Genomic DNA, 72,089 nt, shown 5'->3' with positions numbered 1-72,089 from the left:
GCCTCTGCCCTGTTCATTTGCCCTGCCGTTCACAATCTGCCGTCCCAGAATGTCTTCATTCATATCAATTTGCATGAGTGCCCACAGGTCCTGATATTTCATGTCTGTGGCACTCTGCCCCCATCTCTGCCATCAGAGAGAGAGAGAGATGGAGTTTTTGTTGGATGAAAAGAAGAAAATATATACTTTACTGGAAGAACAGGAGGGTGGCTGTCAGAGTTTCTGCATCCCTTTGCCTTGCCTAAACAGTGTTGAATTCATGCGAAAGGTCATCAGCGTCAGTTAGGCTCTTAATAGCAGGTGGTGCAGAAGACCTGCCATAGGCAAAATAAAACACAAAATAATTAGTTGCACTCAGAACATGTTACATGCAAAGCACGGTACAAGCAGAATGCATACACTGCAACAATGCAACTGAAACCGGTTAACTGTTAGAAGCTGCAGAATCGTAGGCTAACCTATGCCATATTAATCCTACCGCTTTAAAGCCATAAAGTAGTTAAAAACAAAGGGACTGATATCCTACTTTTGCCCTTGAGTGTGTGTGTGTGTGTGTGTGTGTGTGTGTATGAGTGAGAGAGAGAGACATAGAGAGATAATCTCTTTTGTATTTTTGATCCCTAAATGTGGTGTTTGTCCCCTTATCCCGGCCACTTAGTTTCCGCTTTGGGTAAGTGACGCTATGCACTTAGGCTGTGAAAAGCAGGTCAATATAACCACAGAGAGAAAACCACATGTGCATCACATGGATAGCCTTGGGATTATTTCTCACAAAATGTCTTAATTCCTCTGTTCACTAATGATCCAGGGAAAATGCCCTCTAATCTCCATTCCATTAATTAAAAAGAGCATGAGCCCACGGAAAACCTCGCCATCTGCTGTGGTTTCATTCCAGCAGACAGATTGTGTTTTCAGTTCGGGGAACTGGGGCTTTTTAGAGCAGACGGGTGAAGCGTGCATTGAGCAGAGGTGGATGGTAAATAGATACAACTGCTCTACTTGAGTGTTAGTACAATGAGATATAGTGATAAAGATCTTTCTGGTCTTTGCCTCCTATAAGTGCTGCTATATTAGAAAGGAACCATCCCTGCCAGGTCAACCTTATTTCAGCTTTCATTCTTGCACTGTTCTAACTATAATAGGGATGTGCAAAAGTCTATTTTTTCAAGGTTGACCAGTGTGTTGTCTGAACGATTAGTAGACTAGACGGTCACAAGAAAGGCTTACTGTATATAGGCTGTACTGTGGAACGCTTAAGAATACGTTTCTTGTCTATCTTAATAATGAGAAAGCATGAACTGTGCGTTTTTTGAGGCAGGATGCTTATCAATTTCTTAAACTGATTAAAAAAAAGGACAAAGAGAAATGTCAAAGATCTTTCTGGTCTGTTGCTTCCTCTCTGCTCGTGTTGAGCACAGACCTGCAGCCTTGGTCTAGTTTACAATTTCTGTGTGCTGACATATTTTAGATGAATGATGAAACTTTAGGAGGGCATATGTAAGACAGCTTTCCACAACCTTTATAAAATTGGTGGGATTAGGCAACTTTGGCATCATCACAAAAAAAAAAAATGAATAGGTAATAGCATGCAGTGCGGTATGCTGCCTTTACACTTATCAAAATAAACCACAGGTCTATGTCAACAATAAAAAAAAAATCTATATAATATTCATATAATATCTCTATAATCTTAGTACTGTTGGTTTGGGTTGGGGCTTCTTATTTACTTTGATTTGATACGGGTTTAACTTAAGTAACACCAGTTTTAGTTTGGTAAAATATTTCAGTACACTCTTTACGCCATTAGCACTGAGCAATGAAAGAGAGAAGCCTCCTCAGGGTGGAAAAGATGTCAGCACCCATCAGTAGACTACTTTAATTTGCATAGTTTTCATGCCAACTTCCTTTTTAATATCCTAAATTTATCCAAACCATTAACATGTTTTTACATCAACCAGATTCATAGCCTCTCATTGCCTAACCACAAGACCTCAGAATGTTTGCTATGTTAACTTTCTTGTTGGTTTTATTTCATTTAAATGTATCTAATGTCTGATGAGTCTTTGCAAAGTTGATTAAAAACATGCTTTAACTGACAGAGTTTATTGGAAAGCTCCTGCTTGAAATCCCTTCATTCCAAGTCTCAAGAAGTAGAGGTTTATTCAACAGTAACTAATGGCATTTTTTAGCACACAAAATCTCTCTCTCGCTCTCTCTCTCTCTCTCTCTCTCTCTCTCTCTCTCTCTCTCTCTCTCTCTCTCTCTCTCTCTGGAGGAGTATTTAAGAACTGTAGATTTGTTTTAGTCTTGGTTTGTAGGAGTTATTATACATATATGATGTTTTGTTTGTAGCCTGTGTTAGGCTATTACAGCCATATCTGTTAAAAAGTAATAAAAAAAATCTTGCAAGAATGGGAATTAAGAGCTTTTGGCTTGAGGTCTAAGCCTAGAGGCTGTGACATGAATTTGATCGGGCTAGTAGCAGTGGGAAAGATTATGGTGCGTTCGAGGTGGAATTGGAGCAGATGTCGTTTCCCCCCTATTGGAACAGTAGGGCCAATAATACACACACACACACACACACACACACACACACACGGCCCACAACACTAATCTGAGACAGTATAACCCTTGCACACCCCTTTCTGTCTCCTCTCTTTTCTCTCATGCAGACATACGCGCTGTTACAGTACCACCTATGTCAAGTTTTTTCCAGACAGTATTTTTCTACTCCTCTCATACAGCTGAATTCTGCTTCGTTAATCATCTTATATCAGTGTAGTACTAGGGATATATAGTCCTTGATGTAAACTACTGCGGAATTGGTATAGCCTACAGATGGACATACGAGGTGCGAAGAAAGGACTGTGTGAAACATGGCATGTAGTCTGCCTTGTTGTGTTGATAACATGTTTCTTGGATGCAGTTTGGGGACAGATCCGCTACTCAATCCCAGAAGAACTGGAGCACGGGGCTTTTGTTGGAAATATTGCCGAGGACCTGGGCTTGGATTTGGAGAGGCTCTCTGCGCGCAGATTCAGGATAGTCTCAGGTGCCAAAAAGCAATATCTAGAGGTGAATTTAGAAAATGGGGTGTTATTTGTCAACGAGAGAATTGATCGTGAAGAACTATGCGAGCAGAGTTTGTCCTGTTCTTTTCATTTGCAAGTGGTCATAGAAAACCCTCTGGAGCTGTACAGGGTAGAGATGGAGATTTTGGACGTGAACGACAACTCTCCCAGTTTTCCTTGGACCGAGTTTAATCTGGATATATCAGAGTCCGCTGCGCCGGGATCCCGTTTCCCACTGGAGAGCGCACAGGACTTGGACGTCGGATCAAACTCGCTCCGCACGTATCTGCTGAGTGTAAATGAGCATTTCGTTTTGGACATCCAGACGCGCAGTGATGGCAGTAAATTTGCGGAACTAGTCCTGCAGAACCCGCTGGACAGAGAGCAGCAGAGCGCGCATCAAATGGTCCTGACGGCGGTGGACGGAGGCGCACCGGAGAGGTCCGGCACTGCGCAAATTGATATCACAGTTTTGGATGCAAATGATAACGCACCCGTGTTTGACCAGTCGTTTTACAGAGTCAGGCTTGTTGAAAATGCACCCAAAGGTACAGTTGTCATTAAACTCAATGCGTCTGATTTAGATGAGGGTCCCAACGCTGATATCACCTACTCCTTCAGCGGGCACGCTCCCATCAAAGTGCGCCAGCTTTTCAGCGTCGACTCGCGCACCGGGGAAATCAAAGTCAAAGGAGTGATAGACTATGAGAAGGCTAGGATGCATGAAATATATGTCCAAGCTAAAGATAAAGGCCCCTCCGCGGTGGCAGTTCACTGTAAAGTCCTGGTGAATGTTCTGGATAAAAACGACAACCTCCCGGAGGTGATCTTGACATCCGTGTCCACACCTGTCCAAGAGGACGCTCCCCCGGGCACGGTGATAGCTGTCATCAGCGTCATGGATAGAGACTCCGGTGAAAACGGGAATGTGGACTGTGAGATCCCCCACCACGTCCCCTTTCAACTCCACTCCTCCTTCAAGAACTACTATACATTAGTAACTTGTGATTTTCTGGACAGGGAGACGGTGGCCGAGTATAACATCACGCTTACCGCCCGAGATATGGGCACTCCACCCTTATTCACTCGGAAAACTATTTTAGTCCAAGTGTCTGATATGAATGATAACGCACCTCACTTCAAACAGCCATCCTATACTGTTTATTTGACCGAGAATAACGCGCCGGGGGCATCCATTTGTTCGGTGACTGCCCTGGATCCGGATTCAGGTCAAAATGCCTATCTCTCCTATTCTATACTGGAAGGCGATATACAAGGAATGCCCGTGTCCACATACGTGTCCATAAACTCAGACAACGGGAACATTTACGCACTGCGATCTTTTGACCACGAACAACTAAGAAACTTTCAAATCACAGTTCAAGCTCATGATGCAGGTTTTCCGCCGCTGAATAACAATGTGTCCGTGAATATCTTTATTTTGGACCAAAATGACAATGCACCTCTTATTGTGTCACCGGTACCGCAAAACGGCACGCCACCGACTGAAGTAGTTCCCAGATCAGTCGATGCCGGTTACCTTGTTACCAAGATCACAGCTATGGATGCAGATGCGGGTCAAAACTCGCGTCTTTTCTACCAGATGCTCCAGGCAACCGACCCGAGTTTGTTCAGCATCGCTCTGTACACAGGCGAAATCAGGACGATACGCAGATTGGTGGAGAAAGACCCCACAAGGCAAAGACTGGTCATTCTGGTCAAGGACAATGGTCAGCCGCCCCTCTCGGCCACAGTTTCCATCATCCTGTCAGTGGTTGACAGCTTGCCAGATTCGCAGCCCGATTTGGGTGACCTGTCACTGAGCCCACATCACAGCTCTAACTTCACCCTGTACTTAATGGTGTCCCTGGGCGCAATCTCTTTCACGTTTCTGGTGGCTATTATCGTCCTGGTTACAGTAAGGGGATTGAAGGGCAGACCGTCCACCCGAGAATACAGCTTCCTCTCCCTCGGCGGGTGCTGCTGCTGCTGTTCCCGGTCAGAGGCATCTACCACCACGGAGGTGTTCAAAAAGTCCAACTTAAACGTGCAGATGTCCACAGGTGGCCCGAATTGCGCCGAGGCGAACGGAAACAGCGCCCTTTCCCAGGTCTATTGTTACAAAATGTGTCTGACACCGGAGTCGTCCAAAAGTGACTTCATGTTCCTCAAGCCTTGCAGTCCAATAATGGCAATTCCCCAGAATAATGCCAAGAGCACAGACTACCTGACTTCTGGCTGGAGCGCACTGGACCGCAACGAGCTGACCAACAACAGAGGCGCAACCCCAAACGAGGTAAATACTGTTCAAAACATATTGAAACACTCAAATGGAAAGGAATCATTGTGTTGTATCGTCATGGCGGTAACGTGTCAGTAAAATCATAACTTTTTCTATAACAAATAGTGTAACGAATTATTTCGATTTCAGCAATAGCATAACGGTTAAGAAAAAGTTGACTTTCTCTGGGTGGGAGTGGCCTATCCCCACTACTTTGCTTTTATCAAACCAAAGGATGACAACAACCTTGGACATCATTCACATGAAAGCCAAATGAGTTATACTGATTTTGTTTTATTTTTTTGGAGAGGATGTCACCAATTATGCCATATAAGGCCTATGTAACAAGCAGTGTACCAAATTATTGTTGTGAGAGAGTGATAATATAATAGCCTACCACTTAACAGTTACTTGGCAAGTTACTTAGCAAGTACTAAGTAATTTGTCACTTGCAATTTTGTGCTATTTTGTGTCTTCTGCTGTCTTTGTCTGCATCATTTTGATAGGCTTGTTCTTTGTAAAGTCCTTTAAGACATGCTTTGTGATGAAAGGCTATAGAAACTTGCCTTATTAGATTAGTCATCAAGATAAAAGCCATGGAGAGAGTTTATTATGTAGCCTAAACATTTTTTATTCTAAATAAAACACAAGAAAATATTATCTCTTCCCATGGTTACATCCTATTATGGTTTTCATGGACATGTAGAGAAACAGGCATGTTGGCCAAATTGACTTTGACCATACAGTATCTTCAACATCTGATGCGTATGGGCCACAGAGGATATAAGAAAATACATGACTGCATCATTACACTAATGCAATGCCATTGTTATACTTGTGCTGGTCACTGATCTACAAAGTGACCATATGTTTTTAATTTTGCAGCTTAAGCATTCAAACAAGGACTGGACTTGGACAAAGAACCAACGGAACTCGGCATACAAGAGGTGAATACAGTGTTAACACACACACACACACACACACACACACACACACACACACACACACACTTAAACTTACTCTTTTGTTCTCTCTCTCTACAGGTACAGCTCAGTAAATATGGAGAGCACTCTTCCACGTCATCCCAAACACGACCCAGATGGGTTTTCCTGCTCTGTGTCACCACAGTACTGGACCTGGGGAAACCATATGCGTGGTAGGTGGCCAAGAGTGGCACTATGAAATTTGGGCCTTCTGTTAGAGTTCATATAGTGGGCATGAACATAAGGATTGAATCTGAAATATGAATAGGTGACCCTAAGAGCAGAAAAACACACCTGCCACCAAAACAAGGGGATATTTTAATGCACCAACAGGAGGACACAACCCAATTAATGGAGTCATTGCAACAAAGTGTTCATTTGCAGAAAAGTTGAAATTAGGAAGATACATTTAGAACCATCACAGTATCTTTAAATATGAGGTCTTTGTAGACATAATCTTATAACACAAATTGTGGTTCATGTGCATCTTTACAGACTGCAAGATTTCTCTTCAGGAGGGGGGCGTGCCTAACTACTCGTGGACTCCAAAGTACACTCAGCCTAACTCTGCACCGGCACCACCAGACTACCAGCACAATGTATACATTCCTGGCACCCCATCTGGCTACTGCACTCTGAAGCCGGCACCCAGAGGTGAACTGGACGTGTACAACACCTTCTCTACTTTTGGGAAGAAAAAGAGATTCCTCTACGAACAAACTTTCGACAGAGATGATGGTCTCATAAGCAATGATATCTTTAAATGATACACCGACAATATATTCTATGTGTTGGTGATACATGCCATTCAGTGATTAGCTCCATCAGTAACAGTAACTTTACTCCCGTGTGGCAGCATTCATCCTGGAGGCTGAGAGTAAGCTTCTCCCACTTCTTCTAACATCTGCAACCCAATATTATCTGAGTTTGTGTTTATTTAACTGAACTGAGAACATTTTTTTTACCCTCAAATTGATTGCTCTTCAAAGACTGACAGTGTGATACAGTTAAACATGAGTTTTAAATCTCTTTCTTTGTAAAAAGGTTGTTTATATTTATAATTTTTGTAAATACTAGAATAAAGTATTTGGAGTGATGGTGGGTTCTGCAAGTGGTAATGACAGAATTTTCCATCAAGTCAATCCTTTAAAGAATATATGTGTTTTTATCTATAGCTGACATATTCAACAAAGGATATGTGTTTTCATCTATAAGTACTGTACTCAACAGCCTTGTTAGATCATTATTATTCACAATTAGATCTTGGTCGGATAAACAAGCCAGGCAATTTACATTGGCTACAGTTACACTTACACGTCATTTCAGTGCAAAATTTATCATCCGATCATTAAGTGACAGGTCTGGATGCACAAAAACTGGATTTCTCTTACATTTCCCTTGAATCTTCAAAACCAGATATGGAACTAGTCAGGCTCCCATTGTGCTTGCAAATCTATGTAGTCTGGATGCAATCCAGCAACAATGCGCATACAAGCAATGCAAAGAGATGGAGAGGGAGTGTATAGAAAAGTAATACAGACACAGATTTAAGTAAATACAACAGCAGACACATAAGAGCTGTTTTCAGGCCAAGTGTGGACAAACAGCAATGTGATCTCATAAAATCTGTTATATCTAAAAAAAATCACATGAAAATGGTGAGTGTAACCGTATCCTTTAGTACCTAATGGTGTACAAACAGGTTTGTGATATAGACATAATTCACTCACTGGTTTATATGCATTCCAGATGACTTGGAATGATCAGTGGGTGTGATTTATTTCTCTATAGTTGAATTACATATTTATTTTCAGTGTCACTAATGACTCCTTATATCGTCTATGTATATATTAATATCAATAAAGCTGTCCTCAACTCTGTCTATGAATATAGTCATCTTTTGACAGAAATGCAATCATTCAATCCGTTGAGAGCATCTGCACAAAGAGTATTTCAATGAGAGAAGTTCTGAATCTTAAGCAGCTGCTGAGTGGTGAGTTGAATGCAGTACAGTAGACAGAGTTATAGTATTGCCTGTAGCAGTCAGTCCTGTAACTATAGAACACCATGATAGAGAACCAGCTGAAGTTAACATTAGTGGTATTCAATCTCATTTTCTTGCTATTTGCAACTTTTAAACAATGTCAACTTTTTATTGAACATGTAGGTTTTTGGTATATAGTGCCATGACATTTCTTTAGTTTGACAGAGTAAATGCATAAATTACATTTTCCACTCCCTATATGACATGTCATTTTGGATATCTTGGATTGGGCTATTGAGGTTTACTGAAAACAGTGATGATAAGGAGAAGAGCAGTTATGGAATCAGACAAAAGAATCATGTCAAAAAAAAAAAAAAAATGAGATGCTGTACATGTGGCATGGTTCTGAAATCACTGTTAAGGCTGAATGGATATAACTGCCAAATGAGCATTGATTTTACTAGGAATAAATAAATACTTCAATAGAAATATTATGTAACAGAATAGCAGAAAAAGGACAATTTTGAGTCTTGCAATAAAAAGGGCAGGTTGAGGTAAACGTTTCTCAATTGCATTTATTAGCAAAAGCAATTGATAGTTCCATAAGTGGACCTTTTTCAAAGACAAGCATGAAGAGCGATTTGGAATCTTAGCTATGTGTATTGTATGAGTGTTAACAATATGATCTCATTCATAAAATTGTACTTGGATTTCATCTTGACTGCAACCTTAAAATTATTTTTTTTATATTTCTGAACAACCACTCTCGCTGCCATCAAGAGCAGGCATAGAACTAGGGATTTTTTTTTCACATCAGTTTAAAAGTGTATAAATCACAGTTATGTGTTTCTGCCTTGCACATTTCTAAGATCAAGTTTGATCTTAGCATATGAGCGTATGAGAGAATTGGATAAAATGAGACAGGTGCACTTTTAGCAAACTGGCTTCAAGATTGCCTCTCATAAAACAAAGTGGAGCAGAACTGGCAAGGCTGGCAAAGCCAATAAATGCCTTCATCCGATAGGCTGTGGTTATGCATCTGCTTATTTGGATACACACAATGCTTGCCCTGCCTTTGCATGGTGCCTGTGAAAGCTGTTATTACCAACTCAATCTGGGTTTGATCCCCGGCCCCTTCTGGGGTGGAGTTTGTGTGGGTCTCTCTGTAATGGTTTGGTGACCTGTCCAATGTTCTGCCCAATGTATATGGTGGGATAGGCTGCAGCCCCCTATAAACGGTTAAGTGAATAGTGAAAATGAATGAATTAGTTGTTTCTGATCAGAGTTGTAGGTCAAGCTACCAAGGTTACAGGCCTCAGCTTGGACATGCTTGGACATGGGGGACACCAAATATAGGCCCCACTGGACAATTTGGCCAGGCCTTGGAGTCCAATTAGTCGCAGTTCCCTGCCAAGAAAAATCAGAGCGAAATGTTTACAGCTAAGCTTTCCCCACAAAATCCTGAAGCTGAAGGCGAGAGCCCAGTCTTGAGTGTGACTCTCACTCTACGACAATAAAAAGGCACAACAACCTCACCTGCAGGCTTGCTGCCAGTGTAGAGTCAGGGGCCTCAAGCAGCCCCAGGTTCCTACAAAGAATGTGCACCACTTCAAGCGAGCACACATATATGTGAAGCCATGGAATAAGTAGCTGTTGTTGTTGTTTTTGTTGTAGTGTCAGCTCATGGATCAAAGCATCATTTAACCTTTCTCTACACATTCTGGAGTGTAAACCTTTGGTTAAAACAGCTACTGTGATGATAATCCCAAAGATCCATCTCCTCCTACTGCAGCAGACTCATCTACCCCAGACCCACGGGTTAATCTTGGGTTTGGGCCTGACTGCCTTAATGGAAGTTCAAAAAGCTGAGAGCCAAGTGCCAATCCCATACTCTACTCAAGATTGACTCAAATGGATAAGACCTTCAGGAAAAAGCTGAACCCACATCCCTGTCGTTTAGAGGCTATTTGAGCACCCAGAGCCTGAAAGACAAATCCAGATACAACTATATCCTGCCAAGTAATAACAGGCAGACGAGCCAAGATATATCTGAGACTGTATCACAACCAATACCAAAAAGACCCAGGCTAGGCAGCCAGTCACATATGTCCCTCATATGTTCCATGTGCTATAAGCAGAGACACATACATATGTCCAAATTATGTGCCATGTAAATTCTGTGCCCAATAAAGGCATTTTTTTTTCTCTGCTTTCTCTCATAAATAATCATTAGCTTCCACAACCCATCTCTGGTTGTGCAGAGAAGTCTCCTTTTTCTCCACAAGAGGGTGCCTTTCCCTCACATATTCCTGTTCTAGGGAGACTAACCACCAAGCCCCAGAATGGCAGATTTGTCAAACCTTGCCATTGCCAATGCAGAATGTGGAAAGGGTATATACTGTAGATTGCAGCTCACCATGTTTCCCAATGTTTTACCGGTGTCATAAGAACCACAGCAACAGAATCATTAGTACTTATCCTACTCAAAATTATGCTCTCCCTATTTATTATGGCCTGTCTATTACCTATATGCATGCTAACTTTTGTTTTTAAGTTTTGAACTATTTCATAATTGATTCAATTGTGCATTTTGAAGCTGTAGTTTTGTGGTGTCTAGCAATTATCCTGTTAAGTGTCTGTCTATCAATGTCAGTAAGCCTTGGCTTGTGACAATTTTTCAGTTTTTGTGACCGATGCACCATTGACTGACTATTGGAACTTTGTCAGTTGCCTTGTGTTGTTAGTAAACTTATATAAAAAAGTGAAGATTGTCAGACCTTGTTAATTGCCATTCAACTTAATATGACTTGCTTATGTAGCTGCCTTTGTAATTGTGGATTAATTATACCAAACTTTTTAATGTAGTGTTTCCATTATTTTCTCCACGCCTGTAGTTCCTTAATAAACAACGACCAGCTGCTTTATTGTAAAAAGAACAGAACAGAATCTTGGGAAAAAGAGGCTCACTCTCTTTGGGGCCTTTATTTTTTCCCTTGCTGGACCAGACCACCATCCGGCTTACAGATCAAATCAACTCATGGTCAAGGATTAGGGCTTACTCAAGTGTCACTCCAGTCCTAAAGCTGTCTACTATCCATGAGCCTTTCTCCTGACACAGCCAGCCAGACAGTAGGGCAGCAGCCCTCTGTTGCTGATGAATTGCAGATAAGAACTCCATTATAGAAAAATCCACCTTAAAACACTATAACACTATTAAAAAAAACACAATTTTCCACTGATGTTCAATACAGGGGGAAATGCGTTTTGCATATGGGCCGTGACTCAATTTTTCTCGACTGGGAAAAACTCACTCTCTGGCAATTAATATTGTTGTCACTATTACTGTCTCCACCTACACTTAAAACAAAGCTGAATACAACAAGTATTCAGGAATGTTCTCTGGAGTTTGTTGAAAGGCATTCTGGGAAATGTAGCAAATCACTAACTGAAGTAGAAGTAGACAAGGCAGGTTGAGGGAAAGTGGATACAACAAAAAGGCAAATGATAATATTTCATCACAAAATAACTCCTGGAATCCATTGAACATCACAGATTGATGATATGGTGTGTGGCTTAAGGCTGGAGCTGCCTGTAATTCTCCCAGTCAGCACTGGATGGAGCTAAAAGGGAATAATGATGAGGCCCTCACTCACCTCATCAACCCTGACAGTGTCACATCAGTAACCAGTTCCTTTAGTGCACAGATACTGTAGATTGTCAGGCACGCAAACAAATTAAAATAGAACCTGATAGCAGAAAGCACAAATAGCGACAAACACAAAAAGCGGATAGAATATGACACTGACAGACAGGCCATGAAACATCTTCTAGGTCACTCTAAAGGAAATGCAACACAATGTGTTACCCCATTGCAGTGGTTAAATTCAGGTGCGAGTGCAGTTGACGTTTCACTTCTCCATAGTACCAAAGGAGGATCAAATAACCTGCTTCAATTATTGCATATAGTGTGTGCTGGCCTTCAGGTGGAATCCAGGCTTTGCTTGTCTAAAGGTCATATTTTAGCTGAGTCATATTAGTCATATTTAGCTGTTGTCTGTTGTAATCTAAGCTGTGTCACATGGTCAGCAGATTTTCCTTGATGCCAGGGTATTTTTTATGTGACTCTAGAGCTGGCCTGGTGTCATTTAGCAGACGCTTTTGTCCAAAGCGACTACAATAAGTGCATTTTGTCAACAGCAACAGCATTTCACTATCTATGCAGCTGATGTTGGAGGTTTAGAGAGATACAATAATAACAGTTTCTTATCTTATTGTTTTATTACATATTTTTCTAGCTTTTCTGTCTTGCCTAATAATGCTGATAGTCACACATAACCACGCTGTCCTTGAACAAGACTCTGAAGCAAGCAAACATAAATTCAACCACATTTATCAACCCTGCTGACTCCCAATCGTGCCTCAACTCAAATTGTTACACACTACAAATACTCTTCTACAAACACATTACCAAAACAATCACCAACATAAGCCTCACAAATGTGCACCATTGTCAGTCACATACATAACTCAAATTCCAAACAGGAATGCCCATTAATTCCACTATTGGCAAAAAGGAAGAGTATGCAAACCTTTAACCAATAAGGTGCCAACAGTTGCCAGTACACTTTAATGTAATGTAGGGGATCATTACCTAGATTTTTCTATAATGGGAAAAATATGATTAGTACTAGTATTATTGTTAGTTATTGTTGCAAAAGAAATTAGAGCTGGCTAGTCTTGCATGCACCATACTTTTTGAGCGTGCATTGGTCAGCAGTGAGACTATCAGTCTCCATAAATATCATAAAACAATTTCCTCCTTTTACTCATTGTGTGCACTAAAATCCCTCTCTCTTTGATGAGATTACTGCCGGGATTGAGTGAGGAATACCAGACAGAATTGAGAAGTACGGCCTGTAAGCACAATTTTAGGCATCTATTTCACTTTATGGAATACTTTAAGCTACAACAAAGGCCATATTTCTAAATAACAAATTTAAGAATTACTAAAGTGATCCCATTATGATCTCCACCTTCACTTGCAATATGCCTATCACAATATTGGCAGGAATTACGACAGGACCAGATTATTATGACACTAAATTAGGAATAATACAATATATACAACTGCCTGTAATCTTTTCTTAATTAAATACCATTAACTTTGAAATTACATTACTAGGTCACCACCTCTAATCTGTCAACTGCTCTGTTTTACATTTCACATCAACAACCGAAGAGTGGTCATGAAAGACCAAGTAAGATCATGTTTTAAATATTTAAATATTGGATCAAAATCTGATGCCTTTTTGAAACTCTTGCTTCAAAAAAGCATCAGGTTTGTACACCCTTAAATTGAAGGAGGCCACCACATCACAAAAATCCTGCCTACGCCCATGCACAGCATCACGGCTCGAGAGCCCAGCACCTCCTGTAGTATATGGCCTACTGCAGCTACAACGCGTGGACTCAAGAATGACAACGGTGGTCTTCTACACCAACGGATTGTAAGGACAGGGTCAGTTTTACCAGTATTGTCGTTAATTCGTTTTGAAATAACATTATGATGGCGCTTATCATTGCATCTGCACGGACACGATGGATCGTGGCTCTTTTTGCATTCGTTGCACTATGGGGATTTGCGCTTTCCATCACTCGCTACTCCATACCAGAAGAAATGGAAGAGGGCTCTTTTGTTGCCAATTTGGCCACAGATTTGGGTCTCGATATTCGCAGTTTGATACAACGGAAAGCAAAGCTCGATGACATCCACAGTAAAAATTATCTTGACATCAACAAAGACACGGGAGAGCTGTTCATTCGTGAGAAGATAGACCGGGAAAGCATATGCATGAGTAAAACAACGTCTTGCTTTCTGAAAATGGATGTCATACTTGAAAACCCTATTCGTATTTTTAACATTGAGTTAGAAATAATGGACATCAATGATAATGCGCCCGTATTTCGCAGAAAGACAATGCACTTGGACATTTCGGAGGCAACCCCTCCCGGTGAGAGATTTTCATTGACAAACGCCGTGGATGCAGATGTGGGGGCGAATTCAATCAAGACCTACTATCTCAGCGAAAGCGAATATTTCAGCATCGATATACAGACTGGGAGTGACGGCTCAAAATATGTCGATTTAGTTCTCAACGGGAATTTGGACCGAGAGGAACATGCGATTCACAATTTGATTTTAACCGCTGTGGATGGTGGGGTCCCTGCCCGCTCCGGCACAGCCAGCATCATCATTAAGGTCCTGGATATCAATGACAACGCCCCCCTATTCAGTCAGCCGGTATTCACAGTCAATGTCCCGGAGAACTCACCAGTAGGGACGGTGGTCATGACTTTAAACGCAACAGACTTGGACGAGGGCGCAAACGCCGAGTTAATGTATTCCTATACGCTGTACACCTCCGAGAAGACACAAGAGCTGTTCTCACTTGATCCAAACACGGGAGAGATCAAGGTGAAGGGAGTCATCGATTACGAGGGGAGTCAAAGTTTTGAGATGTACATACAGGCCCAGGACAGAGGGGCAACCCCGCTGTCGGGATACTGCAAAGTGATGGCGTTTGTCACTGACCTGAATGACAACTATCCCGAGGTGACCATTAAGTCTCTGAAAAGCACATTGAGGGAAGATGTCCCTGTAGGAACACTGATAGCAGTGGTAAGTGTCAGTGACCAGGACTCAGGAGTCAACGGCCTTGTTGACCTCACCCTGAGCCGACAAGCATCCTTACCGTTTCTTCTCAACAAATCTTCAGAGGATTACTTTGAGCTGCTTGTTTCAAAGCCACTGGACAGAGAGATAGTCAGTAGATATGACATCACATTTAGAGTTACAGACAGAGGCTCGCCCTCCTTATCTGACAATGAGACCATCATTGTGGAGATTTTGGACATCAATGACAATGCACCCACATTCCCCCAGTCATTCTACGCAATCCATGTTGTGGAGAATAATGCACCAGGGGCGTTATTGACATCTCTAAGTGCGTTTGACCCAGATCTCAATGAGAACCAGTACTTGGTTTATTTCATAATGGAGAAGGAGATTTTAAACACGTCTATGTCAATGCTGTTCTCTATCAATCCAGAGAACGGTAACCTGTATGGCCTGAAAACCTTTGACTATGAGAGAGAGAGGGAATTCCTTTTCCACATCGAGGCTAGAGACTCTGGTGTTCCCCCGCTCAGCAGCAATGTGACGGTTCATATCATCATTCTGGACCAAAATGACAACACCCCTCTCATAGTATCCCCCTGGCGGGCACAAGGCTCTGTTATTGAGGAGGTGATACCGAGGTCCACAGAAAAGGGACACTTAGTGGCCAAAGTGATTGCCATCGACGCAGACTCTGAACAGAACTCCAGGGTCACATATCAGCTCCTGCAGATCAGTGATTCAACACTATTCAGCCTAGACCAGTATAATGGTGAAATCCGGACAACAAGGATGTTCAGTTACAGAGACCCACGGCAACAGCGACTAGTAATAGTTGCCAAAGACAACGGCGAACCTGCTCTCTCTGCTACAGTCACCATCAAGATATCAACAGTAGAACATGTCATGTCATTTTCAGAGACCACAGAGGTGCCAATAGAGTATGACGTCTTCACAGACCTAAACCTGTATTTAGTTATTGGTTTAGGGACTGTGTCCTTTCTATTACTGATAACCATCTTGGTGATTATAGTGCTGAAGTGTCAAAAACCAAAGCCGAAGGCCATCAAGATCCCCCCAGCCAATAGAAACAGCGTGATCAGCAGGAACAGTGTGATCAGCCAGAGGAGCTCCACCATTGCAGATTCCACGCTCATCTCCAGTGACGCCTACTGGTACAGTTTGTTCTTAGCAGAAACCAGGAAAGGCAAGGTGGTGGTGAGGCAGCCCATAGTGCCCAAAGGAGCTGGGTACTTTGTGTCCAGTATACCCAGGAGCATAGGGCCCAGTGAGACCAGTGACTCCAGAGCATCCACACTACAGGTATGTATGCTATTCAGATGTAGGCTCAATTTGGCTGTGATTTGGTCTCAGTAGTTGGTAATTGATGAACAGGTACAATAAATTATTTTGAAACTCAAATTTTGGTGACAACTGAGCTGAAAATGGCTAATGCTCATGTTGCAGGTGTTTACAGACAACACAGAGTGAACCAAAACAGCGAGACACGTAAATGCTGTGTTCAGGGACTCAATATGAAAAGTTTTCACACATCATGATTTTTGATCTGTTGCATCTGTTGATGCAGATGTTATATTTAATACCTAATACTGACTAATAATGGTTTTAGTTGAGAGAAAGTGCATCTACTGTATGTGATATTGCATTGCCATCTGGCAGCGAAGTATGACGTTGAAATTCTAAATATGTTTTAATCACATCCTATAATGGAACTTCACTACATTTTAATATTTTTATTTATTTATTTATTTATTTTCAAGGGAGTCAAGAGTGGTAAAGAGATTAATGACTGTGTTTAAGGTCCTCAGCAGATTCCTGATTGTTGCTGCATTGATACCTGCAAAATGTGTTACCTATATTTATTCATCTGCCCATGTATTATTACATTAGGGTATTTTAAAACAATGTAGTCCACAATTTAATCCTCACAGGAGTACACTGAAATGCATTTAGGTTGCAGCATTGACTGGAAAATCAAAGCTGGCATTTGTATGTATCTTTTACCTCACACTAATCACAAAAACTGTACACAGTGTTGCAGATTTTTCTTGGTGTTCAAGTTAAGTTTTTAAGTGGGATTTTCCATCAAGTGATGTCACCCAGAGGAAATTGAACCCTTGTTGTGTAATCTAACACTGAAATGAAATTATGCAAATGCTCTACAAGAATGACCCAAAGACTCAGTGAGGGATGATGTTGTAAAAATATAGTCTACAAATTATTAGGACGATTTATATACTTGAAGAACTGATGAGGTTTATAGGCAGTGCATTCAAAACAAAGAATTAGAAGCTAATATCTAATGATCTGAATACAATAGTAAAATCGATATTAGGAAATCAGTTACACCTAAAATAAGGACAAAATAACACTGAAGTTCATTATCAAAGAAATGTCCTTCTAAAGCTAAACATCTGCATTTTAACTGCATCGTTATTATATCATTAGAAATCAGCAAGAGTCGCAGAAGATAAAGCCCAAAAAATGTGCCAGTGTCCAAATTCTTTTGAAGTGCACTTCATATGTAGGTCATTTATTGTAGACATACTGTATAGCCTGACACACAATCAGGGCATAGCTAGTGGGGGGAAGAGGGGGAGTGCTTTAACAAAGCCCAAAGATGGAGGGGGCCCTTCAGAGAGAAGAGGTGCTACTGTACTGAGTTAGATGCATCATGCTGGGGGCCTCCAGAATTTGTAGCACTGCCCCTGCACGTAATATACTGTAAGTAATATGCTACTGAATTTGATACAGATGTTTTTTGTCTTTGTGCAGCAGGATTTGCAGACCAAAAAGAAATGAGTGATTCACTGAAAAATTACACAAAATGATTATACATAAAAGTGAGAGAGAGAGTGAGAGAGAGAGAAATTTGTGCATACATGTGTGTTTGTGCATGCCTGTGTATAGCAAGTGTGAGCTTGTCTGATTTTCACACACGCGCACACACACTCACCACTGAACCTGTCTCTTTTTTCTATTCTTAAGTATTCAAAATGAAAGGAAGTCCATTCTACAACTGGAGGTATGCTGGTTGCTAACAACATGTTGTAGGGCCACTGTAATTGTGTAGACATTTGCTAGTCTTTCTTATTTGGTACAAATTGTTGGGTTGGCTCAAACAATTGGTTGTTTAACTGTCACAGTTCTCAATGCAAACCCAATGTAAACCTTTGGTCACCACGTTTACCTGACTTTGCCCCGAGAGCAGAATAGAAAGGATTTTGTAAGATTTCCATCCGTTCTTGGTCTCGCTCTGTCCCCCTCCCTCACAAAATACACACTCTTCTTTCCATTGCCCTTCAATGCAATGCTACTGTGTTAAATTGGCCAATCTCTGAAGCGAGAAACCAATCAACTTACTGAGAGCTGAGATTAGGACCAAATTGGCCGCCGGTCAGATTTGTGTTGTGCACATCTGGCTCGCCTGGCAGAGATTCGGGGCAAAGTGATGTCACAGATAAAATAAGGGATTAAGGAACGGACTGTCCTGAATAAGTTCCCAGTCTGTATTATACCTGAGAGCACAGATCCCTCCACAGACGCTCTGTCAGGGCGGATTTCTAATCAGTGGGCGACATCACAAACTAATATGGAACCTACATTTTGCCCTCTGCCACAAACCACATGATGGACATAAACAGTATTTCAGTAGTTGTGACACTGGCCCACCAATCCCACATCGTGATGCCTGCTTGTGCATGCCTTGATGATACTTTCTGCCTCCCTAGTTTAGTCGATGGTTTGCTTTTATTACATTTTTGCTGTGCATTTTAATATGGCTGATATCTATGCTCGATTCTGTATAAATTGACAAAAAATCTGAATATTAAACAAGAGTAATTTGAACAAATACCTTGAAAAACTGATAGCAACATGAATAACCGGAGGCAAGATATATATTTACACCCGGAATCGAAATGTCTCTGAAACCCAATGATATTCGATTATTGGTGGCAGTAACCAGTCAGGATCCAATGTTGCATGAGTGACGACTTTCTATGGGTTCATAGTCAGGTTGACTTTCTATCTTGGCTAATTCTGTGTTCTGTCTGTCTCTTGGCAGGAATCCAGTAGAAACCTGCCATGATATAATCATCTCTTCATGGGAGTCTTTGGCTGGAACTCCTCCCTGTAACTCACAAAGAAGATGTAAAGCAGCAGTCCTCTTTCAGTCCCTGGACTTCAGCAGTTCTCTCTGGGGGGGGGGTAGTTCCTCCAATCCTCTGCACAGACGTCAACCACCGACCACCTCAGCTTGCTACCTTCCATTGCTTCCTCTGTCCAGCATGAATCTGCATGACTCTAGAATATGTTCAAGATATTTGAACATGAAATTGAAATCAAGCATTATCCAAGGATATTTGGACAATACTAGAGTGGCCTCATGTAAATCCTCCTCCTCTCAACACGTTGAATCTTAATGACAGGGAGGAAATCGTCCATCTCGTCATGGACCAATTCAAATTCTCCATGACTAAATGGAAAAGCTTACCTTCTCTCCAGGGTTTCCTCATCTGTGTGCTGTAGTTCTATTAGTCATCAGTAGCTCACCATGTGAGTAGCCGTTACGCAACATCTTTCTCAACAAAAGGCCTAAACAGGCCTAATCTCTGCAAATACACACGTGAATCAGGGTGAACACGATTCTTCCATATTTTTTTTTGTCAAATATTGAACTGTAGCTTGGTATAGTCAATGATCTGGGCATTTCACTTTTTTCTTTTTTGGTTAAAAAAACAACAACAAAACAATTCCACTGTTTAGTACAAGTCTTTCTGTTTAGTAAGGCTTGTATAAGCTGTTACTAGTAACTTTTAGATTACTCCTAACGTGTTCCAAATGTTTGTTGTACACTTAACATTTGAAAAGAGTGATGAATGTTCAGTCAATTCAATTTAAAAATTGACAATAAAAAAGTGCAGCTCTTTCAAAAGAAAGCTGCAATATGTATGGCATAAACAAAGGAGCTGCATTATTTTCTTTTGTTTGAGTTGACTAGGCGGCTCTAAGAAATAATAATAAGGTCAGATAAGCTAAAAGGCTTTGCGGCTACTTTTCATGTAACCCAGGTGAATTAATTTTAGCACCTACGCAAGCTTCAGAAATATGTGCAATTAATGCCTATAGACATATCTGCTGTTATAAAAAGTAACTGACTGGGCACTGAATTATATGTAGCTTACATATGCAAGCTACATATAACCCAGTAATGTAACCACAAACCAACAAGTAGTGCATAATGTAACCAAAATACAACTGTGAAAAATAATCCTGGGCTGGCTACAGATTTATTGTTGAAATTATGAAATCATAAAATCCAGGGATCACAGTTATAGATATGCTAGGCAATGTTTTGCCTAGAACTGATGTTGTGTTTGAATTGCAGATGTTTGAATTTGTCATGCTCATATTGAACCACTGAATTTAAAAAATGGATTTGTTAAATACATGAATTGAAAATTTAATTTGTATGGTGCAATTTGAAATTAATGCAAGTTGAGTTTTCCCAAGCTTCCTGAGACAAACATCCTGGCACAAGAGACTTTTATTCCCTGAGTGTCGACTGGAAGGCAGCCACCTCCTCCAAGGCTGCCAACAGTGGGCTAACTCTCTTCACTTAGCCAACCACAAGCCATGTGGCACTGTGCCTCGCTCATTTCCTCAGCCAATGATTGAGTCTCATTCTTCCTCAAATTGTGCCTTACAAATTCAATTTTTGAATCCATGTATTCAACGAATCTGTTTTTTTAAATTCAACAGTTCAATATGAGAGTGACAAATTCAAATTTCTGCATAAACACGTAACAAAGCAAGACAAAGGGTAAAATGTCAATTCATTTGTCTCTTGGTAACAAGATGTTATTATGAGATTAAAGTTAACACTGCTGAGTCAACTCCCTGGACTTTGTTGTCCATCATAAAGTTGTTGAGTATATCGAAGCCTTTAGCTTTCTAAATCTAATTCTCACTGCCCTTTCCCAGGCTTGTGTAACTGTTAATTCAAACAAAATAAATGGCATTCACATCGAATGGAATGCCAATCAGATAAATCAGTTACAATTACAATTGCAATGGGAATTTTAAAACATTTATTTTGTAATGATAAATACTCTGTTTATCTAAAAGAATAAGACTGTTTAAATATTGAAATGTATTTATCTTTGCCATGGTGCACTGGAATACAAGGTCCAGGCCAAGTGTTGTTTTATGAATATTCATGTTTTTATATATATTTTATGTAACAATTCTTAATGCTGCTTTTGTGCGCTTCTTCAAGAGCAATTTTGTGTTGCATATTTGTAGTTCAGTGCATCTAATGTGATTTTGATAGTGTACAGAGACTTAACTCAAATTGAAAGTACTTTTCTTGACCTGTCCATTGACCTCGAAGCAGCACTACTGTGAAGCCCAGGATTTTAATTTCTCAGAAAGGAGCTTGTGTAGCTCGCAGTGTGCTAAACGGTAACATCTAGTTGGGGGAAGTACTGTAAGCACATCAAAGAGTGAGAAGGAGAACATTGTGATAATGAGAATAGCAGTTTGAGAATTTAGTATTTCAGTCTTGAATCTTCCACTTTAAAAAAAACAGAATACACCATGTGCATTGCAAATAATAAAGATCAGCCACATAGTCCCATTTTTGTAATAATAAACACAGAATCTAAATTTGATTGTAGCACCCAGTAATGCGGTGTAGTTAAGATATATTTCTGTTTACCAAGCAGTATTCTGGTTCAATGAAACATGACCTCTTCTTTCCTCCCTCTCTCACTGTTTATCCTGGTGTTGATGTTTAACCAAGCTGCCCAGACATCCACACAGCTGGCCGCCTGTCTGTTAGACTAAAGATGTCGCTGAATGTGGGATCTCTCACTGCAGAGTACTTGTTGTTGCACAATGTATAAACTCTGAATGATTCCAAAAGTGATATATAAAAAAAAAGAAAAAAACCTACACTAAACTGCAAATCTGATGAGCTCCTTGTGTGCCTTCTGCATTGTAAGAGGGCGTGTGACTTGTAATGAATGAGATAATGGTACTTCATGCAGATTTTCAAGTCACAGTTATTACCATGGTAAGACACCACCTGGAATGACTTGGATCCCAGGCGTTGGATAGGGGCTCTGAGTGAATAAGGTGGCTGATCTGAGAGCTTGAGCACTACTTTCTCAGAGCAGGTATTCTATTTAGAACCAGTCGATGCGTGTAAATCTGGCTCTGAACAACTGCTTTATACTTTGTGTTTTTTATACAGTATACTTTTTGATATCTGCTGTATTCACTGTGATTGAATGGCACAGGAGGGTGTTTGTGCTGCTTGCTTGGTATAGTACAGATGTGTTATTTCTTATTTGTGTACACTGCGTAGTTATTTTCTCTGCTGATTTGCCAGTCACAATGTACAGTAAGTATCCAGAGTTGCATAAAAAATAATGCGATTCTAAATGACTCAGTATGTATCTTAGTGGATCAAAGACAGTATGGGAGAGAATGGCCTTGCTATTATTTTCAAGCATAGTCAGATTATAGTCCATAGTCAGATTTTGGTGTTGCTTTTTTGGCTTAAATGTTCTGCCTGATCATGCTAATTTGAATAAAGCTTTTTAATCTGTCTTTCTGTTGCGTCTGTGATGGAAGATGGAAAAAAAAATGGAAGTTATCAAAAGTTAATTCTCTCACTCCATCTCTCTGTTTCTCTCTCTTTCTGCTTCCTGTCTGTCTGTCTGTCCATCTGTCTGTTTGTCTCTCTCTCTCTCTCTCTCTTGCTGTCTCTCTCTCTCTCTCTCTCTCTCTCTCTCTCTCTCTCTCTCTCTCTCTCACATACGCACATTTTGACCCAGTTTCTCTCTATGGCGCTCTGTACTAATTCTTGGAAATTGAAAACTAAATAAAGGAGATGTGCCTGCAGTTCAAATCACAGAAGTAGACACAAATAATAGCTTTGTCAGGATTATTCTCATGCTTAAAAGCCTACAGCCAAACTGCGCAGTCTGCTCTCCGCTGTGACCTCACACAGCTTACAGCCTGCAGTCCTACAGGAGACTGATGGGTAATGGCTCCCTGATACTGTATGATGCCTAACAAACAAGTTCCATTACAATCAACTTACCATCCCCTCACAGTGAATGTGAAAATTTGCTCCTCTGCTCTCTAACTTTAGTTTTGTATTTTTTTTTTATGATTATTAATTGTTGCTAGAAATGCAAATGTACAGTATTTGTACATAACCAGTGTATTTGTACATATCCAGTGTGTGTTACAGTTCAAAAAAGAGCCAAAGGACTGAGAAATAAAAAGAGAGCACTGTACAGTATCAGTCCAGAATATCAACTTTAATTTCCACCAGTCATAGTTAAGCACCGACACCTTCACTACACCTTTCATTCTTATATGGTTATCAAACCCCACAGAATTTTATAAATAGAGTAATGGAATGAAATTAAATGCCATGGAGACACTGTGACAAATTGGTAATCAGGAAAGTTTGGGATGTGGAATAGAAAATAATTACATCATGTGAAAGGATTGGATAGGTGGTGATCCAATGGTTAACATGGCAAATTTTGAAGGCCTCAAAGGGATGATGGCATAGGCTCCTCTAGTTACTTGTGCTTTAAATGAAGTAGAAGTAGAAGTAGGTCAGTGGAAATAGGCAGTGCACTTGTGGCTACATTCTTGTGTGCAGAGAGTATCACAAGGGTAATACCTGCCATCAGTTATCCTCCCTAGTGGCCTGCATTTGGAGAATCTGCGCTGTCCATGGTGCTGAAAATGTTCCTGCAGTTCAGTTGTGTAAAACTATCACCACACCTTTTATTTGAAGGAAGAAGTGGACAGTGAAAACTGTCTGTCATATTAAATGACTGTGAGGTGCTCTGCCAAACTGTTTCACATCTAATTAAGTCACTCCACAGTCAAGAAGTCCGGTCGATTTTGCTGATTTCTAATCAAAATAACTCACAACACTTTGCGCCAAAAAGACGTTACTGCAGACAGTCCTGCTGGATATTTTTATGGGCAGAAGCTTGTAAATTACTTAAGCTCCTAATAAAATAATTTTAAATCAAATTGCTTCGCATCAAGGTCTTTAATCAAGGTCTGGCAGGAGTTCTGTCTGTCTTCCAGAGCTCCTGCCAGTGCCAGACGACTCTGTAGCTACCAGCCAAGCAAAAAACAGTAATACACCTCATAATGTATGAGGAAAGCCATGAAGAATATGGGATAGCTGCACTCCAAAAATCCAAATAGCAAGACCTGGTCTCAGTTTACCATGTTTTTATTTTGGCTTCATCAGGTTTAGCTTCAATGCGTTTCGGCATAAAGCTTCATCAGAGCACCATTACAATAATGGCACCAGCCTCTCTTTTTATACTGTAAAAGTGATCAAAGTGATTCAAAAGTGGAACACTACATCAATATACAGAGTTGCAAACTTACAATTCATAATATCTAATCCTATCTGATACATCAATATGGTTGACATTCAAAATAGCACATTATTGGGTCTATAAATCATCATAATAAAAAAAGAAAATGGAATGCAACCCTGTCTGCCACAACAATACGGTAATTCAGCAAATCGTGGCATAACAGTTGACAGACTCAAATGCATAGTAGACAGGACGAGCCCTATGTTCCTACAAATATCTTATCATATAGGCCAGTTTTTATAAGAACATTGGGCTTGTCCTGTCTTTAAATGAATCCTCATTGGTATCATGCATGCTGTCTGGGACTGAGACCAGGGTCTTGCTGTTTTTTGGATTTGCTGATATCCCATGTTCTTAATGGCTTTCCTCGTGTTTTAATTATAGCAGAGCACCCAGCCAAAATGGCTACAAGAGGAAGCACACCTGCTGTACATTTCACCTCATGTATATCAGTCTCACAGTTAATCAAGCTGTCTCCTCACACCTGTTTTCTTCTAGATGCTTTTCTTCAAATTCTTGCCAGGCAAATCTACAGCCAGCAGCCAAGCAAAAACAATTAATATATCTCACAGCATATGTCATTCCTGTAGATATTTGGTCACTATTAAATATAAGAAAGTCTCTTTTAATTGTTTTCAACATAAGAGTAAGTATTAACACATTTTTACCCAACAAGTATCATAGTACTAATACACAACAAAAAAGTCCTGGGTTCGAATCTGAAAATCTGAATAGGAATAAGTGGGTGAGGAAGAGAGTAGTCATTATTTGGCAGCCAATTCCCTGCTGAAGGCTGCAGATGGTGGCAGAGTCAATCCAAGCTGTGTTACGCAATGGCATTCTAGCAGAAGGCTGTTCTCTGGTGCCCTCTGTCTAGTCTGTGCAGTAGGCTTTGAGTCTGTGCAGGATGTGAGGGTTGGTGGTGTCATCCTGCATGAGCAGCATTTTCACTAACTGCCACAGTCAGTGCAAACCATGGCTATGGTTACACTTGTCATTTTGATGTGATTTTTGAGAATGGATTCTAAAAATCAGATGTTATGAGATCACGTCGCTGTATTTCCACACTTTGCCTTCCAGACAGGTTTCTCAGTGCAGCTGTCTCTAAGAATTCTTGTTTTCTTAGTAAGCTAGATTTAGCTGCTCTCTTTTATACTTTTTTCTGTTATGCATCTCCTGTGACCATATTTACTTAAATCTGTCTGCATTACTTTTTCACACTCTCGCTCTCCATCTGTTACAGTAAAACTGCTTGTAAAAGTTGACAGTAAAAGTGCCTGGCCATTTCTGCTTTTTAAGATGTGATATATATAAGAGCAAAAAATTATTTTAGCGCATCCAGATCTGTCACTTCATGCATAGCGTGATCCGATGATAAACGTCACATTGAAAATACAGGTGCAAACAATAGCCCATTAGATCTGAGACTTTATTCAATATTATGCTTCCTATTAATAAAATAATTCTCATCTTATCTATCATATCTTTGTATTATCCATTTTATTTATATATCTATTATATTATTTATTTTCACATCTCACTAGATTTAGGCGACGGGCCTGTGGCAAAAACATTTAGACAGTGGAGTGAAATTTGTATATTTTAAGTGGTATTTCACTATGGTAACGCAGTTTTAGCACACCTACATAGCAGTTCAGAGACAGTCTACCTCCGACATTAGCTGAGCTGGGTTCCACTGTCTCTACAAGCTTTCAGGCCTTTTCCCAGTCAATATAAATGATTACAATCTGCTAATTCAACTTAGGTTCTTCCCGGTTGGGGCATCTTCAGTTCCAGGCTGACGCTTGTCTCACTCGATCTAAGCAGAGAGAGCATAGATGCGAGGAGTGGCTGAGACAGGTCGGGGCATGGTCTCGATTGTGACCTCCTTGGTTCCCGTCACAATGTAACAGTGTATTTAATGGTTTGTCCAGGTTATACTTGTACTACTCACGGCCCAGGCAGGTGTTGGTCCTGAACTCAGCTTGTTTAGAGGTTCTGTCCCTTCCGTGGCACTCTGCCTCTCTGCCTTGGCTCTGCTTAAAAGGGGCTCAGCTCAGCAAATTGAATTAACTCAATGCAATCACCTATGGAGGCCTCTCCAGGAGGCAAGCATGTACTGTAATTAGGGAGGTACCTGCCTTCCATTGTTGAGCCCAGCGCTGTGGTGAAGGTCGCTGGCCTTGGTGCTGAAGTCACCTGGCCCCCACATGGCAGTGCTGTGGCAGTGGGATGCCACAATACGCACAGCTAAAGTAAATACTAGACTATCAGCTAATACATTTTACTTCAAATAATATCATGTAAGGTCGTTTTAGTTATATATCCCTGGTACAGAAATGCAACTTTTATAAGTTTAGACAAAAATAACCAATTTAACACCATCCAGTCACAAAGTCAGTGAATTCTCACTTCACCCTATCATGTGTGCAAAAATGTAAAAATAGCATTGCTATTGGAATTGCAACACTATCAGTCAAAGTGTGACTGTTTGAGACAGGCTGTGGATGCTTGACCCATTTGTATCAGTGAGTCAGTGCAGTAGAGAAGATACACTGGCTGGAGCTGATGCACAATGAGGTCATCAGTCTTATCACCTAGAGCCTCTGTTTCCACCACAGTTGGAAGGGTAAGGTTGTGAGGTCATCAGCAAGTGCCCAGAAATTAGTGACTTGAACAAAGTTCAGCAGGAGGGCTGTGGGCACCGAGGCTGTGCTGTGCGAAGGGATAAAGCAGTCTAATGCATCGCCACGGAAACAGACATGAACAGGTTGTCACTCTGATTTACTGACACACAGTGGACTCTCAAATACGCCACAAGACAGGAATACAAATCTATTACTGAGACTACCATTATTTATGCTGGATCACTGCAGACATCTTTCTTGTAGCTTCCATATTGCATTAATCAGACATTTTTGATAAGGCAAATACAGTTGTAGGTTAGAGAGAATTTATATTACTGATTCTTGAAATAAAATATATCTGATGTGAATAGGAAAACAGGCTCTACATACACAGAGGAACCAGTTAGTGAACTGTGAATGCTCATCTGGTGGCCAGACTGATGGAGCTGGAGAGGATGAATACTACCAGCGGGCAGAAAGCAGTTTTAAGTGCAGTGAGATTTATGCTCCATCTTGAGTGACGCCTCTGGCAGGTTATTTATGTCCCTGGCTGCCCTTGCTGTGGGGTCACTGCTGCACTAGTTTGTGTTGGGGCTCTGTTTTGGTTCTTTTAGATGAGTGCACCTAAGCTGGAATCCAGCACACTTATATAAGTCGGCAAAATGAGTATAAGATATTTGAGTGATAGTTGTCCTTTGTGCAGCATCTGGGATCATTGCCAAATAGCCTAATTATATGATTTTTCCATTTCAACAATTAACACAAAGGTGGTTCATTAATCTTTATTACTACAAAGGTCATTTTTATATTCATATTTACATAAGCTAGTAATATATAATAAAATAGTAGTTTAGTTTATCAAAACCTACTTTTCCAAGTACCATGCTCAGAAAAGGAAGGTTTGACATGGGCCTATTATTTTAAATTTGAATGATGCAGCTCCAGGTTAAAGATATTGTAAGTGAAATGTTAACTGAAGACACTTGGTCATTTGATAATGTTTTTGCTAGTCATCATGATTAGTTCTAGATTAACTTTGAGCATGAAAATGTGATATGGCACTGCAAAATTTACCTTCCGAATTGTCTTATTCCTGCCGAATTTGTGATAGGCATATTGAATGGAATCACTTCATGTTATTTAAAAGATATTGCCTATGTTCTGCCCAAAAGTAATCGTTAAATGCAGTGAAAATTGAAGAAATTAAACAGATGTAGGCCTGCACTTAAAATTATTTTGTAGGCTGTAGTTGATAGTTGCCTCTAAATGCAATGTGGTATTCCTCCCACAATTTAGGCAATGATTTCATCAGAGCAATGATTGTAATGGAGACTGGAAGCAGCCCTCTGTTGTTTGACTAAATTCTTATTGTTGACAGCTAGTTTACTCTACTGCAATTACTCATTCCCTTAAGTACCAGCAGGTCTGTTGTGATCCTTTTCAGCACAGATATTATTGTCTATTGTCGTATAAAGCTTATAGTGTGCTATAGATGATGAATGACAAAAGTACTAGCAGATTTGCATTACTGAGATATATTTTTGCCTGTTTTATGCTTATGTAGCCTTGTTTTAATCCATGTTTGCCGTTTTATTGTTTATATTATAGACTTGTATCTGTTTTCTTTGGCCTGTATTTGTTATTGTTTTGTTAGGCAAAGCATGCTGTAACACTTCTATTATTATGACAGTGTCTTACAGAGGTGCAGCTGCCTCTGCATAGATTATTCGAAGGAGCCGTTATGGCATTCCTCCATTAGGCTCATTCACCCAGTGATCTATTCTGCTCAAGGCTATCAGGACAGCCTAGCCATTGCCAGCTGTTGTGACCGACTTAGCTTGTCTGTGTTGGACAGCCTCCCCAGACCTCAGCTCCAGCCTAAAGTAATGTAGCCTTTCCATCACACTGTATCACTGGCATTGATTCTTTATTTTCAGTGATTTTGCAGCTCATGCCAAGGCTTAGCGTACAGCTAATGTTCCCTGTTACTTGACTCAAAACTATATTCCATGTTCAATGCTATCACTCCAATGTCGTCTTTGTTACATGAACACCAAGGCTGCTTATTCATTCACTATCTGGTCATTGTTATCTCAAAACTCTACCCCAAATTATACGCACAGGAGCTGTGGTTTATAACCTAGCATCTCTGTTTAGACTCATTATTTACATCTCACTTGCTCCTGCAATACGTTTCCATATCAATCTGTGTTTCAGAAATAAACATAATACAAGTGAGATTTCCCATAACCCTCTGTGGCAACCCAGGGGAACTTCGAGGCAAGATTCCGGAATAAAATAAGAGACTATGGTGGCAGTAGATGGGGAAAACACAGTATCTTTAATAAAGGTTTTAGGAAAGAGGAGGTGGAGCAGGGGGGGAGGGAGTCTTTGCATTTGCAGTTGTGGGGACCTGGCTTGTTTCCAATGGGAGATGTGGTTGGTTTGGTTTCCCTGGGCGGAGGAGAGAGAGAGAGAGAGAGAGCAAGAGCAGATGAGCCATAACACAATGGAGTATCCAGCAATGTTTTGCGAGATGGACTGATTTGATTTGGCAACCTCTTAAAAGCCTCTTGGTGGATGTTGGAGGTGCTGTCTGGTTGATTATTTTACCTCATTTACACCTGGTATTAAAATGCGATCTGCATCTGAATATGCTATCCGAATAATGAGCAATCCGATCACACCAATGCATTAACATCTGGTTTTTATATGCATTCTCATCTTTGGCACGGCATAAACTAAAAGTGGAAGGTGGAAAACATTTGCATGCCACAGTAACCTGTTTAATATCGGAGTAAGCTAGGCATCTTAACCAGGTTTCTCATAATTGGAGTATGAGCGTAACTGGGCTATTCTAACCCAGTTATGATTTTACATGCGTTGATCCAAATCCAGGTTACTTTAGTAACTGGGGTAAGAACAGAATCTTGTGCATGTATATATAGCCAGCAATTATTTGATGGGCCTCAGGTGTGTCCAGGTCCAAGAGCCCATTTCCTGCAACACTTATTCTCTCTCTATCAGCTCACCCAGCCTGAGCTTGCTGCTGAAGTGGTTCTTTGGCTGATGTTGACTCCCTTGACACTTTCTCTCAGTTTGAGCACTGTTTAAGTACAATAAACTTCATAAGATGATTCTAAATTGCACTCCGGACAGTAAAGCTTGTTCTTATTTTACAACTTTTGGTCAAATTCAAGTTTCAATGCAACTAAATGTGACTCACATATTTTAGTAAAGACCAATTCTGTTGTGACTTATCTAAATAGTTCTAAGTCACCATATTCCAAATGTCAAAATGCATAATGTCACAGTACATGGTCCTAATTCAACTCTGCAAGCAAGCAGACTTAATGCATTTACTTAAATCAGTATACTTATAGTGCTGACTTCAAGAAATCTTGCAATAAGAAATTCCAAATGCTAACTGCAACAAGGCTTACACCTTTGGCTTACACATTTACTCTCAATTTAAATAAAATGTACTTGTTGTACACCAACTTTTATTTTCAAGGTTACTGGCAGGAAGTATAGCCACATTTTTGCATTTATAGAATCTTATTCCTATGCTTTATGGAAGTCCAGTTCATATTTCTGAACATGAACAACTTTATTCTAAACAGTGAAACCAGAGAACTGAGATATCATCATGATGTACTGGAGCTGCTCCATAGAGAATGAATTGGGAAGGATGGTTAGAGTGACTATCAGAGCTCCCAGGCCGACTTTCTTGGGCTCAGGGCACATTTTCCAGAGAAGAACTGATAACACCATGATAGAATTAAGCATATTTGTATTATTAAACAAACATTCTGTTGGCCCACAAAATTAGACTGCTATTCATTTTTTTATAGAGCCGCACTATTATTTTGTGGCTTATGGAGAGAGTTATTCATGTGAGATCATGTTGAAAAGCAAACTTAGTGTGATTACATATGCACAAAACCTTGCAGAATATAGACACCAAGGGCACTGGACCACCACAAGCTGCTAGAGCAATTTCAGTCCTCCTCGGCATTGATCCTTCAAGGGTCTGGAACTCTACTGGAGGAATGCAACACCATGCGTCCACCACAAACTCCATCATTTGGTGTTTTAATTATAATTAATGGAAAATGCTGTCCCAGGCATCACTCCAGAATCTCTGAAGTGCTCTCAAATGCTCAGTTGGGTGGAGATCTGGTGACTGGGACAGCAGTGGTATGTGGTTTACATCGTTTTCATGCTTATCAAGCCATTCAGTGACCACTAATGCCTTGTGGATGGGGGCATTCTCATCCTGGAAGATTCCACACCCATCAGGATAGAAATGCTTCACCATAGGATGAACGTAATGCCTCTGAATTGTATTTAGTGGTTTTCATGTTGCTCTCTCAGGGGTTCAGTGGACCTTAACCATGCCAGGAAATTGCACCTCACACCATAACAGAGTCACCAGAATGCTTCACTGTGGGAAACAAGCACTTGGGCCAGTAGACCTCTCTTGTGTGCCACAAATATACACTACTCATCTGCTTGTTGACAGCAGGGTGAAGGATGACCATATGACTATTTTCCATTGCTCAGTAAACCACTGTCTTTGTTCTTTGCACCACCTCATTTGCAAAAGTACATCTTTAAGGTAATAGAGAGTTTATACACTGCAATTTATACAGAGCAGCATGATCATAGTATCTATCCCTCTGTGTGAAGTTCTCGATGACTCTGCCTACTCACACCTTCGATTGACATTTACGGTCAACTGATTCAGAGTTGCTTGTCGGAGGAGTATTACTTCTGCAGTTGCCCTTAGCTGATAATGATTTTCTCTCAGACTTCCATGCCAACATGGAACACGTTAGCCACTGTTCCTTGTAAAACATCAGCAAATTGAACAGTTTTTGTCAATAAGTGACGAAAGAATCATTGCATCATTGAATCTCCTGCCAAATATTCCCCAACAATTGCATGAGTAATGCCTGATATTTCTTCAAGCCATTTTATACATGACTCTAAGCATGATGGTATGCTAATTATCCTGGTGACCACATGTGGAAGCATTGTTTTTAATATGCTTTGGATTTTCTAGAAGGATGGAGGCGAAATGCAGAAAAAATAATAAAAATGTAAGGACAAAAGACATTTTCATTGTTTTGGCTCTGCCTAATAATGACAGGCATTCCTCTTACATCATGCTGTTAATTAATGGTAGCCTCCATATTTAAGATTATTTTTTCTTCACATCTGATATAAATTCAGGATACAAAGATGAGCCTTTGCGACATATAATTGGCATTCATGTAATGCTGTCTGGTATCTGTGTTCATATATAGCCACATATCATATTTCTGTATAGGGGTACAGAGAGGGAATGAGATGTCTGCATTATTGGGTCTACTACGGGCATCTCAGATACGATTATGTGACCTGACAGTCTGGGGTCTTGCTGTGACAGAGATCCCTGTGTAGGGAAGGTTGTGATTGTCAGTGCAATGCTTTCATTCTGCTGCGCCTTGCCCAAATGGTTGCCATGCGTTAGGCTGCGCCGCAGAATCGCTACTGGCGAATTAACCATCCTTATGACTCCAGTTCAGACAAAGGAGGACAAACATAACCCAGTCCCCAAACATGTGCCTTTGTTTGAGAGGCTTGTGACAACATTTGGCTTATGTTTTTTTCATTTTTGAGGGGTGAATATTTGCATATTAGCCTAACAATTGTTGTTATGAGAGCAACAATGAATCCAAACAAATTAATTGTGGATATATTTAGCCACATCTTCAGGTTGCTTAGTCTCCATTTCAACAGTTCGTCAATCTTGCAATCACATTTCTGTATGTGCTGCACAGCTCCTACAACGGTAAATGAATGACTGGTGTCACCAAATGAAAAATACATATATGGCCGTTTTGTCTGGTCGCCATTCTTTATCCTTGAGGTGCTGAAATGCGCTGGTCGCCTATTAGCTCTCAGACCTACTCCGACATCGCAATGGAGGGATGGAGAGGAGAGAAATGGGTGGGGAGGGAGGAGGGGGAGCTGCGCCACTGTGCAGAGGAGAGCTGGAGTCTGAGTGCGCGCTAGGGTGGGATACGCTGCTCCACCAGTGTCAAGCCAGCCACATTAAAAATAATACTTCTGGTTTGTACTTTCAAAATAAAACCATAATTGAGGAACATGTGCACTGTGTTATAACAGTTTTTGAATAATATAAAGTACCAAAGTCAAAATAAAAAATACATTAAAGAAGGGATCTGTGGTAAATAAAAACACAGTTGTTATTTTCCCCCACAATGTCCTTTTGACAGCATATATTCATAGCTATATCGTTTCTAGATGCAATATGCAATATTTATATGGCTGCCAAAAATCACAAAGACTCAAACACAAAACCTCACACAAAAACTCAATTTTAACATATAGCAGTGGCACAATTGTGGGTCAGAGACGCCGCTTGAAATTATGAGCCCCACAAGATGTGACTCTCAGCCCCGCAGTATCACCTCTCCTCTATGAAAGCCCCCTCCAGCTTGGCCCTCCGTGAAACTGCCTCCACTTTACTCCCCACTAGCAGCGCCACAAGTGAAACAGTAGACTAAACAACAGACAGATTATATCCTTTTTATTTTGAAGGCAAGTCGTTTCTTTTCCGGTCGTGCTCTGGACATTTGTGGCTAGCTTGACGCATCTCGCAGCTCCAGCGGCAGGGAAACACACCCGTCAGCAGCGCGCAGTGGAGACAAAAAAGCGCATCACGGACAAAGGAAATATGGGTGCGCTGGAGAGGATTCACCTCAAACGGGTAACGCAATGGATGAGCCGCTCCTGTTTCACCTACCGGGGAACCAATTAGCCCACTTTAATGAGGTGGTGGGATGCAAGATACTGCAAGCTAAAAAGGCGGAAAGCTGCGTTTAATCCGTCTGCGGATCCTATGAGCTTGCAATGGCTGTGGCGGGGATATGCAACTGGATAGGGAATAATGTGCCTTTTTATTTTGTGATATTTTTCTTATTTTGTGGCCTTTCCTTTGGACAGTTGCGATACTCTATTACGGAAGAATTAGAAAATGGAGCACTGGTCGGAGATCTGGTGCAGGACCTGGGACTGGATATTCGAAAGCTCGCCACACGAAAAATTAAGGTAACCTCCAACAGCGGTAAACGCTATGTGATTGTCAACCCCAAAAATGGTAAATTGTTTGTCAATGAAAGGATCGACAGGGAGACACTATGTGATTTAACCAGCACCTGCCTTATAAATTTGGAGGTGCTTGTCGAAAACCCCAGTGAGGTGCACCATGTCGAGGTGGAGATCGTGGATGCCAATGATAATGCGCCGCAGTTCCCCAGAGACGAGTATCAACTGGAAATCACAGAATCGGCTTTACCGGGGTCTCGTTACCCAATTGACAATGCTGAGGATCCAGACATGGGGTCCAATTCCGTTCGTATGTATCAGCTTAGCACAAACGAACACTTCGCGCTGGTTTCTAATAAACCCTCCCTAAATGCAAAGCACATCGAGCTTGTGCTCAAAAAGCCCCTTGATCGCGAACAGACGCCTTACCACCAATTAATTCTAAGTGCTGTGGATGGTGGGACACCAGAGAAAACAGCCACTGCTAGAATCAACGTGCGTGTCTTGGACTCAAATGACAACGTCCCCTTGTTTGACAGCTCGGTGTACAAAGTGAAACTGTTGGAAAATTCTCCCAAAGATACCCTGGTAATTAAGTTGAATGCAACTGACCTAGATGAAGGCACAAATGGGGAGGTTTATTACTCTTTCAGCAGCTACACTCCAGAGAGAGTGAGGCAGATGTTCAGCATGGACACCAACACAGGAGAAATAAGAGTGAGGAGCAATGTTGACTACGAGGAGACCAACTCCTATGAAATGTACATCCAGGCAATGGACAAGGGCCCCGGAGCTGTGGCAGCACATTGTAAGGTTGTGGTAGAGGTGGTGGATGTGAACGACAATGTCCCTGAGATAGTGTTGTCATCTCTGTCGAGCCCTGTGAGGGAGGATGCCCGTGCTGACACAGTCGTGGCCCTCATTAGCGTGACTGATCGGGACTCTGGCTCTAACAAGCAGGTGAGCTTGGAGATCCCTGCAGGCCTCCCTTTTAAGATCAAGTCATTCAGAAATTACTACACTCTGGTTACCTCAGCCTTCCTGGACCGCGAGACCACCGCTGCCTACAATGTCACTCTCAGTGCCACTGACGGAGGAAACCCACCCCTCTCCTCTCAGAAAACCATACAGGTGGACGTGGCCGATGTCAATGACAACCCACCGCGTTTTGAGCAGACATCGTACACCGTCTACGTGACAGAGAACAATGCCCCGGGGGCCTCTTTGTGTACTGTGAAAGCTCAAGACGCAGACATCAAAGAGAACGCACGCATCACCTACACAGTGCTCAATGACAACAACCATGGCATCCCTGTCACCTCCTATGTGTCTGTGAAGGCCGATACAGGGGAGGCTTATGCCCTGCGAGCCTTTGACTATGAGTCACTGAGAGAGTTTCACTTCCAGGTCAAAGCCCAAGACGGGGGCATTCCTCCGCTCAGCCGCGTTGCCACTGTCTACATCTACATAATGGATCAGAATGACCATGTGCCGCAGATAGTCAACCCTCCAGGCAACGGCACGCGCTCTATTGAGACGGTACTAAAGAACGCAGAGCCTGGTATCTTGGTGACCAAAGTGGTGGCATATGATGCAGACGCTGGTCCAAATGCCTGGCTGATCTATGTGCTGGAGACGGCCACTGACCTGGACCTGTTCAAGGTGCATGAGCACACAGGAGAGATCAGGACCACACGGAGGGTCCTGGAGGACAACTCCACCTCCTTCTCCCTGACTGTACTGGTGAAAGACCATGGCCAGCCTGCTCTCTCCTCCACTGCCACCATCAATGTGGCTGTCATGGAGGTGCCACCCAAGCTGACTCCTGACCCCAAGAGGATCATCCGACCTCACAGCACATTGCTTTTCTCCAACGTGACTCTCTACCTGATTGTGGCTTTGAGCGCTACCACGTTTGTTTTCTTGGTTACTGTGGTGGTGTTGGCCATCGTACGCTGTCATGCCTACTGCACCCAGCCTGGGTCCTGCTCCCCCTGCTGTGTGTCGCAGAAGCCCCCACCAGATGGTGGGAGCAGTAGCGTAAGTGGTGGCGGAGGAGGCAGCGGTGGAGGTGGGCCACAACCTAATAACAATGTGGTGCTACGGAGAGACCTCAAAGTGGAGCCTCACTACATTGAAGTGCGTGGGAATGGCTCTTTAACAAAGACTTACTGCTACAAGACCTGCCTGACAGCCACCTCTGGTAGCGACACTTTCATGTTCTACAACACAGGACGTCCCATCAGTGGCACCTGGGGCAGTGGCGCCGAGCGCTTCTTCACGAGTGGAAGTGGATTTGTACGCAGACTGAGTATGCCTGATGCCTCGCTGCAAATCTGCCCAGAGGTGTGTCATTAATTTTTTATGTTCATCTTTGTCTGCATAACTGGAAGGTCATGAATCATCATGTTTACGTGGGCTAATATTAGTGGCTTTTAAATTAATTTTATCTAGTTGGAACAATATTAGTTCCAACTATTATTACCCCTTCCTGTGATGACTGCCGAAGTGAATGCTAGCGGGCCTCATTCTATTTGTTCTGTTCCCAGTTATACTGTGCAGTCCCTCCACCCTGCTCAGCACTCACAACACATTAGTGTCAGTCCTCATGTTTTTCAGGGGTCCTGTGTTATTTTTGATGATTCAGAGATTTGTGTTTCAGTTTGATGTTGTCATCATATATCCACTAGGAACAGGTCATGCTGTCTCCACCACTTGCTCACTCTCTGTGCAAGTGGGTTTGACCTTATCACAGTGTGCCAGGTTGTCAGACTGCCACTGTGTGTGTGTGTGTGTGTGTGTGTGTGTGTGTGTGTGTGTGTGTGTGCGTGTGTGCGTGTGTGTGTGTGTGTGTGTGTGGGTGTGAGACGCTGAACAGCTTCACTGGAGCAATTGGGGTTAATTGCCTTGATCAAGGGCACCATGAGAGTAGTTCTTGAGGGGGATTTGAACCAACAACCTTCTGTTCACTCGTGTCCTTCTCTAACCTTTAGGCTTTTGTCACTAACTTGTAGTTTGTAATTCTGATACTGGGTCAGGACTTTTCATTTAACCCTAAGAACACTTGTAGCAGGTTGTCTGCCTCATAACCATTTAAGGGCAGATTTGAAGGGCTGTTAAGTAGACAGTGGGACATCATATTTAGTTCATGTGAGCTCCAGTTCACTTGGCCACGCTTCCATGGTTTTTCACTGATGGTTGAGTTTTGCCCTATTTAACTGGCATGATCTCATGTATACTTTATTTAACATCAAGAAGTCTGGGTTGCTTACTTTCCTAGGCTTACATACACCATTTGTGTAGTCCTCAAATGTTGATGTCTTGTTACTGTATTTGCTCCCCGACTAAGACCTGGTCATGATGATTTTATGCTTGACGAAGCACAAGATTTTTTGTGGAAAACAATGTTTTGACCAAGTTGGTCTTTGTCATAAAAAACTGGTGGAGCTAGAATGTTGTCCAGCAGCAGTAAAAGAGGTGGATGGGCGTATAAATATAACCTTTAAACTAAAAGCACACTGACATAATACACATAATATACTTAAGTGACTTCACTTAACATTTTCAACCATTTTGTGCCCAAACATCTCTGTGTCCAGCACTCCTGCTTGCCTAATGGAGCCTTTGTCTGACAACCTAACAACCCCCGTTTGCCAGCAACTAATTCTTCTACTTAACGCCTGACTGGTTTGCTCTTTTGTTGCTTAACATTGACAAAATTGTATTAGACTTAGATTCAAGCAGTGAAGAGTCTGGACATGACTACAACACGGATGTCTTGGTAGATGTGTTCTGTTTTATGACTCTGGGGGGCTGGATAGATTGATGGCTCAAACATTGAATTAATGTTGTTTTGTTAAATGCCAGATTGTTGGCAGATTGTTGAAACAGAGGTTCTCAAGGTTAAGAATTTACCTCTGGATGGGTCATGTTAAAAAAAATTATAAGATTGTCAGTCACTGGTGCATTAGTAATACACTGAGAAAATGTTTGACCAAGACAAGTGTGGCAGTGGAAATGAAATTAACCTCCAGCCTCTGTTTCTCAGCCCTGCAAATTAGATTTACTCAAAGAGGCTGGGTCCACCAGCAGAAAATACTCCCCTCTGAATTGAACTGAAGAACATAATGTGCCATCTTTATCTGGGACACTTGCTACTGCCTAAGCAGGTTTGTGTCTTAAAGACAGCTTTTCTTATTCAGACTTCTCGAGTTCCAGTACTCCAACCACCTTGATGGTGATCTATTTTGGCATTTGCTGTAAATGTTGCTCACAAACATTTTATGGAATGCCTGTGTACAATATTTACTATTGAGGAAAATGATAAGGCATAATTAATGATCATGAAAATTATGTCAAAAATTAGCTCATTAAAGAATACTTCCTGTTGTTTTCCTGTGAGATTCATATGATTGTTTGAACTGAAAGGCATAACATCAGCAGAATTTGGCCACCAGCAATGCTAAATGAATAAGAGTTATAGGAGCCGTGACATTGAATAGTTTTTAGTCCAACATATTGGTTCATATGGTTCTTTGACCTGAAAGGCGTAAACATCAGCAAAATCTTGCCACCACCAGTGCTAAATGAATAGGAGCCATAGAAGCTGTGACATGCTGAATAGTTTTTAGCCCAACAACCTTAAATCAACACTATTTAAGCTAAAGGAGGCTGATTTTAAATTCATTAAAATATGTTGCAGTTCCCCCTGGGACTCATTTAGTCATTTAGAATTTGCAGCAGCAAAATATTGCTGATGATTGTATGGGTGTTACCAGAGAACCAGACCATGCATTTTAATTTCACCTGGTTTCTCTTTGTCTAAATAACCATCTGAATAGCACATGCATAAACCAACATCACATGAAAGAGGTATCTTTTAATATATCAAGTTTTCGAGTGAAAACCCATTAAAGTGCTAACACAAAAGTGTCTACTTTATACAATATTTTCATTTTGAATGATTGCAGAGTTTTGGATGAGATATGCAATTATCAGAATTAATCAAAGTGAATCACCAGGGAGAGAAGAATATGAACTCTGCTGCTAGACGTCAACTCACAAAGACTATGCAGCTCAGTTCCTGTGGTCTTTTGTAACATGCTAATTGATGATCACATATTTATTGAAATACCCATTTCCAATGCTACATCCTATGGTGCACGTCTATATAGTGTCTAATTTCTGAACATTAATAGGCCTCATTTGTGTATGATTGCCCTCACTAGTACACCCTTCATGCTGGGCTAATACAGTCCAGAGGTATAGGATGTGGTTGCCCTGGTGATGAGGGCTCTTGCTTATTAGGTACTTATGAGGCAGTAATTTACCAGAGGGCTGCTGGGAGCTCCAAGCACTCAACCCGACTACATCAGGAGCAGGCAGATTTACTCCTGTTGCACACAAACACATACATAAGGGCCTATAAAAACACACCAACACTCAGGCAAAGGGCGTAACTCTCACAGCTCTCACATTTACAGAGCAGTGGAGTGATAGACAGTGTCTGCAGACCCATCAATATGGCTTTCAGTCATTGCCCTTTTAAAGTCCTTGTGTGTGTGCATATGAGGTGTCTGGGTGTCAGTTGGTGTCACTGTCTATGTATGTATGTGTGTGTGTGTGGGTGCGTGCATGTGTGTGTGTGTGTGTGTGTGTGTGTGTGTTTGCAATGGCGGACACAACTGCAGTGTTCCTATCACATCCAGAGCTGGGATGTGCATCATGATTAATTGATGAGGCCATGGCCGAGCCTGGCTCTGCTCTGTATGAGATCAAACTAATCTCTCTCTCTCTCTCTCTCTCTCTCCTCTCTCTCTTGCTCTCTCTCTCTCCCCCTCTCTCGCTCAGCCAAAAGCCCCGAATGCTGACTGGCGATATTCCGCATCTTTGAGGGCAGGGATGCAGAGGTAAGCACTTTCCTCTTTAACTGTTTTGTGACTTTTGACCACTTAAAATATCAAAGTTACACCTATTCACCCTATCCACATCCAACCCACCTGACCACTATGACCACCCTCTGGTAAAGTATTCCTCTTTATCACAAGTTGTGATGCGTTATCTCCCTTAGTAAAATATGTATTGAGACATTAAACTACCCATTCATTCCTGCACCTCAAACTGACCTCTGTCTGCAAACACACCCGCCATCAGACAGTGCAACATAATACTGCAGATCAGCAACTGCCGCGATCAGCAGTGACCACTAGTGGCTCCTCGACATCTATTTGAACCTCAACCCCATCCTCTTCCTTTGGGGAAAACCGGGCCGCTGCTCCCCTCAGTGGATGCACAGCGCCGCTACTCTGCAGTGTAATACTATATAGGTCATCTACATTCTGAGTGCCACTTCCCCCAGTTACAGTCTTTAAGCAGGAAGCATGAAGGACAAATGAGCTGACTATGACCTTTCTCAGATCATCAGATGCACACACGCATCTATGTCTGCACGTACAAACGCACACGTGTGCATGTGCGTTTGTGTGTGTGTTTGTGTGTCTCTGTGGGAGATGAGGGGAGAAGTTGTGAACACAGACTGCAGAGGACATTTTGGACTCCAGTTACTTGTTAATTCAGTGGGTGCATTTGCATGCAACATTTTCCAGCTAGTGGTTTATATCCCGATTAAGGCCTTATTCAGGATAAGCTCTTTGTATGCTTTTTTTGTTCTTACGCCAATCGCAGATATCTCAGTATACATGAATTAACAGAATATCCCAAATATTACAGTGAAACAGGACTTACTCAGACTGTAAAAACCAAACCTTAAACGGGATCAGGTTTATGCATGCTGCAGTATCTCAGCTAATAGCGTCATGTCCCAGTTATAGTAAGCAGGTTTCTAATATTTTGAGTATGAGCTTATCCTGGCTATTACAAACAATATTTGGTGTTTTCATTAGCTAACTGTTAGACAGAATATTTGAGTATCCCCAATAATGTCTGAGTAATAATGCACTGTATACAGTATGTAAACACACTCATTAGCTACATTTACATCCATACCATAGATCTTAACGCAATTAGGAGAATACCGCAATCAAGATTGCCAGACCACATGTAAATTGGAGGATGCTCTGACAACAATGGGAATAAAATTGTAATTTGATGCATCTACATCTGTCACTTAATGCATTTTGACATCAGGTGACAAAAGTTGTGAAACCAAGTGTAACCAACGGTTTTACTGATACGATATGAGGACAGCTGGAAATTCTTCTCAGGGAGTAATGAGTTTTCCCTCCACATGCAGTTTAGCCTTTGTACAGAATTCTCATAATTTTATGCTAACAATGCCGGTTGCTCGGGTGTGCAGTCTTCTGCTCCGTCTAAGTTTGATTTAATTGGATATTAGTGTTAATTTATCTGGTGTGGAGAGTATCATAATGTGTATCATGTCATCAAGTCATTGTAACATGACATGGATTAACTAAATCATCATTGCAATTTGCTGCTGCCACTTCTAAAATGGCAGTGCCTGTAACGCACACAGACACTCACATCAACACTTAACCCCCACACTCCTAATGTCCCACACTATGCACAGTCAAACAACTGCAAGCATACAAGAGTAGCAGCATGCAACACCTACGTACATTACTGACCCACATTCCTAATCTAGACAGTCAGTGCTATCTCTGTCATATTCTCACATATTAAAGCAGCACCTTATTTAAAACCCTGAATCCCACAATGCTCAGGATGCACATGAGCATTTTGCATTTGTGACAAATCCCTATTCAATACAACAAGTCTGTTGCAGTTTGAGAGAGAGGGAGAGATAGCACACACTGTGCTGCATTGCAGAGGCCCCAGCCTGGGTAGTTCCTCCTCTATAAGCTCTATATTCATTATGAATGTATGGGGGGAAAACACAGTCTAGTTTTGAATGTGCATACATGCATACACTTGGCTTTGTCTGTTTGTTTAGAAACAGAGTATTACGAGTAGTTTCTAAATGGAGATTAAATATCTAGCGTGAATCTATCTGGTCATATTTGCCATTATGTTTTTAAGGGAAAGTTTGGAAATTTTGACCATAGGCCTACTGATAATTGAAAACATTGTTATCTGTCACACTGTTATCCGAATTTGGGAAAAATCCCAAATTCCAGTTATTAAAAGTCAAAAGATTCCATTGCTAGAATACATATGACATGAAAATCATTTTTCACACTGAAATTATCAAATGCGCAAACTTGTACATGAAAGCTTTTGCCCAGCTAGAGATTTTCTGACTGTTTCTAAGTGGGAGATAATGCAAGTTAACAGTGAGCCTTTCTTTATGTCTAAGTATTCACTGTAAGTGCACCCTGTGGGTTTTCACATTTAGGGACAGGAGGGTGAATATTAAAGGGCATATTATAAGGCAGTTACATACATTAACGCCCCCAGAATTAGAAAATGTATAATTTCACCTGAAGTCTCTGGACAGGTGCAAAAAAAGTAAAACAAGAAAAGCCAAAAAGTACAACAATACATGCACTGAAAAAGTAGGTTACTAGCTGTCTATCTGTGTGTGTGTGTGTGTGTGTGTGTGTGTGTGTGTGTGTGTGTGTGCATGCACATTTGCATGTGTATATTTGTGTATGCATGTGTGTGAATGAAGTTGCAGAGTGCACACAGAACTCCTCTAGAGTTAAGTACTTTATTACAGTGATCAATCAAGGGAGAAACAGGACATTAAGACCAACAGCCGATCACAACCTGCTCCTACACTCTGTCTCTGCAGTAACATTTATAGAATTCCTTGCACGTAGACAGGAAACAGCTTCAACGCCCACCCAGCCACTCAACTCCAACTTCGATCCCATGAGCTGAGTGCTGTGATCATTAACCTCCCCAGTTGCTGGCAGGAGCCGAGTGGTGGGTGAAGGCGAACTGGCCGCAGCCCTGCTATTGCAACACTATTTGGAACAAGTTCATCTGCCAAGAGAAATGCAATATATCAGAGAGCGGAAGGAAAACAGATGGAAACAGGGGAAAACCATCATCCTCGTAGCTGATTTAGAGTCTGCTCTCTGGAACAACAGAGGAACAAACAACATCTCCTCTACAAGAGGAAGAAGAAAGATGGATTAAAAACATTCATCCAGCATGTATGTATTAGGTGATAGTTGTTATCACATGACTGATCAAAAACTTAGATTGTTAAGGTGATATTTATATTTTTAAACACTCATCATGACATGAGTTCATTAGCATTTCCCATTAGACAGGATCTGATATAGTTATCTCTTGCTATCTAGGGTGAGCGCTTGAGTAGAAGCCTAGTTTGGCGGTTAGAAGAAATGAAGGTGGGTGAGAGCAGATATGGCACTGGGTTTATTAAACTAGGCACCTCTGAACACAGATGTCTAGATGATTTAGGTCCATGACACCTCCAGAGGGCTCAGTTCTGCCATCCCAGCACCCCTCATTGATCATCTTGCTATACCTACAGTACACCACCATGACATTTTACCTATACCTAGGCTTACACATTGCATTCATATATGCTGTTTATTAGCTGGTAGGATAGAAAACCAGCAGTTCTCTGGGTTCCAAGGGCCAAAATTGAGAACCGCTGCATTAACTCCCATCTTAGTCTTGACATGGTTTCAGCCGGAGACACTGGCGTTTTCAGATTCTCCAATTCTTCCTGATCAATTATTTCAAACAATAGAAAGCGTCATACTTCTACCAAAAAATAGAAAAAAAAATAGAAAAGATATTCCTTTAGAATCTGACATAGTTAACAGAAATATATAACATTATCTGGGTTGGATTACCGTTCTTTGTATATTTGGTAGAAGTATGACTTTTTGGTAGAAGTTTTCAAAATGGAGTCAAACTACCAGGGTTGGAGCCATACATGAATTGAATTGAGAATGCATTGGTAAATTCCTATTCAGTTCCTGGAGTTGGAATTGGAATGTCACCCAGCTATAAGGAAACAGAATAGGAATTTAATTGGAATAACAGGAAACAGAATTGAATTCCATTAATTCCCATGAAGTTCCACTTCTAAGAGAGGTTGTCTTGACTCGCTAAACATTATAAATTAAACATTATGAATCAAATAATCAAATACATTGAATCATAATGTATCTACTACGATTACGTTATGCATCAAACACCACCTGAAAGGTCCCTTTTGCATGTTATGACATTCAGTATTGATAATATATAACACTATGTGTAATCTCAGATACGTGGTAAGAAAAAAACAAAACAAAACAAAAAAAAAAACATGGGATTTCAAAGAACAGATGTTTGGATGTGTCCAATTAACCTTTATTAATGTGTTTGTGTTCCAGCTCGGTCCACATGGAGGAGTCCTCTGTGATGCAGGGAGCCCAGGGGATGCTGGTTCAGAACTGGCCCACCGTGTCCAGCGCTGCAGGTGAGGGGAAGTCTAGCAGTCACCGTCTAGGGTGAAAAGTCCCAACAGAGTTCTGAATCTGACCGCTTTACTCACAGATGAGACCTACATTTAAACTGTGGCACCTTGACATTAAATCTAGGAGCACTGGAACAACTGCAAATAATTGTGTTGATGTGACTTTTAGTGCCAGCAATTAAAACCCTTTCTCGTCATCTATCTTATTCTAACCAATCAAACATGAGCTTTTTTTTAATCTAAACTGCCTTGTCCTTTCATTAATAGTTGTCACTATTACAGCATTCAGCAATTACAAGATTTATTAAGCTCCAAAACAATCAATCTTGGAGTGTTAGAGTGAGCGCACATTTCATTACAAAATGAATCAAAAGTAGAGGTTGTTTACTTCATACCGACTGGAGTTTCATTATGTGTTATAGCCGACAACTCCCAGCTTTATTGTTGCATGTGTTAATGATTTTAGTGAGAGACCATGAAGATTTAACAGCAAGTTAAGTGCACTACTGGCAGAAACAGTGCTGTGTAGAACAATAACACATGGAATAGATTACTTTATGATTTTGGACATTTTGTACTGGAAGTGAATCAGTGATTTCAACATTCTGTGAGTCAGTGTAGAGATAAAAAGCAGTCTGTTCATAGAAACTAAAATTATTTTCCCGCAAAGGTGGGCACATGTTATAATAATTATTATTGCATAACATTGGTACTGATGGCTTAAACCCTAGAGGCCATCTGTGTTTCTGATGATTCTAATGAGGGACAACAAATGCAATAGGCTGTACATGGAAACTACCATACACCTATATTGTCTGTTAAAAAACCATATCGTTAACCATTAACCATATTGTTAAAAAATCATATATTAGCTGGGCATAATCTATCACTGCCCACATCTTACTATAAACTACTAACCTATCTACATATATACACCTATGGATGCATAATGACAAGAATAAAGCACTGCAAATTTATTCTCAGATCATTAATGTTTAGCACCAGTGCTCCCATTAAAAAAAGCTCATTTTAGAGCCCTGAAAGAAGAAGACATAAAATGCTAGTGATCTCCATGAGGTAAATATGTAGGTGATCTCGAATTCCCATGTGATGAACATAGAGAGCTTAGCTGAGATGCCAAAGGCCTGGAGGCCCTTGTGGAGAGATAGTGATAGACAATAACACCCCCCCACCCCCCACCCCCTCCCCTCCCCCTCCCCACACACACCCCTTAAAAGTGCCCAGCAGCAAGGAGAGGCACACGCTGAAAAAAGCAACTACTTAAAAGAACAAATTAATGGTCCTGATGGGGTGGCAACATAGAAAATGTAGAGCAATGCTTTTAAGTGTAAATAGAGTTGGCCTACAAGATGGCCTCTGCTTCATCATTCACAGTAGTACTGACTTTAAAATTAAGGACTAACAAAAATGGCAGTATTATTTAAAAAAAATATGTAGATTATTTCAGAAAAGCATAGAAAGACATTGGGGTGCGGCTTTTGGCGGTAGACTAGAAGACTCTAAGGTTTTGTCACAATGTTTGGGGCATTGTTAGCTGTTCCCTTTCCACTTTCAGCCCAGGCTCCACTCATTGATTTTCTGTCTACCAGCAGGAATTAGAACGTAGGAACGAGACTCTAGGGTGAAGGGGAGCATCACAGTCAATCACTCAGCAAGTCAGTGAGAGAGCATGTCTTACTGTCTGTCAGCATGCATGTGTGTGTGAAAGCTTTTCTCTCTGTGGGAAAGAGAGCTGGGGAATGATGAGAGAGAGAGAGAAACTGTAGCAATTCCCAGTATTTCTCTGCCGTTCTGCTGCAATTTCGTCGAGCAGATGGAAAGCTACCACCCTGGTCTTGCAAAGAGTCAAATAATGTCTCAAAGCAGAGTGCAGAGTGTACTGCAGACTTATCTGTAGTGCCTTGTTGCAGAAGGGAGTAATGTGTTAGGAGTGGCTCAGCGTTAACGGCTAGTCTTGTATTGCAGGTTGATCTTCTTGTGGTGGAGTCATGTTGTGTCACATTTTCATGTCTGAGGTGAATTGTTATTATGATGAAGTTGTGTGTTACGCTGCAGTGCATCTGAAGGTGACATCACATCCTAAATTGCATTTATGTAAGTGACCCATGGCACAGAGGAGGGAGATACAGTTGACTGATGCTGGAGGGGGTAAGAAGCTATTATCAGTAATAAGAGAGGGACATAATGTGGAGAGATCCTGTACCATTCAAAGCAATTTGGGAAAGGGAAAGGAGAGCAGATACAGTACATAGGGGGATGGAGAAAGAAAGCGAGGTGTGGGGGGATGGAGGAAGAGAAAGGTTAAGAGGATTGGCAGGTTCCTGCAGTAGTGTTGTTGCTAGGGAACGCCATGTGACCTGTTGCTAGGCAACACTGTCTAACTGAAAGATTGCTGCAGCAGCCGCACCCTCCATCAGCAGGGAGTGGGCGAAGGCAGTTTCCATGGCAACCAGTCATATCTCTGAATGGAAGATTTAGAGACAGAAAAAGGAATAGGAGTAGGGAGGGGAAAAGAGAAGGGGACTCGGCAAGGACAGGTATTAAGAAGAAAGAGAGGGCATGTAGGAAATAATGCAGAAAAAGGATGATTTTTTTTTCATGCAGAATACATGTGAGGCACCGTGCATATTCACGCAAGGAGAGCATGATTCTCAAATGTGTGCATGTGTTAGAGCGCACCAGAGTGTTTCATTTTAGATGGCAATGTATCTCAGACTAGACAGGAAATAAGACAGCCTACTTTAAATGTAGGACATCAGGTTAGACGAAATGAGGCTTGAACCACCCAGATATCTAGGTATCATGGCAACCTCCTCACAAGGAGCTACACTGACCTGCTTACCAGCAGTTACAGCATAAGCCATTTCAGATGGATGTTTGCTGTGAAATATAGGCTAATATGAAGCAATGGCACAGTTGCAAATAATCCTCCATGTTAGAGAAACAATGGCACTGGGTAAGCAGAGCCTGTCATAGCTGAATGCACTCCTCCAAGCAGTGTCATGACCTGCTCATTGTAAATTACATTTTTTCACACACGCGCGCGCACACACACACACACACACACACACACACACTGGAATATCTTTGATTAATACCTGCTCCAGAATTCTCATTAATAGTGTCATTGGTTAAGGTTAGCTACAGCCAGTGAAGAAAGCACTGGGATTGCCAAAGACACCAAGACAATTTCATTTGATAAGACACAAACACTTGACACTGTGGCTCAGTTGGTCATGCAGTGGAATATGAATTGCTCTAGCCTCATCAGGTGTATGTAGCAACAGGAACTATAGGGCTGTGATAGTATACCATTTTCTTCACCAAAGGAGCAGAGTAACATACTGTACAATTTGTGGTGTTACCACCAGTCCATGAATCTGCCACACTTACCTTACCTTGTCTGATGGATTCTCACAATTCTCACAATAACAGAAGGGACAGCTTTACACAGCAAAATTTGAAAATATAGCTTAGGTCCTGTTTATTCTACCAACCATGATACATGTTCCAATGCTTGATTAAGTAGGTCATAGCCTAACTGCAATAGCCAAAATCATCAGATCGCTGATCCGATAAGCACCATAGTCAAAGGCATATTTGAGGACATGAATTTACTGCCAACCCGATTTGTAAAATTTTCTGGGAAACGGTTGAAGCTTTGGGAAACAGTTGACGTATTTCCACTTGATGGTCCAAGTTCAGCTAATAATAGAGGATGAGTTCCAAGATCAAATGTTGTCATGCTTGATCTTTGATGTTTGTCTTCCCTCAAAAATCATATTGCTTCATCTAACTTGGCTGGTTCACTCTTGTCACCCATGTCAAAGTCAAAATGTGCTTGAAATAAGACTTAACATTCAGGTTTAAGAACCAGATATATAGTCACTATACATTAATACAAAATTTCTATTATTGAAGTGGAGCAGTTGATATACTCCACTTATTCCACCTCTGTTTATTCCACACTATAGCAGTGTACATCCTACTATCACCATCATTAGGACTGTTGTGACCAGGTTTTGTGTTGCATCATTTGGTACACATGCTTGGGCCTTGTATTAATTCAGTTGTTTTTCTTAGTAAATGGCATACATATGTTGTTTTTCTTTCTCAACTTACTATCAAGTGACTATAATGCATCACTAAAAGTCGACTGAGTTTCAGGTGATACAATAGTGTGAAAAGTAGTCTATAACTATTTCATGTCAGGGTTAGGGTTAAAATAGGGTCATGGTTAATGTTAGGGTTAAGCTAAATTCAGGGTTAGAGTTGAATAGTCTGTAGAGATGCAACAAATAGGCAAGTGTCATCTACGTTTTGTCACTTGATAGTTGAGTATCAACATTGGACTATCCAAATAAAGTGTTGCCAAAGTCTTGTGACTGAGTATCAGAGTCATGCTTGCTCCCACTAACAATTCTGACCCAACTACACTCATCCACATCCATATTTGCAGATCTCATTTTACTCACCAGCTGTATTTATGAGCCTGTTTGTCCTTCACCAGATGAGAAGCCACATTTTTTTCTTCCCTGAACTTTGAAAGGGATCGAATGGGACTTATTTCAAATGCCAAAACAAATTCCTTTTCTCCCCAGTCCCAGATGTAATATCTGCACTAGATACAGACAGACACACCACACTGACAAACCATAATTTTTATCGACCTAGCTAGCTAGCCTTACAGCATTAACTCCATGTAACGTTATATCTACCTAGATTAATACATTAACAATTAAACAAGCTTAAACATTAAACATTAAAAGTCATATGGCTAGCATGCTAACTTTGTTTTCTTTTTTACAACAAGCATTCCTGTCCAAATGATTTATCTTTAGTTTGAGTAATAAATGCTGACAAACTGTCCTCCTGGAGTCTAGATTCAGAGTAGAGTCAAATCTGTTTGTTTGTCCTTTATCAATATTAAAGGTATGTGCTTTCCATTTTCATGACCCACCAGCCACAGTGCAAGCAGCTTGTTTCTATGGCAACTGATGGCAACACAAAATGCCTCCTGAAATCTCCTGTGCCCCTTCTAGACATCACCCTGTGTAACATGAGCCAAAATTGAAAACATCTGTATTTCCCTTCAGTGGTCATACCCTGACTCTCTTGAGACTTTAAATTATTAATTTAGGGATCCTGGATCTTCACATGATAATTATTTAATGTAGCTTAAAATAAATAGTTTCTATTTTTGCCAGTATAATGTCAATTATTTATATCTGTATGATTTGTAAATGTTGCGGGTAAGTACCACAATACTTGACCTTTCCTGCTATATTGGATACTGTGTGTATGCATCAGTATGAGTTTGCATAAGCTAATATATGATAGCTTTGACTCATCTATCTATGATTTTATGTGTTCCCTAGCAGGAGGGGTTAAACAGAGCCATAACACTGAGCGATTTGTTGACCAGTTTGATAGCATCCTTTACATCAGCTCTCCTTATAGCCCAGACAAATAATTTGCTCACATACTCCATATTCATTGCGGGGACTCTGCGAGACTCTGTGTGGACAGTGTGTATTTTCAGAGTAGTGTACTTCCCAAAGGGACAGTGCTTGAATTCATTCCAGCACTCCAGCGATGTCATAATTAGCCTACAAAGAAAAATCAAACAGAATCTCTTTGCAAGGGCCTGTGTTTGATCTAAATAAAATACAGACTGAAAGTAGGTCAGTGCAGAGGGAACTGGTGTGGGCCTGAGAGCACCGTGTCTGCAGAACCCGCCCACCCCCATCTTCCTTACTCTCTCTCTCTCCCTGCCTCTCTCTCTCTCTCTGTCCCTCTCCCTCTCTCTCTCTCTCTCTCTCTCTCTCTCTCTCCCTCTCTCCTCATCTCCTCTTCTATCATCCTCTTCCCTTTTCATTGTCATTTTTAACCTCTTGACCTTAATAACTATTTATGTCTCATTTCCCACTTTACATAATCTTCTTTCTATATATAAAGGTCTCCCTTTCCCACATTTTCTCAGGGTCTTATTTCCACTTGTTATCTGGGTTCCTTTCTCTGTCACATCCATGCTTGCATATTGGATGTTGAATCCCTGTTTCTGGCCTGTGAGAGTAGGATTAGGTTGTTGCCGTCCAAACATCCAAATACGAGTCACATTGCTGTGCTAAACATCCCTCTGGTTTAAAGGTTAGTCCCCTCTAGTGTTCCCTCCTGTTGTTCATCGCTGTCCTAAAAATTTCCACTCCCTGTGGCCATCTCTCCATTGTCATGCTGCTGCTCTGCTGGTTGCTTGATTTTGATTACTCGTCATATGCTCTACATGTCTGTTTTATGAACATCTCAAAGACCAAATATGAGTCTAAATAGGGTTACTATCAGCAATATGTGTTAAGAGCAATTGTGTAATTTTTGATAATTTAAGACATGACGTGTTTTCTTTTATCTTTTTCCTTCGTGTCTGCTGGATAGATGGAGAGGGCGGCGGAGAGCTGTCACCCCCGGTAGGAGCCGGGATCAACAGCAACAGCTGGCACTTCCGGTACGGCGCGGGGCAGGGCTACGGCCCTCCTCAGGCCCTGAAGCCCGGGGAGATTCCTCCCGAAGCCTTCATCATCCCCGGATCCCCTGCCATCATTTCCATCCGCCACGAGCCGGGACCTGTGGACGACAAAGGTGACTTCATAAGCTTTGGCAAGAAGGAGGAGGCCAAGAAGAAGAAGAAGAAGAAGAAGGACAAGAAGGACAAGAAGGATAAAGGAAAGGAGGATGGGGGGGAAGAGTAGAGGAGAAGGGGTGACTTGAAAACAGAGCTACCAACAAACTACCATCCAAATTACAGAGCCAGACAAAAAAAAAAAAAAGCCAAATGCATATTTTAGAAGCGAGGGAGCCTCCCTGTGGCGTATTTGCATAGACATTGTACAGTGGCCAAACCTTCAATAGACGGGACTTGGCTCCGCTACATGCTAAACAAACCTCTTTTCTTTCTTGGCCCATTTTGGCCTATGACCTAAAGTCTTAAGGAATTGGGTCGAAAAATTGTCCTTAGTAGCCAGACATCCTCTGGAAGAAAAGGCTGGACCAAATCAAACTAACAGAAAGGATTATATTGGATTAGATTAGCCTTTCTGTGATGACCATTTTGCTGTCCCACACATTGTTGAATAAAACACACCTGAAACGGAGCACTATCTGTATCTGAGCGCTATCAGCTAATGCTGCCCATGTTGGCATCTCTGTCTTTACGCAGCCCCCTCCCTCTTTTGCTTGCCTAGGTGGAGGTGAAGAGGAAGTCGATCTAAAAAGTGAAACAGAGGCTTTCATCTTCAGTAATATGGAGGCCTTGTATAAATTAAGAACAAGTCTTTTGTACAAAATATAAAAATGAAAAAGTAACAGTGCACCTGACATGTATGTACCGAGAGATTACCGTCTTTAAGACGTTGTGGTGGCTGAGATTACAAGCAGAACCACATATAAAGAGCTCTGTTTCAGTGTAACATAGCACAGTGCAGAAGCTGAGGACCTGGACTGGGTTGCACCAACTATGCGCAAGTTTGTTCCCAAGTTAGGGCATAACGTCCATACTAGTGGCTTAGTAACTACTAGTTTGTAATTAGTGAGTTACTAAATTCAGTTGTACCATGAGCAGGTAGGGCGTATTCTAGCTAGTTATGACATTAAGACATTATTACGATTAGTAGCCAATTACCTTGCTGATGGGTATGAGCCACATGGCATTGTAGCTGACTAGATTGGCATTAAAATTTCAGATTGGTAATAAAATCCATATTTGACTCTTGAGTTGCAAAATGGCATGGAATTTACTGAAAAAAAAAATGATGCTGTGTGCAGAAACAAACTCATGCTTTACTGTTAGTGAGTGCAATTCTGTGACGTTGTATCATTTGCACCTGCTTTAGTGCTTGCTTAAGTATTTAGTTGTTACTTAGGGTTACGTTGTAACAAATTTTTGTGGTGCGACCGCTTGTATTTTAGCAATGCGTAAATCGGGACTTCGTGGCTACTTAGGATATTAACTAGGGAACTTACATGCAGCTGATGCAACCGGCCCCTGACCTTGCCTTCTCTCATGGAATATGGCACAGGTCAATGGGGCCTTAAACCCACTGTGTATTAGCACACACAGTCTGAACAACACACACTATCATACACAAACACTAACTCTCTCTCTGTCTCTTACTCTCACACACACACACACTCTCTGTCTCTCGCTCTCTTACACACACAGACATCACAGACACGCATACAAACACACACACATACCATAAAAAATTATAGAAAAATACACACCCCTTTCTGGATACTCCAGCTGCAAGAGTGAGGGCCATTGCCATCCTTTCTATGGGAGTGTATTATATGGCTGGAACGCGGGAACGTTGCTTGTTGCTTCATTTCTGTTCAAGCCTGATCCCTCTGCTTCTGTCTTTGAATGTTAAGTAGTTGTTCTTAAAGCCCTGTCCCACTGCCTCAACTGCTTCAGTGCTTGTAGGATTTGCTTGCCCGCTGCCTGTTTTCTCCCTCTACTCCTGCTTCTTCTAATCAACATGGTTGGAAGACATCTTAAAGTCACTCTCCTCCAATGAATTGTTCAGTTGTAATACAGTAACATCATATGTGTCATTGCATATTTACACACACAGACACACAGAGACATGCAAGCACACGCACACACACACACACACACACACATCTTTTGTTAGCTTCAACTTCAACTGAGCTTCGGCGCTTAAACCAGAGTGTCTATTCAGATTGCTCATTGTTGACGGCTCTGTCATCTCTCCCATCAGTTCTACACATTGCATTGTAAGGACCTCTGGCAGGTTAGCAATAAAGTGGACTGAGCTTATGCTGTACTGGACAGAAAGTGAGAGACGATGGGGAGACAAAAAGAACGAATCGAGTAATAAAACAGCGGTCATTGGGAGTGTTTCATCTCATTCCAACACAGAAGAAAAAGAAACTACAGCAGAATTGATTGGGCGAGTCGTACCTCTTGTACACCAGCGCAGGCACTCTGGTTATTCCTGTGTCGGCCACTGGTGTGAATTGATTAACCTGGGTCAACTAACTCTGCTCAATGACCTGGATCACAAACAGAGTCACAACACCAGTCCAGCTCAGCTCAGCTCAGCAGCGGTGGATATGGGGTTGATGGTTGACTTGTGTGGAGGGAAAACCCACTCTTAACTTTGTTTATGGTGCACCAGTGAGGTAGCAACGTGGAAGATGGTGGGCACTTTAAGGGCTGCCACTTTTTAGTAAAAAAAAATGTTTGAAAAAAAATATTACTGGGAGAAATGTGATCAACTTTTGGCAACACAAAAATGCAAAAGAAATATTACTGAATTTCCATCATCCAACATTTGCTCTGTCAAGGGATTTAAAATGATTTCAAACAGTAATAAAGTGTAAGCCCTAATGGGAGTTTATAGAAATTGAAAGTGAGCTGCAATAGTAGCCAGCAAGCAAACAAAGAACTAGTGAATTCATTTGTAAACAATGAAAGTTGGCAAGATCTTAAAGTAGAACGTTTTGCCTCATTGTTGTATGCAGACATTAGAAACAACCCTGTTGGGACGTGGCGTGTGTGGAAGAAACTTTTCTAAGCTGCAATGACCCAAGTGTGACCCGTGTTAACATGTGAAACCCAGGTGTGGTGTGGAAGAGAAAGGATATTACGGACAGTAGACGTCACTGGAAAAGCATCATGATGAAGGAAAGTGTTGTAAAATCTCACCTCAGTGTTTCTTTTCTACTCTATCGTATTACCAGTCACAGTAGGGGTAGAGAGGTGGTTTTCGTGCTGCTATTGGTCTCAATCCCTCCCATACACACATGCTCCCCGCCCCCTCCAGGTGTACCGTGCTGTCAGATCACCAAGTGGCTGTTTGCATGTTATAAGCAAAGGAAACAGATACTATATAGATAATATATATACATAGATATGTTTTTCCACTGAGAAATGAGTATTGGAATACATATACCTCTAATACACTTTCTCAAAGACAATACACACACACACACACACACACACACAATACACACACCCACACACACATACATACAGTACATATACGCCATTTGCAAACAATAATTTGTGGAAAAACCTAAAGGAATCACCTTTTCTATCCTGTTGAAAATGAATTTAACCTTCTAGATATACATAATGCTGTTGTGTTATGCTATGAAATGCCTTTTTTTTGTTTATACCCTTTTGATTTTCATAGATAATAAAAATCAATTCTTTACCTTGTGTTAAGCTTTGAAATGATGATCAAACAAACACTGTATCGTGAATTCAAATCATTTACTCACCCTCCATATCTATTCCTTGCCCAGTATAGAAAAAAAAAGAAAACGAAGAAAAAAATTCAAAAGAGAGAAAACGGTTGAAAAAAAAGAAAAAGTTGATGTATTCTCTGCTTGTGTATAGTGAATGTTCCTCAGTCATTGGGTGCCTGAGTGGCACATACCAGTCGACTGTGACAGTGCAGATCTGTTAATAACTTTTTTTGTACACCTGCTTATCATTGTAAAGGTGATAATAGTGATTCTTATGATTTAATCAATCTGGTAATGTGTTTTGTTAATAAGTCACGAATAAAAAATTTTCTTAAATATCTTAAGCTGTCATTTGACTTGATTTCAACTACAGACTATAGACTGTGGGGTTAAATGTAATGAAAGAAGCTTCTGACATCTTTGCTTTCACAAGTGGCTTTCGGCTCTTACTGTATTTACTCATGACTCAACTTCATGGGAACGTTATCTTTACATAATTGTTTGTAGAGTTGACTGTGATTTGGGCTCTGGAATGTATAATTTATCTAACTGGCTGGCAGTGCAGTTTGGACGCCAGCTTGCCATGGCATTATTTAGGCACTTACTTCACACTCTTATCCAGAGTGACACTCATTCTAGCCACTATAGGCCTGGCTGTCGCAGTCATATTTGCTTAATAAATTGAGAATTATTTACTTACTGCAAACTAAATGACTGGAAGTGACAAACGCATACACCCTCTAGTGGTTTCTCTAGAATATTTTACTATCATTATTTCCATCTGCTCTAAATGTGCAATGAAAACTGAGCTTAAAAACTACACTTGGCCCCGCTGAAAGAGCCCAAGGCTTCCAACAGCTAACTTGCCACTGCTGTTTCTGATAATGAAGCAGAAAGGGGCGACAGAACATACCGTTGGTTGCTGATTATGTCAATAATATAGAATGGGATTCCTTTAAATGTACTAATATTTGACAAATATTCATTTGGAGCACATAGGTTTTTTAGGAGGTAACCCAGTTATTATAGAAAGATTATAGAGAGATCATTCTCTTAAACATACCAATCTCTCTCTTTTTCACTGTCACTCTCATTTACTCACTTTCATTAATCTATTTTGTTGTTAATTCTTTTTTCAACTGTCCTCAATTAATTTGACAGCCCACCCAGGAAAAAAAAAACAAGAGTGATTGTTGTTATAATGACTGAAACTTCACCATCAGACAAAGGTCTTACACGGTGCTGGGGATCTCTGGCTGTTAACTGATGCCTTCTGTGTAGACAATGAGAGGAGTTTAACTAATACAACACTTGGTATAGACAACATACAAAAGCCATAGCTTAGGTCATTGATAAAACCTATTTTATAGACAAAGTCATGAATATATATACACTTGAATAAATGCAAAGTTCTTGATTTCTTACCACATCAGCACCACCATCCTCTAAAAATAAGCAAACATTATTTAATAGTAATAGTAATAGCAATGTGATACTCCAAGGAGCTCAGAGTGCAGGGTCATCTAGAGTGCAGTTATCTTTTTTTAGTGTTGACTAGGACAGTGTGAGAATGTGCCTACACTCTGTTGATATCTGTGCCATGAGCTCCATCTATCTGGAGACTGGAGGAAGTGTCCATTCAGACCTGCCCCCCTCCTCCCAGAGCCCATCTCTCCAGCAATACTGACCCCTACAGATCACAGCTCAGACTGCCAACTGACCCATATCGCTCATATTAAAGGTCCAGTGCAATGAGAATTCCATTTCTCAATTTCAATTTAACATAGGACCTGTTAATGTAAAGTTACCCAAATTAACTGTCAGCACTATGGAAATTTGACTAAGGCCCTGAAAAACTCCCTCTGGTTGTCAACAGAGATTTAGAATTCCAATCTATTTCCTGGTGTAAATGATGTCACCTACGCCCAGGTTTTAATGAATGCTCTGATTGGTCGACAGTATGCATTGTTAATCAGGGGTCCCATAGTCTGTCAGACAATAGCCAGCCAGCTACTTGCCAAACTAGCCAAAATATCTGTGTCTCCATTGTTGCTGGATGCAGAAGTTCCAACTCTGGATATTTGTTCTCCAATGATAGAAACATTGGCTGCAGTGGAGGCACAGTCATAGGGAAGGTTAGACTCTCACTCAGTGCTATAAGCTTTGTACCATCTAACCATCAAAAACTGAAAAAAATGATGCTCATTGTGTTGGAAATCATTGTCAAACTTTTCCTGCCTCAGCTGAAAATCATTGCACTGGATCTTTAAAGAGTGGTAATTCTCTAAACACAGAAAAAAGTATTAATCACCTTGTTTCTGTTATTGGCTTTGTTTTCCATGATCCTGAACCATGTTTGTAAAGCATTTGGCTACAAAAATTTAAATTGATATTGATAGAACAGAAGAAGTGAATTAGCAGAATAATTTATTTTTTAAAAAAAACAGAAAAAAAGAAGCAGCACAGAAGTGGGCTATAATAAACGTATATCAATTTGTCCAGGTGACAAAACAAGTGATTCACAGAACATACTGACATGGTACAGGATGACATGACCTAAGACACAGTGCAAGGGGACAGTGAAAGACATGATAGATAGTAAACTACATATCACAGTCACCACTTATTACTCATGTCAGATAAAAGCCATGGAGAACATTTTTTTTTTATTATTATTGCCCATGAATTTTTGAATTTATACAATGAGTTTTTAACAGTTTTCAGCAATGGTCATGAAATCAAATCAACACATAGATGACCATGTTAATGTTCAATTCAAGTTGAAAAAATAAAACACCAAAACTGCAGTCACAGGGTTTTCCAGGACAGCAACAGTAGCCTACTTTCAACAATCAATTTTCCATTATGTGCATTCAATATTTATGTACATTCCATATTTTACATGCATAAAATGCTTTTGAACCTAGCTCGAATCTTCATTTTTAAAGTGTGTCAGCCATCAGCAACATTGCAAATTTATACTTCCAGACTGCTAAGTAAAAATATCTGCTATGTGTTCACTATGTGAAAATACACTGTGCACTTTTCCCCTACTTTCTCCATTGACTTCCATGGTAAAATTTGACAAGAGAAACTGCACAGAAATCGCCTGGTCCTAACCGGACTCTTTGACCTAAAGAGTACTTTCTTTGCTGTTGGTGGAGGCATCACAATGGGTATCAATATTTACATTCGCCATGTTGTTGTGGGCTAGATCAATTAAATTCTGGGTGCTAATGACACTGCCTACCCTCGTTTGAGTGACATATCTGGGAACCAATGCAACTCTCAAGAGTGATATAATTTTTTGGCTCAAATAAGGGATTCCAGATCCTGCCCCCTTTCAGTGTAATGTGAAAATGAATATGGGTGTAAAATTATTACTTTTAACTATGTCCAATGTTAATATTGACTGTTTGCTATGCATTTCTTCATTTGTTGAGGTGGATTCTGATGGATTTTGAAGCAGAAATTTAAAAAATAATAATAATTGCTAACTACATTTAGCTTATATGTAATAACTTTGTCATATGTCATTACATTATTTTACCTATTTTAAGAACATAATTTGGCAAACGGGATCCAAAAATCACAATGGATACGGATATAATCCTAAAGCCCTGAAAAGACGACAACACTCTCAGGTTTCTAATCCGACACCTTCCAGTTACAGCTGGATGGGAGGTCTAGTCCGTTTGGCTGCCACTGAAGTGCATCCATCCACTGTGTTTTCATGGGGCGGGGGGAAAGGCAGAAATTCCACAGTGACCATGGTTACATGGAGACTACAAATGGCTTATCTTTCTTTGGCATAGTAATTGTTATATAAGAGGCTACATCCTGGCCTTGGTGGAGGATCTCAAAGGAAGTTATTAAAAATTCTGCAAGTTGTTGTTTATAAAGTGTAGGCAAGCAAATAACTTTAAATGACTTTCATTGACTTGGGGTTAATTTTGCCCTGATAGTTATGCTCACACAACTTTTCGAACGGAGTCCACCGTACTTTGCCGACAAAACGCTTAACAACAATTCAATGTGACAGAGGAGCTCACTGAGGGACAGTTTGGTAGAGCTGTACTCTCATCGCCAATCATTCCTGTCAAGTGCTGGGAGTGCTGTGATTTGTGACAAGCCCCTATTAGCCTAGAGTCACAAAATGGATAATTGAATTTCCCACACAGTGCAGGCCATTTATTTTTGATAGAATTACTGCACTTGAAGAGTTTCGCTCTGCATGAAATTGTGTCCCTTTGCTGATAATTATTTTAAATTGGAATGTTTATGTATCATGTTTTAACTTAGGCCTATTTTAATCCAAGAGAGCTATCTTGATTTAATTAATTACTTAATTTAATTTGATTTAATTTAAACTTGCCCTCTTCATCAATGTCATCCATTAATTTGCTGGATGAAAAAAATAATTCTTTACCTCAGTAGGAGGGGTGAGCCACTGTGTGCTAAGTCTTATCATTCTATATTTATATTTTTATTGAGATATGTGAATGCCTCTCCCTCCTCAATGGAAAGGGAATACAATTGCATTACAGATAGATGATATCCAAAAGTTTTCATTGACTTTTTCACAGTCAGTAAGTGTATTTGGAAAGTGTTTGAAGTCTAACGTTGTGCAAACAATGGTTTGTGTGCGGGACTGTCCCACACTAATAATGCAGGATAGAGAAATAATGTGATAACAATACATGTGTTAACACCTACAGTCTATGGTTAACACACATTAGTCCCACATCTGTCCATGATTGCTGTCATTCTCGTCATAGTATTACAATGAAGGAAATGACCATAGGCTATAACCAGTAAACAGATGAATAAATGGACAGTCAGAACCTTTTCATGTACAAACTCCCATAGGTGAGACAGCAGTGGGCCAACATGACTGCAGCTCAAATGGCAAAATTCAGTAAGCTGACTTATATACAGAGAATTAGTTGCTGACAATATGTACTTTTGTCTCCAATATTTATAAAGAAGTCAATTATATATGAATATAATATACATATGAATTAATAATAAATAATAATAATAATAATAATAATAATAAATTCAAATTCTAGTTCTATTACGTTTATCATGCTGGGCTGTCCCAAGACATAAGAACTACAATTGTGAATGTAGTGGTATTTCCCTTTGGTAAAGTAGTTAAAATATTTTGCTCAAAGATTTATTTATTTTTTGCCAGCTCTGACTAGAAATTGTTGTCAATGCATTTTTCTGCTTTCTAAGTTGCATGGTAATTTACACACACTCCCTACCCCATTGATGCAAGTCACTTCCTCTCTCTCTCCCTCTCCCTCGCTCTTTCTCTTTCTCCACCCAGCTGTAGATCAGGATGCATGGATACTGGGAAGGAGGGTAGTGACAGAGGTAGAGCGAGAGGGAGAGAGAGAGAGAGAGAGAGAGAGAGAGAGAGAGAGAGAGAGATAGAGAGAGAGAGAGAAGGAGAGAGAGAGAAAGAGGTGGGAAGGCAAGGGATAGTAGGAGTGTGTCGGAGGGCAGCACAGCATACTGCTGTGTTGTGAGTGTGGAGTGAGCAAGGAGCAGGGGGACCAAAACAAGAAGAGAAGGGATAAAATGAGGACACGGCTGGGCTTCATGCCTGATCAATAGAAGAGAGATTAGGTCAGAATCTGGCCATTAGAAACACTTCTCATAAAGTGAAATTGCTTTGCAGAATTGATCGCCTGCAGACTCCTCTGAGTTTGTATTATGCCACCAAGGGACTGAAAATATGAAGACAAAGTCACTCCTCTCCAAACCTTAAGGACCAAGGAGGACATAAAAGAGAAGGTGAAAAACTGGCCCCCGACATTTGGTCTCAGAGAAAAAGACATCTTGCCCAGCAGGATCAAACAAATACTAAGGTAAGACTGCTAAACAGGCTCAATAAAATACAGTAGGCAGCATTTCTGCTTAAGCCAGAGGACAGGCTCTTTGTTACTCTCCTGATAGTATAAAAAGTGTGTGGTACTGCAAGGACATTTCTTCCTTTACAGACTTCAAAGAGGGATTTAATGGTGTATTAACAAGGCAGGACAGTTGTCACTTAACGTTAGACAGTGACAACAGACATGGGTCACTTGACTGAGCCCGAGTAACATCAAATGGCATGACAACCAAAATAATAGTCCCTACAGGTACAGATGACTAAATGGTCCTTTTGCAATTTTGACATCACTGGGTGAAGGCTGGTGGGGAGGCTGAAGAGGAGGAAGGAGTGAAAGGGGGGGGGGCTTGTCACAAATTATTTGCATGAAAATGTTGTCATAAATCAACGCATGCATGCACACACTAGCACACACACACTAGCACACACACACACACACACACGCACCTACACACCTACACACACACACACACACACACACACACACACACACAAAGACACACGCACGCACACACACACACAGAGTCACATTGGATCTTTTACTGTATCATCAAATGCATGCTCATGCACAACTAGCCACACACTATCGTCCTTGTGTTGACCACTGAACTGTAGCTGCGTAAATTACTAAAATGACCTCCCATGCTCATATGCAAGTTGGCACACACACACACACACACACACACACACAAACACAAATTGCTACCTTTGTGTACAGTGTCTCAGTTAAATGCACACAAAGCTTAATGAAGTCTATAGCATCAGTGTATACATTATGGCCTCTGTTCAAGGTGAAGCTGAATGTAGAGGATGGCAGTGTGGTAGGCTGCCTGCTATGCCACACACTGCAATGAGAGAGAGTTTACCACAGAAGCTGTATTGTGATTTTGAAATTAATTCAGCAAATAAGCAAGTTGTACAGTATGTGCTGTTAGACACAGAGGAGGGCCCTGTGCAGCATGCTTGAAACAACAATATGCAGCCTATAATATGCAGTAGAACATGTAATTTGTTTTCAGAGCAACATCCCCTTCTCATTATCAAACAGTTCGCCATCCCCATTGTTATCCATTCAAAGTATTTCAAGAAAGTTTGAACTCCAGTATGTTGTGACAGAGCCCATTTTCTATCTCCTATCTCAAATCTGCAATTGAGCTTGGACAGCTCGAGTTATCCTGCATTTCTGCAGCATTTTAAGCAGCTCTTTGTCTAAATCCTAGGTCTGCACATTGTTTGAACTTCCTCTGCTGACTCATGGATTCCTTTCAAAACACCATCTTAAATGCCTCTCACTGTGAACTTCTTCCCTTCTTACTTTTAGACGGATGTAATGGTGAGGAAACACTCCGGCTCGCTTGGGTTATCAGACTTTTGAGTCAATCAGACAAGGGATGGGGAGACGAGCGGCCGACTTGACTACTCCAGTTCCAGTTTTAGGCATTCCTGCCCTGGTTGGAGTGCGTGGTTGGAAGACAACGGGAGGAGAGAGAGCTGGTGGAGCGCTGCCGCAGACATGGGGCCTTCAGTGCAGCGTTGGTGTTCAAACATCCCCGGGGATAAGAAGACCACCTACCCAGCACAGTATAAAGCTAACGGATACACTCCCTGCACAATCAGATAACAGCAATTCTCAAACATCCAGTAGCTATATTACCAAGGAACCAGAAGACGAGGGGATATTACTGCAAACAAAGAGTGACAGAGAGAGGGGGGCTATTTTAAAACAGAGAAGTGTGGAAGCCAAGACCAAAAAGGAAGTGACTTTCAAAGTGCTTGCTGGTGAGCCCTCTGAGGACGTGGCCTGTAGTCAGTGGAACAGTGGGACTCATTGCTATGCCAGGGCAATCAAGACCAATCCACACTTTGCTGGGAATCTAATGAATGGCAGGCCTAAATTGAAGCTTAATGTCCGCTACACCAATGGCAGCGTGGTTGACTCAGAGGCAATTGGTGGAATTAGTATTGATAACAGTGATGAGGTAGAGCCTGTAATGGGTGCGACCTCTCATGGAAGAGACCAATCCAGACCGAAATGCCATTATGCGGAGCAGCCTGGGAAGGCAAAGCTGTTATCTGCTGCCCGACCTTTCGGTGTGCCACAAAAAATATGCAGCCACTGTGGTGGAAGACAGACTGCAGCCTCTGTAGCTGCCACTTTGGGAGGGAAAAGCCCTACTACTAATGCTCGCCTAGAAGGGACTCCATTAAAGTCAACCCTCACCTCGCCCTCAACTACCACACATTCCCCGACTCCACATACTGAGAATTGCAGAGACCTTAAGCCAAGCCACCTTCAATACTCCGAGAGCAGCTCAAACAGAGACAGAAGGCTTAACCTCACAGTCAGCCCACCGCTTTTATATCTTAATGGAGAACTGAGACAATCAAATACACCACACCCTTCATGTCCAGTGCATTCTACCAATGGACACTCCAGGGATAATCTCCTTACTCCATTACATACACATACAGGATGCAATGCTACGTCCACCCACTTCACAACCATCTTACACACTAAAACTATCACTGTCACTAAAGCAACCATTGAAACTAGACAAGATGATCCCAGTTTGAAACCCCTTGAAAAACAATCACCGGTCAGTAAGATCCCCCGTCCGACGAGTCTCACATTGCCTCCACAGATGGCCATAGCTACCAAACCCAACAACCCACATTCAAACACTTACCCTAAACATCCTATAACACCCCAACACACCACCACACAATATAATACACCAAAAAATGTATGTGTATCTGTACACCCTACGCCTGACAGTATACCACTCTCAGTGACTCTGGCAGAACCTGCCCATTCATACACAACTACTGCCCCTCGACCTGCAAACACACCACACACACCCTATAAAAGTACATGCAATACAACCACAGCCTTTAATCCTTCAGAAACAGCCACTGAAACCGCACCCCCTAAGCTTGCTGACACACCAAATAAAACCACACCCCCGCACTCAACTCATACACCGCAAATAAACAATGCTTCAAATACTGCTCAAAATCCATGCATGACCCCTAAAAGTCCCAACTCGTCACAAACAATCAATACATTAGACCCCAGTCGTGATTCAAAAACAACCACACCGCCTACCCCCACGAGTCCACCACTCACTGCACCTGATCCAGTTCATAAACCACAAGCAACCCCATCCTCAAAAATGGAGAACAAATCACCGGCTAAACCCTGTTTTGCTGACACGGCAATGCACTCAACAGCATTCCCCACTCCTGCTAGTACACCACACACAACTAAACCTCCTCATACACTCCTCAGCACATTTGTCCCACAAAACACTTCTAATCATATCACTACTTCTGGTTTAACTACGCCTGCTAACACCCAACATACTACAACTAAATCTGTGGGAACACAAATCCACGAAATTCAACCAAACTCCTCAAATTCTAAAACTATATCCCATGTAGCTACAGCCCCTACATCTCTGAGTGCAACACCTAGTGCAACTAAACTCCTTAACCTTAGCACCAAGTCATATACAATTACAGCCCCAAACTCCACACCTACATTTAGAAGCATATTATACAAAATTATACCCCTTAGGCCCACCTCAACCACTTTGAAAAATTCACAATCCAAACCTAACCTCTCTGTATCTACATTGGCTGAAAACCATAGTAATGTGTATCTATCATGTACAACTTTACCACTTCAATCAACTGATGTATCACAACATGCCAAAGACCTTGATGATGCGTCACACACAAATAAACCCTGCGACACACAAACCATAGCAAACATCAAAACTCATCCCCAAAATGCATCTGATCTCTACAGTGTTGTTCCCAATCATGACAAGCCCACAACATCAGTCACACTCTCTGAGCCACTGATTGTGTCAAAGAATCATAACAACAAAGCCAATGATGTTTCAAACACCTTGCTGACACACAATGGCCAACATCCACACCATTTGGGCCAATCTTACATGCAAAACAGCATAAGTACATCAACATTAGCTACTGATCAGCATATTACTATTCACACAAGCACCCATAATATTCAACCTATTCAAACTGTTAACCCCAATAGCAAATCATATAATGCTACAAACAATGACAAAGGTAATCCTATCAATGAGCCAGTAATGCAGGAGCCAAAAGTCCATGAAAACTCAAATCTATCACAGGTCACTAACCTTCAGAATTACATTTCCCTAATGAAGCCACACAGTTCTTGTCTGCAGGGTTGCATAAACACAAAACAACAAAGGCATGCACAATATCAAGGATACACAGCAACAGAACACGAGGGACGCAGTGGTGCACACCCACCAGCCAAAACAGCCAAGGAGGCGAACTCAAATGCAGAGCAATTTGCCTTGGGCATACCAGCTAAGCATGCAAATATTAAGCTTAAATCCAATGCAGATAAACAGACACATCCAAGTTACTCAACACCCTCTGTCACAGCACCAACAAACTGTGAGCCCATTATCGCATCACGGGTAAACGCTACTGCTCATGTCAACAGCATCACCAAATCTTCAGGACACCAAAACTCTGACTCAGATATATCATCACCACCACAGACACACACCGGTCCAGAGCTCTCAGTCATTTCACAGGCCCCATTCAACACAGATAGAGAGCATTGGACACACACAGAGCCTAAGTGTAATTCCATATTGCCCGCATCAATGATGCGCATGGCATCCCTTCCCCACCTCCAATCCAATGAAACCCATTCAATCGTCAGACCAGATTCGCAGTTTAGCCCCGCCCCCCTCCGGCTCTGCCTGGAGGACCCCAGCCTGGCTCACTCCCACCCAGCTGATGCAGCCCTGTTGCTGCCTCCATCCCCACAGTGCTGCAAATCAGCAGCCCTCCACCAGAGGCTAGAGACTGTGGAGGCCAGCCTGGCAGCCAACAAGGACAGGATCACTACCCTACTCAACATTATCCATGACCTGGAGATGTGCCATACTCCCACCAGTGGGTAAGAGACAGGGGATGGAAGTGGGGGGGTGGGGGAGAGAGAGAGAGAGAGAGAGAGAGTGTTATGGCATACTGTAGGCTTTTCTTCACTTCCCTGGCTGTGTCTGACACACTGGACTTCTCTGTGTGATTATGTGTAGCCTATGCTGTTGTGTTTACTGTAAAACACTTAAAATAAGACTTACAATGATGTTTTGTCAATAGTGAAATTTACTAAACACTTAGCATGAAGTCTGGCTTGTAACACATTCATAACAGCCAAACAAAATCCTCATGAAGGCTACAGAAAGAGATGTTTTCTGCACTATTCCATGACCTTTAAAAAACAATGTAAATTTCAAATTTTCATGAAGAACCAAATGACAGTTGTTTTTAAATTAATCATCATAAGTTATGTTGGCTATTGCATTGTTCAAGTCATAACATTTGAAAGATTTTTTTTATTACAATTAAAGTTTTGTGTAATGAAATAAAATAAACTATTTGTTTACATACAAAATTATAAAAATTAATAAAACAATAATAAAATGAATGTAGCTTTTTAAAAAAAATAAAAGCTGCAATGAAATTGTGACAATTCGACAGCTACACTGCAATGTGCATAGTCACAAATATGAAAATGTAGAATTCCTTTAATGTCTAGGCTATTGTTAAAATTGCTATTCCGTTGCAATATGTATTTGAAATATAATGTTATAATTATAATGTTGTAGTGGAATATAGCATTACAGTTATTTATTAGTTGTGGTAGTATAAGTGTGTACAACTAGAGGTGTTTTAGTGAAAAAAGTGTAAGTGTACGAGTGTAAGTAGGGAGTGTAAGTAAGGAGTATTAGAAGAGACAACAAGCACCCTGAAAGTTTTTAGGTCTAACATTTCAGTGTTGTCCTTTACTGTCGTGTCCTGTAATTACACAGGACAGGACACAAATTATTTGACCCTGAGTTATGCATACATAATCACTTCATTAGACTCTCCTCCCTAATCTGTACCACCTGTAAATAAACCACCAAATTCTACTTAAAAGGAACAAAATGGTTTGTTAGAGCCAACATAACCTGAACATTTAGGCGAGTTATAATCCAGGATTCCCACATGACAATCCACAATGTTTCCCACTACACAAAATTAAAATGCCATGTGATTGTGTGGGTGATCATAGTTAACGATGGACAATACTGAATGTATCAATTATTCCATGTATAAATTCTGCTAATGATAAATAATGATTGAAAGGCACTGAAATTAAGTCAAAAAGACATTGCATTGTCATATCACATGCAGTTATAAAAATTTACCATCTAGGCTATAGACTAAACTGCATTTACAATGTTGGAAAAAAATCACAAAGCTGCAATAAAGCATTTAATCCAAGCATGTAAATAATGGTGCCAATCCAATAAAGGTTTGCTTGTGGTAAATACATACCAACAAGATAGAGCATAACAAGACAATAGCCTAATCTAACCCCTACCTACCCATAATTGATGCTGTTCCACTATGATGTAGCTAACAAATAGCACAAGTATTGCATGAATACCTTTTGAAGGCTGTTATGAAGCTGTTTTCCCGGCATTATGAATGTGTTATAAATCAGATGATGTGAAGTGCTACCATTGTTATGGGTTTGTAAACACTTCTGTGCATGCGTGCTTGCATGTGACAGAAAGTTAACATGTGCACTTTAAGAGGGCTTGTCGCAGAGAGATTTATCTGGCTATATGACTCTTCTGGGACAAATAACAGGAATTAAAACGGCCTTCTGGCAATGTGTCTCTGTCAATCATTCTCATCCACTCTGGTGTGCTAATAAGTTGTGAGTGACTCTGAGGTCATGTTTCAGACTAACCAACTCTTAATAACTGGCTGCAGACTGATGTCTGGCTTAATGCATGTTACTCTGCTCATCACTGCCAATGGCGGTCTGGATGGATATCAAACAGACAGAGAGAGGATGAGAGGATTGAATATTCAATTTTGAATCAGACAGGATGAATGTTCTGAAAGTCATCCTTATCTATATGCAATGATTTTTTTTTTTATTTCTTTACTTTAGTCGGCGATGCTACAAAACAGGACAGGACCTCAAAAACTGCTCAACGTGCCAGAAGACTGCTTGTATAGTTTATAGGTGAGATAATGGTGAAATGGACAGTTTGACCTGCCTGTAGCTTTTGAATTGTGAAGTACAATACGACTCTTGCTCAAATATGGCATTGTGGTTATATTATGACTATATAGTATGATACAATTTTGTGGTACTCCTCAGATTTGATTGTAGGCAGGAAGCCCTGTATCTAGGGAACGTCAGAAGTTTGTTTGGGCTTAAGAACATTCCCAAGGGAGATATTTTAGTAAGTAAAGGAAGCATATCAACTAATCGTCTAGATAGGCACTCAATCAGTTAGACATATTATAAACTGACAACTAATGATTGTTTCTTTAATGCCGAAAAAATAACAGGTATAATACATAGGAATATAGAGTGACATTAAACTGATATTGACAATACCATTATCTCAATAATTTAGGGAAAAAAAAGGATTTTGTGGATGTTACAGTTGATGTTGGGGAGAAGAAAGTTCATGCTAGGGTTTCACGCAGATAAATCTGTATTGTATACTTCTTTTTTACACCAATGTAAGGGCTTTTCACATGGTAAGAGGCAAGCCGCCTGTGGACCCATGCAGCCTCTCCACAACACACCTCACTTCCGTGTGAATAAGCAGGACACCAGGCGTTATATTCAATGCTACATTTCTGCCATACAGTGTCTGTGTTGTAGTGTTGCTTCTTGTGCAAAATGCATCCTAGTAAAAGCACTGGAAGTGAATAATGCTTTCTGAATCGTGTTGTTTTGCTCACATTATATATTGTATAAATATGTGAATTGTTTTCCATTCATCCGTTGGGAAATATTGGTAATACTTCACTCCAACTTATATCACATTCATAACATTTGAACAAGAGTTTAATTTCATAACCTCATGAAGGCTGACTCACTTCTGTATGTATATCAGCGTTCAGCAGCTGTCCATGTAATACTTAAACATTTTTGAAATAGCAGTGGTACAGTGTGTTAGTTTATTCAGCGTGAAATTCAAAATAAAAGTTCTCCCTGCAGTTGCCTTTAGATGTGCATGAGACACATGGTTTCACAGGATCGAGTCCCCTTGCCACTTAGACTGCCTGAGGCTCTCTGCCAGCCTGCTCACCTCACTGAAAATTGAAAATTGAAAAGTTATGGACAGTCATTGCTTACCAAGTGAAAAGCTCCATACTGTTCATTTGTCACTTGTTAAGGACACAGAGGAGGAATAAATCTTTTGGCTCGTCTGTGGACCACCTTGTATAAAATTGAGACTGAGGTGATTCTGACATAACTCTTTGTGTTTTGATATGTTGTAGCAAATTATCAGAAGACCTCAGTTGAAATTCTCCTTTTTGACAATAATGAAGCAGAGTGGTGTCATGGATACTGTACATTCTCACAAAGGAGAAACTTATTTAATTAACAAAAGATAATGAAAGATATTGTTACACTCTTTGACTGCGGACTGCTTTGGAGTGATATTGTTGATGTGTATGATTGTGGTCTATTTCTTGTAGAAAAATGATGCAAATGTGCTACAGCCTCTCATGGTGTGGTGGTTTTGGCATGTCGGCATAATTTGATTAAATGTGTAGTGGTTGAGTCCAAAGATGGCCCAGATCTACTAAGACGGGCACAATTTATTACCATGTGTAATAAATCAGTGACAAATTAAGATTTGTCATGCAAAAGGGTTTGGCTGCAATCTTCCGATTGGTGCCTTATTGGTCTTGGTTTGCACCCACCAGCTGAAACATTGCATCAGGTGGAAGCAATAGGAGAATGAATGAAATTTTCAATGATCGAGCCAGAAATACTGCATGCGGCAAGGAGGCAAAGAAATATAAAAGTCTGCTTCATGGTCACAATGCTCATCATTTTTGAAAAATTCCTCATGCTCTATAAAGCGAAACCTATAAAGTGCTTTATCTTGAAATATTCAGAAAAAATCCTCTTGATCTACTTATTTTCAAAACCATCTTTGCATGACAAAAAGATGTTATATAAGTTGATTTACTGCCTGGTGTGTGTTGCCATCTGGTCCTCAAAGGCCAAGTGGGAGATAAGCATATTCTGACAAGATGTGTGTATCTCCAGAGAAAGGATATCCTTCCGGGGAATGTCCTCCTGCCCAAACAAATCAACTACTTTGAAATTTCACCCGCATGAGGAGTACTACACAAAAGCAAAAGAGAACTGTAGCAATATATGGTGAATTGTTGCATAAAATGGGATCCTATAAGGAATGCACAGCACACAATACACAAAAATAAGCTGGTGACACAATGTTAGGGCTATGGAAATATTGCAAGTTTGATACTTGCCAAGGGTTCATTTGCATTATTTGGCAGGAGTTGAATTTTATATGATATTTCACATCCATTTGTGTTTTTGTTTTTGAATAATTCTGTGCTGCATGTCTGTCTGTACAGTGTGGAGTATGACTTCAGGCAGCAGGAGAGGCGCTTCATGGAGGTTCTGAATCATCCAGCAAGTGAGAATAATGCTTTCCCCCTCTCCCTGTCCCAGCCCCACAACCTCGCACTGCTCAGAAATGTCATCATTAAGAACATAAGCAAGTCGAAGGTTAAAAGCAAAAAGTTGTGCAAGACTTTGTTCAGATGGCTGCCCCGCAAAATTCAACAGATGTAAACCTCTGGACAGTACCTGTGTGCAGTTTAAGAGCCAGTAGTACTGTGCTACAGAGACCAGCAGCAGCAGCAGCAGCAGAAGACTCTCATTATTTCTTTCCCACCTGTAAAATTGGGCTGAATATGCTCTTACCCAGTAGAGTTGCACTCCCTTGCCCTTTTTCAAAGCTTATAAGACAAAGATTTGTACTTGTATTTGCCCCTGATCTTTGTGACTTCCAGCTGGTCTATCATCCATAAAGAATACTTTATTTCACAATTGAAAGTTATTGGTATTTTTGTCAACATGCCCTCTTAACATATTACAGGGAAGCCTCATTAAACTGTGTCTGATCACAGCCACCGATTTTTCTATTCAATTGTTCATATGGAATTCTAGTATTACATTCTCTTTTCACTGGTATGAATTATGCACTTTGCAGGTGATATGTTGTTATTCCCCTTGAATTGCCCCCTTACCTGCTTTCCCCCAGAATAAATGTAGAAAATGAATTTTTGAATGGAATAATTTCAAAAAGCAAAAATAAATCATAATTCATTGACTGGTAATTTGTCTGTTAATCTTAATCTGTTCATTTGTTCAGAGCCTTGTTCACTGCCGACTTCTAAACTTGACTTTATAGACTGTATTCATGGACTATACTGACACATTTTTCAACTGTACAAAACCCACAGGTTCAGCTCATCCAAATCCTCTCCAACCTAACAAGGTCTGACAGTTCACAACTGCCAACTGGCCCTGAGAGTGGAGAAAATGGAGAAACTTTCATTATGCCATTCCCAATTGTGCTGATGGTCTCCAAATCCCCAAACAATCTGAAGCCTAACTCAAGTTCTTAAAAGGTTTCTGAGTTTAACAATGACATGACGCAAGGCTGCAATGAAGCATGAGTCCTACAATCAAAATGTTCATGTGCACATGCGTATACCCACACACGCACTCAGGGACACACACACGGGAAGAGCACTAACACTAAACTAAGCCTTGTGGATGGCTTCGTTGGAGCATTAATAAATTACCCTATCAACCCAAGGGGAACATGAGATTTGGGGAGGTTTGGATGATAGCTGAGAGAGATGACTGGGAAAGTAGAGTTTGAGTGGTAGCCAAGCAAAGGAGCTGCCCTGCCATGTTAATGTTGTACAAGGAACAAGGGATATTCCCTTACCTCTCTTTCTCTCTCTCTCGCTCTCTCTCTCTCTCACACACACACACACACACAAACATAAACACCCCCCAAAAGATCTCCGAGTTCAGTGAGGAGACAGTTATGTAATGACCTTTTATAATGTCTCTCCACGGCGGTGTGTGTGTGTGTGTGTGTGTGTGTGTGTGTGTGTGTGAGTAATATAATCTTTTGGGTAGGGGATTACAGTTAATTACTGCAGATGTATGTTTAAAAATGTTAGAAGATTCATATTCAAGATTAATTCATATTAAATCATAGAAGACTAGACTAGACTAGACTAGACTAGAAATCCCCTAAGTGAGAGCAAATGATATCCACTGGAAAAGCAGTGCTATGCAAGGTGAATTCTTGTACATATGGGTTCAAACCAAGTGAGCAGGTGTGGGCACATGGCCTCTGAATGTGACAGCCTTGCA

General features: G+C 40.9%; 2 protein-coding genes and 1 pseudogene across 2 annotated transcripts; all 3 read left to right on the top strand.

Moving 5' to 3' along the window:
• Positions 1-2,838: 2,838 nt before the first annotated feature.
• Positions 2,839-7,102, top strand: LOC139915506 (protocadherin-10 pseudogene; annotated as a pseudogene).
• Positions 7,103-13,885: 6,783 nt separating this feature from the next.
• LOC139915507 (protocadherin alpha-C2-like) lies at positions 13,886-16,486 on the top strand. Its single transcript, XM_071904149.1, has 2 exons — positions 13,886-16,318; positions 16,463-16,486. The coding sequence occupies exons 1-2, from the start codon at positions 13,886-13,888 to the stop codon at positions 16,484-16,486; spliced, it is 2,457 nt and encodes an 818-aa protein (XP_071760250.1).
• Positions 16,487-34,001: 17,515 nt separating this feature from the next.
• On the top strand, positions 34,002-51,344 carry LOC139915508 (protocadherin alpha-C2-like). The gene is made up of 4 exons (XM_071904150.1): positions 34,002-36,542; positions 40,047-40,105; positions 44,495-44,580; positions 51,031-51,344. Exons 1-4 carry the CDS (start codon positions 34,002-34,004, stop codon positions 51,342-51,344), a joined length of 3,000 nt encoding a protein of 999 aa, XP_071760251.1.
• The last annotated feature ends 20,745 nt before the right edge of the window (positions 51,345-72,089 follow it).

Source organism: Centroberyx gerrardi, chromosome 11, assembly GCF_048128805.1.
Source record: "Centroberyx gerrardi isolate f3 chromosome 11, fCenGer3.hap1.cur.20231027, whole genome shotgun sequence".
In the NCBI taxonomy this organism is placed as follows: Eukaryota; Metazoa; Chordata; class Actinopteri; order Beryciformes; family Berycidae; genus Centroberyx; species Centroberyx gerrardi.
The sequence above is the reverse complement of the archived record's forward strand: the minus strand, read 5'-3'. Positions and strand labels throughout refer to the sequence as shown.

Bases quoted from the DNA above. Each gene is read 5' to 3' on its own strand.
- LOC139915508 (XM_071904150.1), top strand. From the start codon at position 34,002: ATGGCTGTGGCGGGGATATGCAACTGGATAGGGAATAATGTGCCTTTT. The intron at 36,543-40,046 runs GTGTGTCATTAA...TCTCTCGCTCAG, and splicing joins CGCTGCAAATCTGCCCAGAG to CCAAAAGCCCCGAATGCTGA. The intron at 44,581-51,030 runs GTGAGGGGAAGT...TCTGCTGGATAG, and splicing joins CACCGTGTCCAGCGCTGCAG to ATGGAGAGGGCGGCGGAGAG.
- LOC139915507 (XM_071904149.1), top strand. From the start codon at position 13,886: ATGGCGCTTATCATTGCATCTGCACGGACACGATGGATCGTGGCTCTT. The intron at 16,319-16,462 runs GTATGTATGCTA...CTCATGTTGCAG, and splicing joins CCAGAGCATCCACACTACAG to GTGTTTACAGACAACACAGA.